This window comes from Seriola aureovittata, chromosome 12, assembly GCF_021018895.1.
Source record: "Seriola aureovittata isolate HTS-2021-v1 ecotype China chromosome 12, ASM2101889v1, whole genome shotgun sequence".
NCBI lineage: Eukaryota > Metazoa > Chordata > Actinopteri > Carangiformes > Carangidae > Seriola > Seriola aureovittata.
This window is the reverse complement of record NC_079375.1, coordinates 57560-113919: the sequence shown is the minus strand read 5'-3', so window position 1 is coordinate 113919 and position 56360 is coordinate 57560. Positions and strand designations below refer to the sequence as shown.

Sequence of the window (56360 nt, the reverse complement as noted above, 5' to 3'; positions counted from 1 at the left end):
AAACTGGGTTGTCAATAGCTTGTAAATGCTGCAAATAGCTCACTATATGTGCAAGATGCAAAAATGTGTATTATAGACTATCCCCTCGGACATATCCCCTTAGCTCTGCGCTTATCTAGATATTCCCTACAGGCACTGTATCTGTGAACATGATATAAACGTTAAAACGGCCGTTATAAGGCATGACTCTCAATAATAACTTTCACAGCACTAATAAACAAGCCCGGACACCTACGCTAATCACTACAGAGCCGATATTTAGTCCGAATTTTACCGGCTTGACTTTACAGCTAAAACGCCTTTAAAGTATAATACATTTAACAGGGTGGCTCTAATCAATGTCACACGGCGATACCAAGCAGAAGAATTACATACAATCTGTACCCAGCTATACCCGGCTGCGTGTCGACGACACTAAACGTTAGCCACGTTAGCTGCCATGCTAACAACACACGCAACAGGCTCTCGTGAACAAACAGTAAAGCAACATAAAATGGTAAAACTTACAGCTCCGAAGTTCAAAGTTGGGTCACGCACAGTCGGTACTGATCCAGGCTTTATCTTCAGACTTGTAGGAAATCCTGCATTGTACTGGCCCTCGTTGAGAAAGCAGTCCTAGGTGAAACGGTTAGCACACACGTACAACACTTTCGGAGTTGGAGCGGGAACATTTCCATCAAAAATAAAATGAATCCACTGGGTCTTCAGATCCTCGGGCGTAGGGGTTAAAAAAGACTTCTGTGTTGGTTTGTGCAGCCAACAACAAAGCAACTACTGTGTTTCGCTCGTACCTTCGACATTGTTCTACCGAAAGCCGGTGTTCGCGAGGGAAGTAACGATACCGTCTGTAACACGGACTCAGTGGGCGGAACACACACCTAGCTCGGGGAGCGTCACCCGTCCGGGGGGAGGGGCATCGCCCTTCTTGACGTCACCAGGGGCGAATCTCCAATCCGCTCGTTTGAGCACACATTTCTTGAAAGGTGGAGAAAGCAAAAGACGGAGAGGATGGACTTTTCTCATGTTTGGGGGGTCCGTAGACACGCCAGGGACACATACTACCGATAGAAAACCATGGAAAAGTGCATTTTGCATAATAGGTCCCCTTTAAACTTGTTTCTAAATTATAGAAAAATTCAGATATTCAAAATTAGCTAATATTTCTTACCTTGCTGGCTCCAGAAGGTTGTCCTGCAGAAGAGGACGCCATCACAAGCGGACACTACGCTGCGTTCATGGTATGTGGAAGTGAGAAACGACAACTCATAAAAAGTGGCTGTTGAACTGCCCAATCTGGCATAGTTTATTTCTTTCTGTGATGTGCGGTCTAAAACAACTCGCTAAATGCAGCTTTGTCATTTTTTTCACTGCCAATCACATGAAAAAATATAGAATGTGTTGGGGTCATACTTCTTACAGTGCCTACGTTTCCTGAAGACAAAATAATTGAGGAAGGTCCTCAGTCTCTGTTTGTTATGCTTTCACTAATTATTCCACGCCCCTCTAAGTTGATGCCAGAAAAAACTAAATCTGCAACTGAAAAAAATAAGACCTCAAATATCAAAATATATATGAAAGTGAAAAATGAAAATAAATAATTTATTCAAAAGAAATTTCAGAATTGAATCAAAATTATATTTAAATTGAAAAAGCATATCCTACACTTATGTATAACTTGAATTCATTGTTGTATTTTTCAAAGTTCAAGATCAAAACTTGAACTTTCAGTTTCAAATTTGAGTTTTTCAATTACAAGAGAATAATTCCTAGGTCCTATTTTGGCTCCATACCACATAAATCTGCTTTTGCAATGGCAGATTCAAAGAAACTGCAAGTTCAAGCTCAAAATGAGAGCGAGGGACAACAACCACTTGAACATGATGCTGTCACAGTTCATTCATGCATTCATGCAGTCATTCATTCACTGCCCGCCTTTACCATGTATTGTTGTTGTATGATGTATCGTTTTTCCTTTTGTGACTTCCACCCTGATTAAAACCTTTAATGAGACTTTTTCCATGCTACCACACTATTGATTGTTCTGGTGGCACTAGACATTAAACACAAGAAATACTGACATAAGATGCTGTGAATACAAATGTAACAACAATCATATTACATTTACATTACATTATATTTATAACTAAATTACAGTACTGCATACTTACAAACGATCAATACTGAAACACACACTGTAGCCAACAGCTCCATAACAACAATCATGTGCAGGCTTTGAATAATCCAAGCACATGATTTCTATTGTCCTGTAAATTATACTTCTGCACTTCTGAAATTGTAGCTTTTTGTCATGCAAGGTAAACATGGGAAAATATTTTAATATTTTATAATATTTTATAATATTTCAGTTTCTGTATTTTCATCTTTGTTTCTCAATTGGAAAGCTGTATTACCTAAAGGGCCATCTGTTTTTACCTAGGAGTTGATTGCTGTGCTAGACAAGTATTTGAGTGTGTGTGTGTGTGTGTGTGTGTGTGTGTGTGTGTGTGTGTGTGTGTGTGTGTGTGTGTTTGTATGTGTGTGTGTGTGTGTGTTTGTGTGTGGAGTTTTGTAGAGAAGAACTGTGGGGGAGGAGGATGTGGAAGTGAATTATGCCTCTTAAAGAGGGGAGGGTTGCATATATTCATGTGCGCATGTGGGGGATGGGCATATCACACACTGTATGTATGTTTACTAAGTATGTATGGGCTGGGTTACCCTGTGTGTGTGTATGTGTGTGTGTTTGAAAATGCTATTTTGTGTGTATGAACTCTGTAGTCTGCATTTTTATGTACCACACATTAGCTTGTTCTTGAAAGTCGTAAATGAAGTAAACTAAATTAACTTATTAGATTTAAATGAGCAAGAGAGAATGAAAAATAAAAAAAAGGATACACTGCAAACAAACAATACAGATTTAACATATAGTTACACCAGCCTTCATATTTGCTGTTCTAAATACAGGTGCATCCCTTTTCTCTATGAACAATATTCTTATGCATTTTAAAGTACAACTATTTACACATTTTTGTCTAAATGGTTGTAACCCACAAATGTCTGTATACATAACTGTGTGTGCATGTGTTTTTGTGTGTGTGTGAGTGAGAGAGAGAGCAAGAGCGAGAGCAAGAGCTATCTTAATATATACGTGTTCACACATATATATATATATATATATATATATATATATTTATTTATTTAGCTTAATGAATAATATTTTTTCTGTTCATCTCATTAGTGAATTGCATTATCCATGACACTTTTGCAATATTGTTCATCTGGCAATAAAGCAAGTGAACTAAATTGAATTGTACTGAGAGAGAGGCAGAATTTGAGAGTGGGACAGAGAGAGAGGAGATAGTGATGCTCGCAGCCCATCAGTTTGCATAGACAACAATGTGATGATGAGGTCTACTCCGCTGTGACAGTTGGCCTACACAAAAACACACACACATACACACACACACACAGACAGAGATAGCTCTTAGAAAGAGAATAATAAACTATGAATTGGATCACATTCAAAATCACGGGACTGAACTGATTAGTAGTAAGAGAAATAATATTATAATAAATAATCAAAACAAGAACACACACTGATATAAAGGGTAGTGTAGTGCTGTTATTTTTAATTTTGCTACCAGTCACTTTTTGATTGGGGGGTTTGTTATGTCCTCTGTGTCATGGTTGTCATGACGGACAATTTATGCTTGAGTTTGGTCATTTCCCGTTTTATTTTGTAGTTTGTTCCCTTGTGTGTCACTTGTTTTTACTTCCTTCCTTTGTCTTGTTTCCCCCCTTGTTGATTGTCTGCCCCGCCCTAATGTGTTTCACCTGTGTTCAATCACCCTTGCCTCCCTTGTGTCTATTTAGTCTCTGTGCTCCCCTTTGTCTGGGTCAATTCATCTGTTATTGTTCCCTGTGTTACCAATTAAAGTTCCTTGTCATACCTCGTGCTTCTGGTTCCTGTTTGAGGTCTCCTGTGTTTCCTCGTGCTTCGGCTTTCTGTTTAAGCCCCAGTGTTATATCATGCTTCTGCTTCCTGTTCGGTTGATTCACCAGTTTTTGTAAGTTCTTCTGTTTATTAAACATTTTTTCATCGTCTCCCTTGTGTTGGCTGCATTTGGGTCCAGCCTACCTTAAACCATGACAGTATGAACTGACCAAAATATGGACCCAGCAGCCTATGCCAGCTTCATGGCTTTTTTGAGGTTGCCTCATGGTCAGCCTCAATCCTCCCAGCCAGCAATCCCGTCGGTCATCAGGCCCCTTTGCACACTGGCTGACCCGCTGTCTGAGTCTAACCTGGAGGACCCTGACGAGTCCTGTTTCAAGGGAACAGGCTATTTTTCCGGGGTTTCATAGTGGCCACAGAAGACGAGGACATCGTGGCTCCCGTCACCACAGGGAAACTCAGCCTCAGCCTCAGCCCCAGCCCCAGGTTCCTCACTAACAGCCCCAGGTTTCCAGCTACCAGCCCAAGCCTCAATCCTCCAAGGCAGCAGCACCCTGTCAGTCGCTAGGGTTCTCAGCACATTGGCCGACCTGCTATAGGATTCGGATCTGGAGGACCCTGAGTCGTCTCCTTTTTGGGGAACCCGATTAGCCTTTACTGGGAGGTATCTAGGGGTCGGAGTCCCTGGAAAGAGAGACAGGTCACAGAAATGCCTATTCCCGATTGCCTCAACTCCCTGACACAAGCTACCAGCACAAACCATTGTCCCAGGTCTCCAGCTTCCAGCCTGAGCCACAGGTCCAGCTATCCAGAGCCTCAGCTCTCCGGTGACCACGAGCCTTTGCCAACCACCCTGGCTGACGCATCAGCTGTTCCAGTGTCGGGGGTCTCCCGGTCGACTCCTCGCTTGTTCCCGAGTTGGTGGTTCTGGGCAACATCCCTCTGTAAGGTTTGGATGATGGTGAATCCTTACAATCAGGATGAAGGCCAGCAGGATTGGAGTGCAAGCATGAGAGAGGACAGAATCAGTCACACAAAAGTTGGTTGCAGAGCTCTTAGTTTACTGGTGAGCTGAGGCAAATGACACAAACAAAGTCCAACAGTTCTTACATAGTGGTCACAGGATGGCTGGACAACCAAAGCAGTCTGACTGGTGTAGCAGGTTACAGTGGATAGCAGCAGCGCCGGTGACGTCCAACCTGACCCCCATTCTTTGACACCCTACCCTGCTTTCCAACCTGGTATAAGTACCCCTAGCCTCTACCAAACATCACCTAGTGCAGGGACCCTAGACACTAGCACCACACATACGAATACCTTTACAATTTAACCACACTGATAATTACATAAACTAACCTTTGGCCTAACAGATCAAAATAGAATACATAATAAACTAAAGAAATACCCAACAAAAGCCAAACTTAAGTAAAACCCCTCTACCCACTCCCCTCTCTCCTTCCTGCCGACTTGGTACAGCCTGATGAGGTAATTGACACCTGCTGAGTCTGGCAGCATTCCCATGTGTGCACTCCATGAAAACACGGCCCCCGGAAGTAGACCTCAAACAGAGAGAGTGGTTAGTAGGGGTTCCCAAAATAAAAGCACAACAAAAAATAAACTTCCTGTTTTAGCCAATCTGTATTGTTTTTTCACCTTAGTGAGGGGGGATGCTTGCCAGCTCCCTCACACCCTCCTACTCCTCTTTTCCTCTCGGCGGAGCGGCTGACTCCTGTTCTGTATTCCCAGCTGTGGCGGCCCGGCCGACTCTTGCTCCTCATTTCCTGTCGGCGGCCCGGCCAACTCTTGTTCCTGATTCCCAGTCGACAGTCTGGCTGTCTCCTGCTCCTCGTATCCTGTCAGCGGTCGATACAACTCCTGCTACTCATGTCCAGTCAGCAGTCCGGCCGACTCCAGTTCCTGATGCCCAGTCTGCGGTCCAGCTGACACCAGCTCCTGATCTCCAGTTGACGGTCCGGTCCACACCAGCTTCTGTTCCCCAGTGGGTGGTTCGGCTGCCTCCTGCTCCTGTTCCCCAGTCGGGGGTTCGGCCACCTCCTGCTCCTGTTCCCCAGACACCAACCCAGTGAACTCCTGGTCGCCCTCCAGAGGGGCTCCGCCTGCAACGGCGACCTCCTGGTTGCCCTTCAGAGGGGCCCCGTCTTTGCCGCTGTACTCCAGCTCAACCTCAGGAGAGACCCGGTCTTCGCCATCGTCCTCTGGAGAGACCGGGTCTTCGCCCCTGGCCTTCAGAACTGTTCTGTCCATTTACCTGACCTCTGGGTCACCCCATTGAACTGCCTAGCACAACTGTACGGTCTCATGGCTGTCCTCCCGAATTGCCCTGTTTTGCCTCTGAGCATCAATTACTGCTCTTCTGCTCTGCCCCTGTGATCCCGGGCTCCTTCCCTTGCCCAGTTACTTTCCTTCGTGTCCACCGGCCCCTGTCCTCCCCTTTGTCTGGGTCAGTTCGTCTGTTATTGTCCCCTGTGTTACCAGTTCAAGTTGCTTGTCTTACCTCGTGCTTCTGGTTCTTGTTTGAAGTCCCCTGTGTTTCTTCATGCTTCAGCTTTCTGTTTAGTCCTCAGTGTTACATCGTGCTTCTGCTTCCTGTTCGGTTGGTTCACCAGTTCTTGTAAGTTCTTCTGTTTATTAAACATTTTTTCGCGATTCCCTTGTGTTGGCTGCATTTGGGTCCAGCCTACCTTACACTCTGGTGTGAGGTTTTCTTTTAATGATTATTTTCAATTGACATTTAATTAGTTTTTCTTTAGAAATGCCCCACACTGTTTTCCAGAGCCTAAAGTGATGACTTCAGATTCTTTTTACATAAATTTTGTAATTAATAGATTTAATAAAAGTGCCCTCTTGACTAGCACACCAATACAGAGATATATTTGTGTTTTTCTGATATTCAGAAAAACATATTCATCATCTCACAGCCCCCAGCTGCTTTTTGGAGCTTGGCTACTTTCTGCAAAATGGCTCCGGTATGAAAAATCTTTGATGGTGTGGTGTGGAGTAAGAAAGAAGTGAGCTTACCAGACCTCTGTAGCCTGCTACTCACCTCTGCTCCTGGCTACATGAGCCACTACTAGCCTAACACGCCTGATTAAACTCATCAGCCAAGTTGGATTGGTGGTAATTTAGGCACCACGTGACAAAAAAAAAATGAATGCATGGAATTGAAAAGACAAGATTTATGGTTATGCTGTATTGACTTTTTTTTATTTTTTTTTTAGGTGCAACAGCAAGGCCAGCCCTATAACCACGAACGTGTATGACTAACTGAGTCAGTGATGAGAGTTGAGGGATGAAGTTATGCCATTGATCAGCTGAATGCCATGTGACTGAGTCATGAAATTACACCATTGGTTGGCTGGTCGAGTGGTGTTGCATTGCTCTTTCAAAAAGAATAGTAACAAAAAGGTTCTATGTGTTTTTCTGACACTAGGCTTAATGCAAATGTAACACAATGATGATGTTTACAGCAGTTCCACAACAGTTTTCAACTCAATTACTCTGATTATACACAGTCCCGCCATATTATATTATTTTATAATATATTATAAGAGAAAAGAAATTTTAGATTTAGCAGAGCTTGAAAAATTGAAAAGCTCATTGTGGAAGGATTGAACTCACAGTCAAGAATGCTAGAATAGTAGGCTGATGTTTTAAGATTAGAAAGACGTCAATTAGCTTCCCTCAGGAAGGTCAGTGGAAAAGAACAGTGACTTAATGTATAAGGTTAAAAGATCCTATATACCACGCATGAGGACAAGACAACAATATACTAAAATAATTATTCTGTGATATTAGATAAATAAGACGTGAATATTCAGTTACAATGTTTCATATTTCAGTTGTAACACGAAGAATTATTACCAAAAACCTATTTTTTTCTTTTTCCTTTTTTTTAACCAAATGTTAAATGGAAGTTAAAAGGACACAACAAATATAATAAAATAATATTTCTGTCAAGGAGCTGATCTGTTACCTTAAAAATCCAATTTATTAAAATGATGTCATGCAGTATCAAAGACTTCATATCCAAAACCCAAGTCTGTTCCAGTACATGCAGGAAACAGATTCAGCTACAGACACGCAATGATTTTTTTGTGTTGCATGTTATTCCAGTTTGTCCTAAATCATGTGTCTCTCTGCTAATACTAACCCAGACTGACCCATACAGTAATTCATTGTAACATATATAGAGCAATTCTTTTCAAGTATATAACAGGGTGCTCTATTATGACACTGCATACACCCACCCACACACACACACACACACACACACACACACACACACACACACACACACACACACACACACGCCTGAATGGTCTAATACAATGACACAGAAGGATTAATACAGGCTCTTCTCTTCATGTTCAGTTTTAGGTTTTTCATCACAACTGCTTTAAAAATACTGTAATTTGTTAAAACTATAATATTTTAATGGCCATTTATGAGTTTATGTTTGCTTGTTTGTTCATCACCATAAGTAACACCTGTTTTAATGGCACAAACATGGTCTAAAACAGACAGAGATAGACTGAGAGAAAAAGAAAAAAGCAGAGAGAGTCCAAACAGGAAGAATTGGAGCACAGCACATCAATCATTAGGATGATTATTATGGCAGTTGTCATGGCAACATTCTCCCATCCCCCTCTCCCTCTCTCTCCTCTCCTTAATATTTCTCTTTCTCCTGAAATCAATTCAAATGCACTTGCACAGTAAAGAGTCTGTTAAGTGTGAATGAATATAAGAGATAAACTGAAAGCAGAACTTAAAATAATGCACAACAAAAGGATAAAATAAGATTTCAAAAAAGTCATTTCACAGTATTTACGCTGGAATTTCAGAAACTCATGGAAATAATGTCACAGCATGAAAAACTTTAGGATACATGTGATTGAGGATAATTAAACCTGCAAAATGCCTGGCTGTTGACTTGGTCAACACTGCAAAACTGAAAAGAGAAACATACAGACTAAACACTTTACTTTGTGGTATTTTACTCAGTGTCATTAATGATACGTAATGTTTCAGATGTCCATCATATACTGTATACCAATATTACAAATAATCAAAATTTACATTATAACCAATGTAACAATATTGCAAATGGTAAAGTGTTTAATAATTGGATGAAAGTCAGTATATCCCAAAGCCAGGTGACCATTAAAATGACATGCGAAAGTCAAAAATGTGATCAAGGATCTTTTAACACCCACTCGTCTTTTAGGTTGTGCCATCATTTAAGACTTTTAAGATTGGAGGAGTTTGTTGAAAAGTACCAGAGAGAGAGAGAGAGAGAGAGAGAAATCTGCTGATCTCCTGGGATTTTTTTAGGCATAGCTTTCCAGAGGTTTTACTCAGAATGGTGTGAAAAACAAAAACATCCAGTTTGTTGATGACAGAGGTCAGAGGAGAATGGGCAGACCTTTTGTAACTGAAAGAAAGGCTACAGAAACTCGGATTACTACTCTTTACAACTGTGGTGAGCAGAAAAGCTTCAGACTGAACAACAGTCAAAATGGTGTGATGCAATCATGTCTACATGGAGCAGAATCTCAAATGAAAATGTCCAACATCTTGTGGACCTCAGAAATTACGTTTTGCATCATTAGGACAAGGCCTAAGTTCCATTATAAAGACACTTTTGCCAGATATTTGATGTTTAATATTTGATGTTTATTTTATTCATTAGACTGAAAGTAGACTTTTAAATTGAAATAACAAGCTTTAATTGCTTTATGAAAACTATACTATTGTTACGGCTGGTTCAAACACTAAACATAATAATGGACACAACACCTATAGGAAGTTTACTACATTAAAGTTTATTGAAAATAGATGGGTGAAACTGAAAAGAAAACAGATACCTTGCACCAAAAAGGTGCTGCTACAGCAGCTGAAACAAAGGGCCGGCCTAAATAGACTCAGCCCACTAGTCATCATAAGTGTGTGTCAATTAGGCGATCAACTTCGAGGGATCAGCAACAGGGTCAACAGGAAACACCAAAATAAAACAGAATCCAACACTATGTAACACAATAACCTCAATAACACAATAAAATGAATAACCTTTGCACCAGGGTCAAATCAGAAAAAGATTATATGAAACTTGAACAATCTCCACTGGGTCCAAATCACAATTAAACAGACGCTTTCACAACGCAACCCACTATCAGTTTTACATAGGTTCTGAAAGGTTCCACAGACAGATAGATTGCTGACCTGACCAGGGTGTCCCTTCCCTCTCACCCAGCGAGCATGGTAGGCTAGGCTCCAGATGGATGGATAAATATGTAGATATGTGTTCCTGGTTACTGTCAGCTATGCAGGCATGTATCAGTTAACATACAAACATTCTGCATGAGGTGCAAAGACTTAATTTATGTTACCTGACAGGGACCTCTTTAATTTGAAGATTGATGGTTTTCTGTCTTCTGTCAGGAGCAGAAGTATGATATCGTTCTCACATTGAAAAGAAAAAAACTCACTACCACACTACCTGTGTCAGACTCCTTCCCATGCTTCTGTCTTTACTATTCAGTCTTACAGAGTCACCTACTGGTTAAGGAGTGTAATAGCAATCCATTTTATCAAGTGCCTATGTGTCTGTAAACTGTTAACCTGGAAATTCTTCTAGCTGAATATAAACTAAACTAGTAAAGCACAAGTAAACAATTCCCTAACATAACATAACATTAGCAGGTAACCTGTATCTCAGAGTTGAAGAACTTCATCTTCACAGTATATTGGTACCTTATTATAACAATAAACAATATAAATGTAACTGAAACGATAATACCATAAAGACTCACACTTACTTCACAATAAGGTATATATTATGAATTTACTCAAAGTACTTAAAGTACAGATTTAGTGAAATAAACAATTTAATAAATAATTTTAAAAAACATGGTATTACAACAAGGTCCAGGTCAACACATTGACAAAATGGCAAGGCACAGACAGGAAGCCCCTGTTAAACTATCTCTAGCCTCTGACTAGCACTGCTCTGTCTAACTGCGAATTAACTGCTTTTGTCACTAGAAACACTCAGATGAACACCTTTTCACCACAAACTGACCATAATATGACAGAGAATTGTTATTTTTCCTTCATATTCATCCTATTTGCAACTAGACAACACGGGAAACATCTTACTGAGGCTTTTCTGATAGAAAAGGCTGTTGAAGTGATAAATGGCTCCGCATGAAGAAGCAGGTTAATACGATATGTAGCTCAGAATGAACTGCTTTTGGAACTAAAAGCGTGCAGATGAACAAAGTGACCATAATATGAGAGATAAGCAAGTTTTTCTTCATATTTGTCATGATTGCAACTTCTCATCTTCAAAACCTCATCTTGAGGCTTTCTGTAGAGAAATCAGTTAATGTGAAAAATGAGTTTGAATTGACAAAAAGCATGCTTAACATGATGATTAAAGCAGAATAAACTGCTCTGAGCGATAGGAGAGCACAAACAAACAACTGCTTTTTTGGGTCAAACTGAACACATTCTGACATCTTTCGCAGGGTTAGGGTTAGGGGTTGCCAGCAGACTTTATTCCATAGGCACTCGAGATCTGGTGAGCCAATTCTGGTCAGGCATGTAGCCGGAGGTCTAGTGAACAGAGCTCAGCATATTTCTTTAGTTTAGAAAAATCCCAGGCAAAAAATAATACTGTTCACCAACTAAGAATAGAGAACATAGTATGTGATGATGCAATCCAGATTGGAAACTTCTGTTCCAACTTCTATAAAAATCTATATAACTCCCATTATTGTGAAGATAGCACTGTCGGATTTCTGGATCCATTAATTGATACTAATCCAATCAGTACTGCTGACCAAGAACTCTGTGATCGTCCAATCTCCCTTAAGGAAGTAGAGGAATCAATCAGTAGTTTAAAGAACAACAAATCTCCTGGAGTGGACGGTATAACATCAGAGTTTTATAAATCCTCCTGGTTCCCATTTTATTAGAGGTATTTTGCAAGAGTATAGACAAAGGTGTTCTCCCTCCCACTTTAACACAGTGCCTAATAACGCTTATTCCTAAACCAAAGAAAGATCTGCTACTTATTGATAATTGGCACCCAGTTAGCCTCCTACATAATGATTACACAATTTTAGCAATTACTTTTGCTAAACAAATAAAAGCTGTTTTGGATATCATAGATGAAACACAGTCTGGTTTTATGAAGGATAGGCATATTTCCAACAATATTTGACTTGAACTTGATATATTAGATTACCCAGAATTAGTTAATAATGAAAGCTTCATCCATTTTTATAAAGCCTTTGTTTCAATTGAGCATTAATTTATCTTCAAAACGCTTAACAAATTTGGCTTTGGTGACTTTCTTTGCAGAACTATTAAAAACATATACACCAATGGAAATAGCTCAATTAAATAAAAAAAAATGGCACATCTCCCAGATTGGTTTCGCAGTTTTCTAATCTGGGTGGTCTGAGATTTGTTCTACTATGTAATATTGATCGGATTCCAGTCTCTCTCTCCAATTTCCATAAGCAAGCACATGTGTCCTGGTCACTTATTTATGAGCACAATTTCTCTTCAAATAGATATTTTATATGGAACAACAAGGATGTGTGTTAAAAAAAGAAATCCTTATTTTTTGACAATTGGTTCAACAATGACATTGTATTGATGATTCAACCTTTGAATAAGGAGGGTAAGCTTTTCAGTTACCAAGAATTTATTTAACATTTTAAGATCCCTGTGAGCCCAAAAACAATTTCCTATTGTCTTTGATGCCATGCCATCAGGTGTTATCATAGAGATAAGGGTTATTATTTTCCACCTTCTAATGTGACACCTTCACGTGATCCAGTTGACACACCTATTGGAAAACTGTGTTTTATGCCTGCTTCCTGTAAGAAAAAACAATAGGAATATCCACAGCTTGTTCCAGGCTAGTTGTATCTCTGTTCCTTATATCGCAATCTGGAATGTTCTTGTTCAGGATATTGACTAGGACTAGACATGGACTCTCCCTAACAGATTTCTACTAGTTAACAAAGTTAAGTTAGAGATTTCATCCATCATTGCTATCCTGTCAAATCATTTTTAGTAAGATTCAAGAAATACATTGATGTAGACTGCAGTTTTTGTGACATGCACCCAGAGACTATCTTTCATCTGTTTTGGACTTTATCTATGATGCTTTTTTACTTTGTTTGAAGGATGTATTGTTTGGGTTCACAAATTATACAAGAAATCTAGAAAACAAATTTTTTTCTATGCAGTCTCATCATATTACTTGCCAAGTTTTATATCCATAAATGTAAGGAGTTAAAAACTAAACCTTCTTTTTGTACTTTTAAGAAGGAAGCAAAGTCCTATATCTACCTCATGTAATAGTAAAGCTGTGAAAACCCTCAATCTGTGCTCCAAATTTCAAATATTAATATTATTTGTAGTATACTTTCAAAAAATATATCAGTTTTTGATTGTGTCAAACTCTGTCTATCTCCTCCTTGAACCATAACCTTACCGTCGTGGAGGAGTTTGAGAACCCTAATGACCCTAGGAACTATGTTGTCTGGGGCATTTTGCCCCTGGTAGGGTCTCCCAAGGCAGACTGGTCCCAGGTGAAGGGCCAGACGAAGAACGGTTCAGAAGACCCCAAAGAACAGAACAAACAAGAACCCGAGTACCCAGCCCTGAGGGTTACCGGGGCCCCGCCCTGGAGCCAGGCCTGGGGTTGGGGACCGCGGGCGAGCGCCTGGTGGCCAGGCCTTGGCCCATGGGGCCCAGCAGGGCCCAGCCCGAACCAGTTACATGGGTTCGTCTCCCAGTGGGCCCACCACCTGCAGGAAGAGTCAACGGGGTCCGGTGCAATGTGGATTGGGTAGCAGACCAAGGCAGGGGCCTTGGCAGTCTGATCCTCGGTTATGGAAACTGGTTTTCGGAACATGCAATGTCACCTCTCTGGCGGGGAAGGAGCGGGAGCTTGTGGAAGAGGTTGAGCGAACCAGCTAGATATAATCGGCCTCACCTCAACACATACCGACGGCTCCGGAACCCAAGTCCTTGAAAGGGGCTGATCTCTCCTTTTTGCTGGAGTTGCTCCAGGTGAGAGGCGGAGGGCCGGGATGGGCTTTTTGGTGGCCCCCAGGCTCTCTGCCTGTGTGTTGAGGTTCACCCCAGTGGACAAAAGGGTTGTGTCCCTGCGCCTTCGGGTCGGGGATCGGGTTCTGACAGTTGTCGGTGCCTATGCACCGAACAGCAGTTCAGATTACCCGCCCTTTTTGGAGTCCTTGAGACGGGTGCTGGAAAGTACTCCATTGTCCTATTGGGAGACTTCAACGCTCACGTGGGCAAGTTCATGACAGCGTGACCTGGAGGGGTGTGGTGGGGAGGAACGGCCTGTCGTTCAGTTATTGGACTTCTGTGCTAGTCACAGTTTGGCCATAACTAACACCATGTTCAAGCATAAGGACGTCCATAGGTGCACATGGCACCAGGACACCCTAGGTCACTGGTCTATGATCGACTTTGTGGTCGTATCATCAAACCTGTGGCCGCATGTTTTGGACACTCGGGTGAAGAGAGGAGCAGAGTTGTCAACCGACCACCACCCGCTGGTTGACACCAGAGGTAGGGGAAGCCGTCAGACTGAAGAAGGAGGCCTACAGGGCGTGGTTGGCCTGTGGGTCTCCAGAATCAGCTGACTGGTACCGGCGGGCCAAGCGGAGCGCAGCCACGGCAGTTACTGAGGCAAAAACTCAGACGTGGGAGGAGTTCGTTGAGACTATGGAGGAAGGCTATCAATCGGCTCCAAAAAGGTTCTGGCAAATTGTCCGGCGCCTCAGGGGGGGAAGGCGGCAACCCGCTCACAGTGTTTACAGTGGGGGCGGGGAGCTGCTGATGTCAACTGAGGATATAGTCGGACGGTGGAAGGAATAAGCTCCTCAAGCTCCTCAATCCCACCAACACATATTCCGTGGAGGAAACAGAGCCAATAGACCTGGGGATGGATGAGCTCATCTCCGGAGCAGAAGTCGCTGAGGTAGTGAAACAACTGTGCGGTGGCAGAGCCCCGGGGCTTGATGAGATCCGCCCTGGGTATTTTAAGGCTCTGGATGTTGTAGGACTGTCTTGGTTGATACGCTTCTGCAACATTGCGTGGACATCGGGGGCAGTGCCTCTGGAGTGGCAAACCGGAGTGGTGGTCCCCATCTTTAAGAAGGGTGACCAGAGGGTGTATTCCAACTACCGGGGAATTACACTTCTCAGCCTCCCTGGTAAGGTCTATGCCAGGGTTCTGGAAAAGAGGGTTCGGTCGGTAGTCAAACCTCAGATCGAGGATGAGCAATGTGGTTTTCGTCCTGGGCGTGGAACTGTGGACCAGCTCTTTACCCTCGCTAGGTTGCTGGAGGGGGCATGGGAGTTTGCAAATCCAGTCCACATGTGTTTTGTCGATTTGGAAAAGGCTTACGACCGTGTCCCCAGGGTCTCCCTGTGGGGGGTGCTCCGGGAGTATGGGGTGGATGGTCCCTTGTTAGCAGCCATTAAGTCCCTGTACCAAAGCGGTGTGAGTCTGGTTCGCGTAGCCGGCAGTAAGTTGGACCTGTTCCCGGTGAGGGTTGGACTCCGCCAGAGCTGCCCTTTGTCACCGGTTCTGTTCATAACTTTTATGGACAGAATTTCTAGGCGCAGCCAGGTGGTGCACAGATTTGGGTTCAGTGGCGGGAGGATCTCATCTCTGCTTTTTGCAGAATATGTGGTCCTCTTAGCTTCATTGAGCACCGACTTTCAGCTCTTGCTTGGGTGGTTCACAGTCGAGTGTGAAGCGGCTGGGATGAAGATCAGCACCTCCAAGTCTGAGGCCATGGTTCTCAGCTGGAAACGGGTGGATTGCCCGCTCCAGGTCGAGAAGTTTAAGTATCTCGGGATCCTATTCACGAGTGAGGGTAGGAAGGAACGGGAGATCGACAGGTGGATTGGGGCAGCGTCAGCAGTGATGCGGGAGCTGAATCACCCCGTTGTGTGGAAGAGGGAGCTAAGCCGGAAGGCGAAGCTCTCGATTTACCGGTCGATCTACGTTGCAATCCTCACTTATGGTCATGAGCTTTGGGTAACGACCTAAAGAACGAGATCACGAATACAAGCGGCCGAAATGAGTTTCCTCCGCAGGGTGGCCAGGCTCAGCCATAGAGATAGGGTGAGGAGCTCGGTCATCCGGGAGGGACTCGGAGTAGAACCGCTGCTCCTCCATGTCGAGAGGAGCCAGTTGAGGTGGTTCGGGCATCTGGTGAGGATGCCTCCTGGATGGCTCCCTGGGGAGGTGTTTCGGGCATGTCACACCGGGATGAAGCCTCGATGCCGACCAAGGACACGCTGGAGGGATTATATCTCTCGGCTGGCCTTGGAACGCCTCGGGATTCTCCTGGAAGAGCTGGTGGAAGTGGCTGAGGAGAGGGCCGTATGGACCTCTTTGCTGAGGCTGCTGCCCCCGCGACCTGGATCCGGATGAGCAGGAGACGACGACGAAACTGTCTAACCCCTGGCCCTCTGCATATTTGTTAAAATTAAAAAGTCTGAGTGAAAGGTGGATCTGGCAACCCAAGAGGCTTTTTCTGCCTCAGCAGTCCATGTCACCTTGCTATGGCGCGTAGGCCACGCCCATGTGTGATTGCGCTCAAGTCTTGCACAAAACACCATTCATCTGGCTGACCTTCATCTCTGATTTTTTTTTTTTTTAACTGGGGAAAATTGGTGTGCGCACTGTCATGGTATGAGCAAGGAGAGGCCAGGAGCCAAATGCAGAGTACAAAAAACAGTTCTTTATTCACCAAAGCAACAACGAAAAATCACCTTTAAACGGGAACAAAGTATCAAAATAGAAAACTGTAACGGGAAAAAAAACAATCTAACAGGGAAAAACAACTAAAGGTGTCCAGGACCAAGTTCAAACTGATAAGTGAAAGTGCAAAGAAAAAACTGGAGATAATACTTAGCGATCGAAACAATGTGAGGCAGGGGATCGGCTCGAGAGCAGGGTTAAGGCATGCAGCAAACTGAATATTCCGGCAACGAGGAAGTGAATGAGTTGGCTTAAGTAGCCAGGCTGATTGGGGAATGTGGAGCAGGTGCGTCTGGTTGAGCCCTGCTGCCAAGGAGATCGCCCCGCCTTCGAGCACTCAGTCTGTGCAGAGAGAAAGAGAGGGAGAGAGAAAAATCAAAAACTGCACAAGAGTCTGACGATAACAGTACCCCCCCCAAGGGACGCCACCTGGTGTCTTACCCGAATACCTGTTATAGAAGTCCCAGAGCAGTTGTGAGTCGAGGATGAGGGAGTGCGCAATCCACGAGCGCTCCTCTGGGCCGTAACCCTCCCAGTCGACCAAATACTGGAATCCTCTGCCCTGCCTGCAGACGTCCAAGATGCGTGCAACCATGTATGCTGGGTGGCCTTCAATGATGCGAGGGGGAGGAGGCGGCGGAGCGGCTGGCTGGAGGGGGCTCTTGGAGATGGGTTTAAGGAGGGAGACGTGAAAAACTGGGTGGACACTGAGGGAAGCTGGGAGGCGGAGTCTGATGGCACTGGGGTTGATGATCTTGTCCACTTGGAAGGGGCAGATTTATCTGGGGGCCATCTTCCTAGAGTCTGTCTGAAGGGGGGGTCTCGGGAGGATAACCAGACTTGCTGCTCCACTCTGTACTCAGGAGCGGGGACCCGACAGCGGTCTGCCAGCCGCCGGTTGCGCTCTGCGGTTCAACCAAATGCGGCTCTGGCCTCCCGCCACACCCGTTGGACTCTGCGGACTGTGCGTGCACGGAGAGAACTGCCACCTCGGACTACTAGCTGGGGAACAGGGGGGCTGGAAGCCGGAGCTCACCATGAAAGGTGACAGTCCTGTGGCAGAGCTGATCAGGGTGTTGTGCGCATACTCCACCCAAGGGAGGTGAGTCCCCAGGCTGATGGGAGATGAGCGGCAATGCAGCGCAGGGCGGTTTCCAAGTCCGGGTTCGGTCGCTCTCTGTCCGTTGGACTATGGGTGGTATCCTGATGTGAGACTGGTAGTGGTCCCCAAAGTCTGGCAGAACACCTTCCACACTTGCGATGTAAATTGGGGGCCTCTGCAACAATGTCAGCTGGGATGCCGTGGAGCCGGGTTACCAGGAGATTAGCGGTCTCCAAGGCGGAGGGAAGCTTGGGGAGAGGAACGAAATGAACTGCCTTGGAGAACCGGTCAACAATAGTCAGGATGGTATCATTACCTTCCTAGGGAGGTAGGCCAGTAACAAAGTACACAGCTATGTGGGACCAGGGGCGTGAGGGAATAGGCAGGGGTTGGAGGAGTCCTGCGGGAGGCCGGTGCGAGGGCTTGCTTCAAGCACAGGTGGTGCAGGCTGCTATGAAAGCCTGCACGTGCGTGGCCATGGAGGGCCACCAGAATCACTGCTGGAGCAGGGATAAGGTTTGATGGACCCCGAGATGGCAGGCTACTCGTGATGAGTGCCCCCATGTGAGCACGGATGACCTGGCCCCCTGGGGAACGAACAGCCGGTTAGGAGGGCATCCGTCCGGCACCGTTTGGCCCTGGAGAGCGTCCTGAAACTCCTGCTCTACCTGTCACTGGACCACTCCCATCACGCAGTTAGGAGATAGAACCGTCTCCGTGTCCACCTCCCTCCCCTCCACCGTGAACTGACAGGAGAGAGCGTCGGGCTTGATGTTTCTGGTAGAGTCTCCCCAGGAAGAGGGCCCACCGAGCCTGGCGGGAGTTCAGGCGTTTAGCGGTGCGGAGGTAGGAGAGGCTCTTGTGATCGCAGACAGGCGCTGAGAGAGGATGGCCCCAACCCCAGTGTCCGAGGCATTAACCTCGACCACAAACTGCTCCTCAGGATCTGGGTGGGTAAGGACAGGGGCGTTAATAAACATTCTCTTGAGTCTGTCAAATGCTGTATTAGCTGCTGGTGACCAAGCAAAACTGACCTTAGAGGAGGTGAGCTGCTTGAGAGGAGCCGCTATGCGGCTGTAGTTTCGTATAAACCGGCGGTAAAAATTTGCAAACCCCAGAAACCGTTGGAGCTGTAGAGTCTTGTCTTTCTTCTTTACAAAGAAAAATCCAGCTCCCACTGGAGAGGATGAGGGTCGAATGAGACCCCCCGCCACCACATCATTTATATAATTCTCCATAGCCTCCCTTTCCGGCTTTGAGGGATTTTACAAGGGCTTGGTTGGGAGGGGGGCCCCCGGGAGCAAGTCAATGGCGCAGTCATAGGGTCTATGTGGGGGGAGAGAACTAGCAGAGGATTTACTGAAAACCTCCTTCAGATTGTGATAAACAGAGGGAATTGTTCAGGGGGATCTCGTGTGTCTGAGCAAAGTTAACATCAATAAAATTGTCATCAGCTCCTGAGTCCATCAGGACCTGGACTGGGAGTGTGTGCTCGGAACCGTGTATCATACCTGGGACTTAAATCCTAGAGGCAGAGGATGAGGAGATTTGGCTCACCAGGGTCCCCCTGCCTACTGGTGAGCCTGATCTTTTGGCAGCTCCGGACAGCGGTTGAGGAAGTGACTCTCCTTGCCACAGTACAGGCACGGTCTCTCTCGCATGCGCCTCTGCCGTTCAGCTGGAGTCAAGCGGGTGCAGCCCAGCTGCATCTGTTCCTCCGCTGGGGCCTGTCGAGTCTTAGGGTTGGAAACAGGTCCGGAAGAAGAGGCTGCGGAGTCCGGGGACTGGAAATGGGAAATGGCGGGGACCCGTCTCCTCCTGGACTCAAACCTCTCTTATTCTCTCTCTAATCCTGTTATCTAGCCTGATGGCGAGCTCTATCAGTTGGTTGAGGGAGTTGCTATCCTCTCAGACTGCTAGCTCATCTTTAATCTCCCTAGCTAGCCCCTTCAGAAAAATAGCCTGGAGAGCTGAGTCCCCCCACCCACTCTGGACTGCCAAAATACAAAACTTAATGGCGTACTGTGAAACTGAAAGGCTGTCCTGTCTGAGGTCTAGGAGTTGATTAACTGCCTGTCGGCCCCTAACAGGGTGATCAAAAACTCGCCTCATCTCTTCTGTGAACAAATGATAATTAATGGTTGACTGTGTCTGACTGTGAGGAGGCTCATAACAAAGGCTACCTTAGCCTGGTTTGTGGCATAGGTGCTAGGCTGAACACTGGTGGAGAAATTGAGCACATGTACCTAAATCACCTGAGTACCTAGCAGGTATAGGAATATATGGCTCTCTGGAGTGTGGAGACGGGCTGGGGAGCTGGTCGGCGGCCTGGTGTGGAGTAAGAGAGCGGGAGGAGGGAACCAGATGGTCTTTAATGGACTCCAGTTGTCCATTTAGCTGGGCCACGCTGGAAGTCAGCCACTGTAGATGCTCCATAACTTGGAGCAGGGAGGACTTGTGCTGATTAATCATAGCCGCTTGGCTGCTGATTGCTCGTTTAAGACTCTCCGACTTTGCTGGGTCCATTCTGGGCCAGAATATTCTGTCATGGTACGAGCAAGGAGAGGCCAGGAGCCAAATGCAGAGTACAAAAACCAGTTCTTTATTCACCAAAGTAACAATGAAAAATCACCCTTAAATGGGAACAAAGTATCAAAATAGAAATACAACAGAAAATCACCGTAACTGGAAAAAACACTCTAACAGGCAAAAACAACTTAAGTTGTCCAGGAGCAAGCTCAAACTGGTAAGTGAAAGTGCAAAGAAAAAACTGGAGATAATACTTAGCGATCGAAACACCGTGAGGCAGGGGATCGACTCGAGAGCAGGGCTCAGGCATGCAGCAAACTGAATATTCCGGCCACGAGGAAGTGAATGAGTTGGCTTAAGTAGCCGGGCTGATTGGGGAATGCGGAGCAGGTGCGTCTGGTTGAGCCCTGCTGCCGAGGAGATCGCCCCGCCTTCCAGCACTCAGTCTGTGCAGAGGGAAAGAGAGGGAGAGAGTCAAAAACTGCACAAGAGTCAGACCATAACACGCACAGGAGAATTTTCACAGGGAATTATTACACCTGCCTTCAATAAAGCATTAAAGACTGGCGTAATGCCCTCAACAGCTTCCTTTTTGAGTGTATATTGTGGTTGGTAAGGCCTGTAATCGAACTTTGGTGTTATCACATTTGGCTGCATGCCTTTAATTAGACCAACTTCCTATAAGGCTGAATTGTTTGTGATGTCACATGTTTTATTTAGATAGGCATATGTGTGTTGTGTGTGTTGTGTGTCTGGTACCAGTTGAACAGATCTGAGTGTGTGGACAACAAAGGTGTATTTTTGTCGATAAACCTTTAAAACAGTATTGTATTGAACATAAGGATCAGATGTTGACTCCCATATTTCTACATTGACACATTTTCTCACCCATGGAAGGAAATCTTGCCATATTTCCTTTTTGTGTTTGACAAGTGACACTTGTTTACGAATCAGGAACGTCAAACAGAAAATCAGAATCCATATCACTGTTTTACGGCCGTGGCCTTATTCGGGGGACCTTTGTCTTTCCCTGTGTATGTGTGGTGTGTGTGGTTGTGTTGTGTCCTGTCTCGGTCGGCTATTGTTGTAGTCTGACCCTGCGAGAGGGGATGCCCGTAACGTCACCGGGATTTCCTGGGAGTGTTCCGCCTTTTTTGCCGCACCTTCGATGCTCCAGCTGCAAGCCATCTCCCTTGATCAGCTGGGTCCGCCCCTCGTCTCCACCCGGAGTATAAAAGAACTGTCATTCGGTTGTTCGTGGCGATCTGTGTTGCCCGTATGCAGACTCGCCTCCGCGCTGTGTACCTGCGCTTGTGTGTGATTAATTGATTTGAGCCGAGTGAAGCAATATGAAGAGCTAAGGTTGTGTGTTTTGGTTTGCTAGAGTAAAGTTAAGTGCAGCTTTGTTTGAGATCTGGTGTTTTGTTGTTTTGCTTTTCTTTTGTTAGCTGCTCGTGTTTTTTTGTTTTAACTGCATTATTGGGTGGCTTTGTTTTTCTTGTGCCGCCTCTCTTTTTGTTTTCCCTGTTTACTTTGGTTAATAAATAACCTTATTTAACCCTGAACATCTTGGGTTTTATGTTACTTCCCTTTCCCCTAATGAGCTGGTTGTAACACACTGACAGACAAGTATGGTGTAAAACACCACAGCCCTGCACTCGCGCTCTTTTAAACTCTATATTAAACACTTAATTATGTCAACAACCTCGTCACACTCGTGCTACATTAAGTTTAGCTTTAGGAGACACTTGTTTTTTTGTCATTTTCGCAGTGTACTGACCTGAAAAACTGATGAAATGTCCAGAGAAATGAAGACATGAACCAAACGTTTCTCTTCCCAAGTTTTCTCTGAGGGGAGGGGGGAGCGTCCCTCACCTCAGTGACCTGGGTGCAACATCACCTGAGCATAATTGGTTCCGCTCTTCTATCTTCCGATAAACATACATTTCTCCTAGCTTTGTCTCCTAACAATTGTAAAATTAAGCTATTTTGGGTCTCAAACTCAATACTTAAATGTTTGTGTTATTACAATTAGCAAAAACATTAATTAATATGATAGCATGTAAACAATACTTTCAAAATGCATACATTAAGTCATCACCTATTTTTGAGTGCACCACACTTTGCAAATGATCATTGCACAGTCACACAGAGTGCAATTGCAGACTGATATCAAACAAAGAGTGTAGGCTAAATGAACTTTATAAAAAAAAAATGAAAGAAGGAGGCAGGGTAAGGATGTGTGTGTGTGAACAATTCTGGGTGCCATCCTGACTGTCTAACTGTCAAGAAGAAGCAGATGTGTGTTCAAGGACAAACTACTCCTTGTTTGTACTGGGCAATACCAGATAAGGAGCATACATGTGGGAACAGATTCACATTCAAGGATATACAAAGCCAGGTAATACAAAGTTCAAACCAGGTTATACAAAGTGCAGAATATGATTTTTTTTATTACAATATTACACAGAATAGACATACCCATTTACCCCCTCGAACTCTATCTTAAAATCATCCGCAGGCTCTACACATCTCTTTTTGCGATGAGGTGCATCCTGTGCGGAATAAGCACACATACCTATAACACTGCAGGCATTGGTGATTTGCTGACTTCCATCGTTAGCCATAATTGCTAAAAATGCATCCTTTCTTCTTCTGCTTTGAAAAATTTGACAGAAAATAGTTATAGTATTTCATTTTCATTTCTAATCGATTAACAGGAGAAAAAATATATACATAAGGGATGTGCGTAGGTCAACAGCAGATGTCATTGGGTGTGGCTTATCGACTTATGGGCGCATTTTCACATGCACGCACAAAAATGCCATACTATTCTACTGGCAAAATTTATGCAAATAAAAGCAGAAATTGAGAAATATGAAAAAGAGAAACATGTTGGTGCAATTATAAGGAGCAGAGCTCAGTATACAGTTGAGGGAAAAAGAGGTATAATATTTTTTCTTGGCCAAGAGAGGAAAAAACTTGTATTACAGAAATAGAAGACAGGAATGGAAAACAAATATCAGATTGTTTTGTTGATTGATTTTGTTGAGCTTTTGTTGATTTTGGTGAGAAAATAAATTAAGTGTCCTCCATCAGTACAAGTGTGGATAAAAGTGTTTCCAGATTTAGATATAAAAACAATATGGGGAAATTTAAATATAAAGTATAATTGTTAAGATACTTTAAATTCAGACATAACAGAAATGTGGTGATTCAACAAATAAATAAAAATGTGGGGAGACAATGTGAGGTATGTAAAGAGATACTGATGCATTTATTTATTTGAGTGTAAAGAGTTTAAATTATTACAGGAGAGACTAAAAACATTATTAAGGAAATACAATTGGATCAAAAGGATTGGAAAAGAGTTTTATTTTTTGGTTTAAATGAAAAAAGAAAAAATGTGAATATGAATGTATTAATTTTAGTTTTAAGTCATGCAAGATATGCTTGAATTTAGCTCAGTTTTGAAGGAAAACAGTGGATCTTTTGATTTTGTTTCAGTCATTGATAGGGAGAGATATTTATAAATAAATAATATATTACTCATATAATATATATATATATACTCTAATATTTGAGTAAGGATGTGTTTGAGAAATATTTTGTGAAAGAATGTGCTAATACTAGTCAGTATTTATTTCTTTTTAGTTAGACTTTTTGTTCTTTTTGTTTTATTGATCAATGTTACGGACGGACGATACTGGTGTTGTGCCAAAAAGTGACTGCCTGCCAAAAAGTGATTTCCCTCCGCGGGAGCACGCACAGCCCATTAAAGCTGAAAAGCGCAGTTTCTATGCCTCTACAGCTGCTTTCATCTGGATCAAACAGCCATTACGAACAAATACACTAACTCTATGTCCGAACTAATAGTGATGTTATGTATGTGTGAGACGATAACATTTATTTCAACAGAATTTGCGGCCATGAACATGTTTGCTGTTTCTAGTGTAATCAGGCATAATATTAACGTGATTACAGTCAATAATGTTATTTTTATGTTTGTTTGTTATGTCTGATATCCTTGTTAAATAGCCTGTAATTTACATTATGTCTGACTTGTGTATGCAATAAAGACATTTGGGACTGAAAGGGTTTTCAAAATTACTTCAAATCACTCACCACAATTATGATTTGAAGATTATACCATAACCAGTACTCTTTACCTGTTGAAAACTCTGTAAAGGGCCAGTGCAACACATACAATGCAGTTTTTTACTTACCAAAAATTGATTCCAGCTCCTAATGTTGGACCGAAAGGGATTTTCTGCCTCAAAATGTCTTCATGTAACTCATCAGAGTTATATTTAGAAGATTATTCCTTAACCAGTACTCTTTGCCTGTTGAAAACTCTGTAAAGGGCCAGTGCAACACATAAAATGCAGTTTTTTACTTGCCAAAAATTGATTCCTGCTCCCTGTTATTGGGGGTTTTTCTCCCACAAAATGATGTCATATCACTCATCAGAGTTATATTTATTAGATTGTTCCTTAACCAGTACTAATGTGTTTTACCTGTGTTCAATTATCCTTGCCTCCCTTGTCTATATAGTCTTTGTGCTCCCCTTTGTCTGTGTTGGTTCGTCTGTTTATTTCTGGGTTTGTCCTCATCAGTTCATGTCGTCTGTTCATGTCTGGTTCGTCTCCAAGCTGTTCACGTCCTGTTCATCTCCGGGTTTGTCCTTGTTCTATACTTGTTGCCTGATGTCATCCCCTGTGGTTCCCTGTGCCTGTTTTTGAAGTTCTTTTGTTAAATAAACCTGCACTGTAAATTCTAACAAGTTGAGTTTACTTAAACAAATTTAGGAAACCGATTACCTTGGGAAAATTAAGTAAACGAACTTAATTGTGTAAAGTAGTGTGAAATTATTGGATTTAAAGGGGACATATTATGCAAAATGCACTTTTCCATGGTTTTCTATCAGTAGTATGTGTCCCTGGCATGTCTACGAACCCCCCAAACATGAGAAAAGTCCATCCTCTCCGTCTTTTGCTTTCTCCACCTTTCAAGAAATGTGTGCTCAAATGAGCGAATTGGAGATTCTCCCCTGATGACGTCAAGAAGGGCGATGCCACCTCCCCCTGGGTGGGTGACGCTCCCCGAGCTAGGTGTATGTTCCGCCCACTGAGTCCGTGTTGCAGACGGTATCGTTACTTCCCTCGCGAACACTGGCTTTCGGTAGAACAATGTCGAAGGTACGAGCGAAACACAGTAGTTGCTTTGTTGTTGGCTGCACAAACCAACACTGAAGTCTTTTTTTTAACCCCTACGCCCGAGGATCTGAAGACCCAGTGGATTAATTTTATTTTTGATGGAAATGTACCCGCTCCAACTCCGAAAGTGTTGTACGTGTGTGCTAACCATTTCACCTCGGACCGCTTTCTCAACGAGGGCCAGGACAATGCAGGATTTGCTACAAGTCTCAAGATAAAGCTTTGATCAGTACCGACTGTCTGTGACCCAACTTGAACTTGAGAGCTGTAAGTTTTACAATTTTATGTTGCTTTACTGTATGTTTACGGGAGCCTGTTGCGTGTGTTGTTAGCATGGCAGCTAACGTGGCTAACGTTTAGCGTCGTCGACACAGCTGGGTACAGATTGTATGTAATTCTTCTGCTTGGTATCGCCGTGTGACATTGCTTAGAGCCACCCTGTTAAATGTATTATACTTTAAAGGTGTTTTAGCTGTCTGTAAAGTCAAGCCGGTAAAATTCGGACTAAAAATAAGCTCGTGGTGATTAGCATAGGTGTCCGGGCTTGTTTATTAGTGCTGTGAAAGTTATTATTGAGAGTCATGCCTTATAACGGCCGTTTTAACGTTTATATCATGTTTACAGATACAGTGCCTGTAGGGAATATCTAGATAAGCACACAGTTAAGGGGATATGTCCAAGGGGATAGTCTATAATACACATTTTTTGCATCTTGCACATATAGTGAGCTATTTGCAGCATTTACAAGCTATTGACAACCCAGTTTACACATAATTGAGTGCATTTGTTATCATTCTTGCACTGTTTGCAGCTGTTGCCATAACTACACATTTGAGGAGATGTTGGTGTAACCTCTGTTTCCTCTGTTCAGGCCATCTATACAGCTTCCTGCAACAAGGGATGTTGCATGCCAGACTGACCCACTGCAGGCACACAGTTATCCTTGAAGACTCTTCAGCCTCACATCAGAAGTACAGGTCTGTAGCCATCTGAAGTGCATCTACTTTTGATAAACCTAACAGTCATTTATCAGTCTTGGAATAATGTGCAGGTAAATGAAGCTGTGGTTACTTAGAACTTGTGAGAGTGTGTAGGCTAAGGTTCTGTCATCATCTGTCACCTGGCTGCCATGTACTACAATGAAAATGCTGACCGACCACAAGCCCAAACAAAAGAAGGTGAACCACTGTTCAAGGTCCAATTTCCAAAAGCCATGAAGGGAGAATGCAGAGCTAAACCAGTTAAGACTGAGGCGACATTCTATAAGTGTTATATTATTTTATTTTTCAACCAAAAAATGTTTTGTACACATTGTATTAAATATTGCAAATATAATGTTATGACAGTTCCATCAACAACAAAATACAGTAAAGAAAATATCAGGAGGTGGTTAGAAACAGACTTTCAGTCATTGTTTTGTAAAAAAAAAGTGAAAAATGTAAAAAAAAATCTTTTGTGTTTTATCAAACAGGGAATGTGGTGGACCTCATATTTGAAAAAAGTTTTTGTTGACCTGGGACCATACACAGAAGCTGCTTTGGCCATCCCCATCCCAGAGGACCTCACTGCACAGTTCGAGCAGCCTGAGAAGGAGGAGGTCATATCCAGCTCTGTGTTCCGGTTCTATCATGGGCCAGTCTAAAACCCACATACCGGCCTGTGGCGTCAGGAAACACAGCATGGATGCGTAGGACCACGCAGGCTGGAATGACGACCCAGATTCTGCAACCAAGGAAGCCCCAGCACCAGCTCACAAAGCTCCTATAGGCTAGATACCTGTACTGACTAAAACAACTGGACAGGGCACTTGCAAACATATATCTATGTTGTGTCTCACAATTTTTTTTTATGGATCCAGTGAATCCTACAGTTTTTTTTTATTATCACTGATTATAACTGCCTCATTTGATGTAAATAAATGCTTGATTGTTACTAAAGAAATGACTCCTCTGAATTCATATATTATATGCACACTATCTGCTGATAGAAGAACTTTACAAATCAAAGAGCAGCTAAACTAATTTATTTGAGTGTGTGTTATTACCATTGTAAAATTATGTGCACTGAAGTAAAACAAGACTGCCTAACATCTTTTATTTAGATTGAAACTATGTTTTTACAAAGAAGCAAAACGTGCTGCTGTATTTCTCTCAACTGTAAAGTACCGTAGTCAGCGTGGTACATGTTGCAGGCATTCTGGAGGGAGTACACATTGACGCAGAGCAGCTCCAACCCAGTACGGCCTAACATACATGGTAAATGTTCCTCGATCTCCCATAGCTGTCTGGTAACCTACAGTGAATCACAAATGGTTTATTATAAATGTAATGTAATCAAAACAAATTACTGATTAGTTTGTCTAGTGAGAATGCTACCTGTGGTATCTCCTAGCAGCAGATATTCTCAGCTTCTGTGGGCATGGTTGCACAGTTTCCACAGGAGCACCTATCCAAAATATAGAGAAAAATTGTGACATTCACCAGAATATAAAGCTTATGAAATTCAAAAGCTGACAGACAGTGGAACTAAGGTGGGTAAGAAGTAAGCTTGGCTACATATCAAGTGCATATAACATAGGTAATTTATAACATGTCACTTATTGCATATAATGTGGAGCTTGACAACAGTGTAGTGTAGAAAACTGCACAGTTTAGTCTTTGACTAAAGATTACTGTTGCTGTCAGACATGTTTATGCTGATTTACAGCTTTCATTGTGATACACAAAATAAATTTACTACATAAAGGAAGATGTCATGATGAGCATCTCTGCTCAAAACATGGAGAAAAATGATTTACTTTGTCAGCATCTATTAAAATATCTGACTAGTACTGACATTGAACACCTGTAGCAGTCCACATACAACAAACATTTTCAGACTGTAAAAGTATATCTAAGGAGGCATGACAGATAACTACATTACACTATTCACAATAGTGCTTATTTACCAAAAGAGCTCCCAGTAATGACGAGACAGTAACAGTTAGCATTAGCTACCTACCTACCTCATTTGCATTTAAAGCTACAGACACAGAAACAGCCTGTTCTGAACAGGGCTGAAAAAGAGGGTTTTACAGGCCTGCTGAAATATAGGATCGGAGTGGATTTTTTAGCAAAAAGCTTCAAAGACATGCTTTGGGGACCTCTGAGACTTATTCAAACTTGTTAAAAAGGAGCATAATATGTCCCCTTTAAGAGATGTATGCAAAAAAAGCAGAAAAAATATTGATATATGATGATTTTATAGCATTTTCTTTGTGTGTCCTTTTTTGGACGCGAGGAACCCCAGAGGATACAAAATGTGTTACCAGTGTAAAATAGACCTGTAACAGTAACTGACATTAGATTTTTAAAATGTCAAAAAATACACTTTCTTGCAGAAATCCATACCTTCAGCTGTAACACAGCCAAAATGATCAGCAAATCAAAAAAAAAAGGGAAGAAAATGTCCCAAAAAGGACAGAGGGACCCCTGAGGGTTAATAAATCCCATGAACTGCTATTTAAATTACCACTATTATGTTTTTTTCGGTGATAAAATTAAACATTACTGGGGAGGAGAGCAACGCGATTAGAAGTGACAGCGAGAGAGGGCTAGTCCTCTCCTCTGTCTCAGCGGAGACCGTCACAACTTCATTCACTTTTTTAACAAAACAAAAAAAAAAAAAGCAACGAAGGAAGCAGTAAATGGACTTACATATTTAAGACCTAATTAAATGTAATTTAAGATCTAACATGCGGCTAATGTAAAGCTAGCGGAGCTTGGAGAGTCTGGTTGCTAGGCGCACGCACGCACGCACACAGGTCAGGAGCTGCCGTTGCCATGGCAATGTGAAAATCTGCCCAGAATTTGGCTTCTACATGGCTTCAAACAACTGCAAATTATGAGAAAAGATATTCCTTAAAATGAGTGAGTAAGCTCAGTGCAAAGACAGAGTGAGATTCTTTTGAAAAAAAAAAGACGATTACATTAGGTGTCAATGAGAGTGAGACAGGTTTTATGGCGTTGGCCGTGAGCTCGAGTTTAAAATAAAAATAAAGGTTATTTTTTACTGCTTCACGCACTCTAGCCAACTGACGCTTTCACTCTAATTTTGAAGAAAAAGTGATTGCACTCCTCCTTTGAGTGCTCATAGTTTGAAAAGTTTAAATGTTATGTAAAAACAGTTCCTGTCTTTTTGAGGGAGCAGAAGTTTTCCTCCTTTTTATAGTTTGAATCACATTTCTACGTGCAGGTATGAGAGAGCTGGGTGACTCAGAAAAAAGGTGAAATTTGTAGAAAAAAGGTGGGTTCCTCAGTTTTTTGGGAATAACTTTGGGAAAAATTGGAATTTTAACACCAAAAGTCATAGCACCTCTTTCGTGATCAAGACGCACGTTTTGATGTATATCTTACCGGGGTTTTCTCAAAGCTGCGGGACGAGTACCTTCCGTTCATTCTATTTCCGATTTTGAAACGCAAATCGGAAAACAAAAAAAAGGCATTTTTCTTTTTTCAATATATGTAGCAGGTTTTTTTTTTTTAAAAAAAGAGCCATTTTACATTAAAATATAGCCATAAAATTGGATTTTGTGTTGTTTTCCTATTATTGATTTTTATATTCCAAGATAAACACGAAAAATCCAATCTATGTTAATCCAAAATGCAAATATGCAGGGATTTTTTTACCTTATTACAAGGTGAACCGGAAGCAGTATTTCTTTTTTTTTTCCGCGATTAGCACGTCTTTAGCACAACAGTAGCAGATTCGGTTGGCAGGAGTTTTAAGACTAGACGAGATGGTGTCTCTCGAGCCTTATGGAAATTTAATAAGAGAAATGATAGCGCAAAATCTCTCACACGCGGACATTTCCACAAATTTATTACAATTAGGTGTGCAGCAAGGATGTTCTGAAATGAGTGTCGGGAGATTTTGTGCACATCACAACATTTCCAGGAGGGGACATGTATCCGACACAAAATTAGAGGTTGCTATCAGCAGGGCAATAAATCAGGTAAGTTCTTTGGTTTTCTTCGATTTACAGAGGTGGGTAGTAACGAGTTACATATACTCTGTTACATTTACTTGATTAGGTTTTTGAATAAATTGTACTTTGGAGTAGTTTTACATCATCTCCATACTTGAGTATATTTGTGAAGAAGAATGTACTCTTACTGTACTACATTAGGCTACACTGAGCTAGTTATTTTTCTTTTTTACCCATTCAGTATTCTATGCATCACTATTATTTATTCTGTTTTAGTTTGTCAGAGAGAGGGACTTCCATCAAAGGCTCTACCCTGTGACTGTGTTTCACCAATCAAATTTGGAAATTTGTGGTTCTTGTGCTGTAATTTATTTTGTAAATATTTAATTTATTTTTCATTTTTATTTATTCTATTATTTTATTGATTGAAAGTACTTGAATTTTCCTGAAGATTATAATTTTGTATTTTTGTCTCATTAAATGTCTTCACAAATAAATCAAACATTTCTCAACAGTTACTCAGTACTTGAGTAGTTTTTTCACCAAGTACGTTTTTACTCTTACTCAAGTATTTGATGACTACTTTTTACTTCTAATTGAGTCATATTATTCTGAAGTAACAATAATCTTACTTGAGTACAATTTTTGGCTACTCTACCCACCTCTGTTTTATATTTTATATTTCATGTAGACTAGGCCTACATGTCATGGCTTATGTTGATTCATCAGACAGGGTCAAGATTGGCATAACAAGAGCTGTACTTGCATGGAATGCACACAGAATCCCAGGTAAGTTACATAAAAAAACATGTATCACACAATCCAGTCCTTTTTTGTGAACTTTTTCTTTATTGTAAAGTTGACAGTGAATTCAAACAGTAGCTGATATTTTGTGACCTATGCTTTGCTTCACAGGCAAAGGAACACCCAATCGTTTCAATCCAATCGCAGAAGGAGGATGTCCAAAAAAACTAGGAGAGGACTTGTTGCCCCATGCCTCCCAAGCAGCAGACATGTACCAGCAGGATGTTGGCTCTTCACTGACAAGAGTCTCCTGCTTTGGAACGGACCCCTTCTCAACTGAGGACGACAAAATATCAGCAGAACAATGTTTTGCTGAGGAGTACCCTGATATTTCAGTTTTATTAGACAACGTGGTAAACTATAACTTTGTACCTTTTCAGGATGCATTGCTCTATCTGATAAACATTACGCAACAATATGCATGAAAATGTCAAATAAAGACAAGTTGGTTCTAGATATACTGAATATTTTGTTACTTTCCTTTAACCTCTAGAAAATGGGTCCTGTTAAGGTTAATCCGGAAAATTACATTTGTCATCACAATATTCAAAAGTCAATGCAAAGATGCATTGACTCTTTTACAGGCTAACATTACAAGACATTCAAGAAATTTGCGACATTGTAAAAAAAAAAATGTTTTAAGTGTGTGAAATTTAACATCTTTTGGTGAAATTTTATGGCTTCTAGTGAAATTTTACTTCTCTGAAAAAATGTCTTGAAATGATAGTCTGTAAAAGGGTCAAAGCAAAGATGATGAGCATTCATGGTTATTCATCTTTGCATTGGCTTTTGAATATTATGATGACTAATGTAATTTTACAGATTAACCCTAACAGGACCCATATACGGGGTCTCTAGGGCTTAAGAGGTTAATTGCAACTAAAATCGAACACTTGCTATATAGCAACATTACACTATGTTCCCAACCCAGTAAACATATTTTTTCTAAAGTGCAACATGAAATACAAAAAATATATAAAAATAAAATATTCTGTATCCTCTACAGCCGCTGAACAAGTGCAAAATTCCAACTGACTTTGAACAAGGCAATTAGCCAGATGTACTGTAACAGAGGCAATCAAGCTTAAATCACAGAACGTGATACATTCACATCTTAATTACACCACCCAGTATGGAGAGAACATTGTCCAGACTGATCAGCCTGTGTGCATTGACAGAGAACTCATCTGCCCTGCATTTGAGGCACTGGTCGGATGTCAGCATACACTGGTCAACGCAGTTTTTGCAGTTGACAAAGCTTTTGCAGCATACGGCCATCACAGGTTCTTCCATTAGCCCTGTTTGATGAAGAAAATAAAAAGGACAAGACACATGCAAGATTAGAGTTCAATATATTATCTTCTCTTTACCTATATATTATATATGTTTAAAAGCTTGGCAAGGGACAGTTTAACTTTAACATGCAGAAGCGAATTAATGCTTGATTCACTTAGACATTCAATTTGATCCTATTTAAGGTAGACTTTAATATAGATCATACAACAAATTATGTTACAGACCTTTGCACACAATACAACCAAAGGCATCCTTCACGTGTGTTATCATGGTGTGGGTCAGAACCAGCATGGCGCCCGTGGTGTTGCTGGCATGTGTTGACAGGTCCTTGATGACTGTGGTGACTTCACTCAGTCCTTGAGCAGCCAAGATCACTTCTTCTATTTTGTCATGGACCTCCTGAAGACTTGTGGAGTCCATATCTTTATGACTACAAGGAGGGACAAAAACAACAACAAAAAAAAATCATACAATATTCACCAGTTCTGTTCAGATAACCTTTTTTCTAAGAGAGATGTTCTTAAAAACAAAATGAAAGACAAATATTAATAGGCAGTAACTAAAATGTTTACCTCAGTTTCTTTCCCTTTGTTCCTTGCTGGAACTCATGGAAGATGTTCTCTGGGACAGCAAGAAACTTCTTTGCATTTTGCTTCCAATACTTGGAGCCTAGCAAGAGAGGAAGACAAATCATTTAACAGGTATAATGTAAACACATTTGCAGCTAAACAGAATACTTTGTGGGTCAAAAAATTAAGAGACCAAGAGAGCACAGTATTTAAGTAGATGGGGCATATAGTTGATCAAACAAAGCATTTTTATTTATTATTATGTAATCATTAATTTTTAAGTACCTCTTGTCCCTTCGGAGTCCACAATTTCATTTCCCTGGGCATCAGTCAGGATGAAAGGGTCATCACTCTGCAGGGCATCGTGTATTTTTGCAAGGATACCTGTGGTTGTGGCTTCAAACTCAAACAGTCTGAGTACAACCATACGAGCAGGCTTAAGTTTCTCCTGGCTTAGCTCAGCAATGAAAGCAGACCTAGGAAGATTGTTGTGGGAGTGGTTTACATCAAGTCAAATCAATTAATTCCATCTCAAACACACAGTCTACATTACAATTGATCCAATTACAATTGATTCAAGTTTTTAAATATCTTGGTTACAAAGGATCTTATGAATTACGAAAACAAATACAATTATGTTGATTTATTCATATGTAGCTTGCTAGTCAATTGTAGGGGCTGTGAACAGATGAGACAGGGGATACCTTTTGGAAGGTGTTACTCATGCTTGCTCGGGAGTGTGTGGGAGCTACGGCCTGAGCAGGTGACCCTAGAGCAGCAGTGGTCTGTGCTGTACGGTGGAACTGGAAACGGTTCTGGCCTGACAATGGATGAGTCTGCTCAACTGGCAGACCAATATCATCCCCATGAACCTCATAGTGGCCACGAGGTCTTAGGTCCAAGCAGCTGAAATGTCCAGCCGATCCCGGGAATATCGCCACATTGTCATCATCAGTTATATACAGGCTAGGAGCATATACCTTTGAAAGAAAAGCATCAGCTAAATGAGATAGAACAGATATGTGCAACCTACCAAACATTTATTTCTATTTATTTCTTGCAATTCAATTATTATAATATTCTATACCTCCCCCCCAGCTCTCTCTCTCTCATACACACACACACAGGCTCTCTCTCTCACTCACTCACTCTCTCTCTCACTCACACACACACACACACACACAAGCTCTCTCTCTCTCATACACACACACACACACACACAGGCTCTCTCTCTCACTCACTCACTCTCTCTCTCACACACACACACACAAGCTCTCTCTCTCACACACACACACACACAAGCTCTCTCACTCACACACACGCTCTCTCTCTCACACACACACACAAGCTCTCTCTCTCACACAGACACACACAAGCTCTCTCTCTCTCACACACACACACACAAGCTCTCTCACTCACACACACGCTCTCTCACTCACACACACGCTCTCTCTCTCTCTCACACACACACACACATACACAAGCTCTCTCTCTCTCTCTCACACACACACCACACACAAGCTCTCTCTCTCACACACACACACACACACACACACACAAGCTCTCTCTCTCTCACACACACACACACACAGCACATTATTTTGTAAATAGGCTTATAGTTTTTAAATTTCAATTATCTTACATTGAGGAGCCTTAATGAGTCGGCTAGCCGTGTGCTACGCATAGCATCGTTAGCATGTTCTCCAAGCAAACGAAAAAAATGTTACCTACCTGGAATATTCTGGCGATTTTATCTCCAATCATGTCGTCCTCCTTAAGCGTTAGCCTTTTGTTTCCTTTAAAAAGGATATAACTCGAGTCCATTGTGCACGATGAATTGTTACCGCACCGACAAAATACAGGTTGTTTGCAGACCTACACCACGCTGAAATTAGTTAAGCTAGGCTACCGCACTGCTTCCTGCGCTTCCTGCAAGGTGGATCAATCCGCCAATTATTTTATTTCCCGGTTACAGACTGAAAAGCGTAAAAATTGAAAATTGAAATACAGAAATTCAAGGCCTTTCCCCGAAAACTAAATTTTGGGTCAGAAAATGCAATAGTTTTTTAAAAAAGGTTCATTAAATTGGTTGTCCGATTTTTGATTCAGAAATGGAAATAGAAAAAATGGCCCTAAATTTGTTTTTTGATTTGCGTTTCAAAATCGGAAATAGAATGAACGGAAGGTACACGGACCCATATGCATAGTCTTGCAGTGAATGCGTTTCGCCGCAGCTTTTGCTGTTTTTTACCAGGTAGTACACTAAAAACTTGCGTGATATTGCTTCGCTCACTTTATTACACACTTTGTGGATAAAACTACACGAAAGGAGCAGAGGAGACAGAGTCAGACCCCGGGACTTCGACAATAAATGCACGGTCATTTACAGTGAAGTTAGTTAACTGTTTTGCATTTAATTTTCCTGCCCAAAAGCATAGCTACCCGTTAGCTAACAACAGCAGTTAGCTGGTGCTAGTTAATTAATCTGGTTAACAGGCAAACTGAAAGCTAACTGTTGTAGCTGCCAACACAACTCCTCTCATTGACACTAGTCATAGTTCCTTATGTAATCAGCATCTGGTGTGTTAATTGAGCTTCATTATTTTGGTCATTCTTTTGAACGTCTTTAAATGGGTTTTATTTTCACATAGTTTATTCATCACAGTTCATTTGGTTTAAATTTGGTGCTTTTTTTGGTGTTTTTTTGTCTTTCATCTTTCCCCCTTAACGGCGTTTCACCGGTGGCGTGGCTCCCCTGCAGCTTTGATGACATCAGCCTGGCTGTGGGGGAAAAGGTCGGGCCCAGCAGTGTTAAATCGGCTGCTCAGATTAACAGCTCCGTGGTCATTTTCCTGGAACAGACGGATAAGGTGAACTGAGTCACTCAGATTGAACGAAAGTTTTGTATAGTGCTACCGCTTTCACATCTCCCGCCCCTTCATAACCGATGAGTTTCTCAATAGAGAGCTTTCCGGACAAGGAGCACTGCTGTGGGGTCGGTCGCCTCATCTTATGTGCCGTTTGCCGCTCTGTGGGCATTAATGCGAAGAACCACTACTGTGTCCAACCCAGTGCACGGGGTGAGTACTGTAAATACACTGGGTGTATATGTGAATGATGTGAGAGAGTGTGGGGAAGCCAAAGAAAAGGGACAAAGAAAGGAATTAAAGTGGTGTGTGTGAACAAATGAATGACAAAAAAGCAGGAGGCAGCAGTGAAAAAGAAAGAAATAAAATAATTTAAAAAGTGTGTTGTGGAGTGAGCAGGTGGAGGAGGAAACAGTAAGGTTTATGAAACCAAAGATAGCAACAAAAGGCAGGGGAAAAACAAAAACACAAGTGATGGAAAAACCAATAAAGTTGTGGAAGGCAAGAAAAGTAAACTGAACACAGATGACAGTGAGACTGATGAGTGTGTCTCTGACAGTAGCTACATCCCAAACTTCAGCAGTTTTTTTTTTTTATTTTTATTTTCCAGTCTTTTTATTCTTTGGCCAGAGCCCACATGAGTCAGAGATAAGAGGCTGGACTCACAAATAAGGAGGTTTTTAGATCAAAGGAACTTAAGCTGAAAGCAAAAAACAAATGAGCGATGATGGGAAAGGCAGCTATGTGTATTTTAATTTAATTTATTTGTTTTTACTCTACTTTTTAACATCTCACTTATCATGGATGTTTTTAAACTGGGCGTTTTAAATGTTAATGGAGTTAGAGAGGCAAGAAAAAGAGCTTTTATTTTTGAAACAGCTAAAATAAAAAAAGTAGATGTCTTTTTCTTACAAGAAGCGCACAGTGCTTTTACAAATGAAACAGAATGGGAAGGGGAAGCCATTTTAAGTCACAACACTTCTCTGAGTGGAGGAGTGGGCTTCTTCTTCTCCAAGGCTTTTAAACCCATACCACTGGTGGTACAGTGGTGATGTCACCCACTCTAGCCCTGAACATTCCACGCAATACACACCCATTATAAACTCAAAAATTCGAGCAGAGAAGGATATCTGGTTTTGTCTGGTGACACCCTGGGGGGTCACATGTCACACACTGACCAACACTGACTGGTCATTGAGGTCCCTGGGGGAGGGTCATCCCCAGGTGTGAACAGTGACGAACTGTGGTGAAGTGACTTCTATTATCTGTAGAACAGCGAGCATGTGGTCTCTTGAATGAGTCCCAATACATGAAATGAAAGTAGTTTATTTGCCGTCACAGAGACTGCGCTCAGAGCTTAGTGAACTTGAAGAGTTACTATTTATCTTAAATATTATTAAAGCATTGCTTAGTGACAAATAGCCCATTAAAATTTAGCTTCAGAAAAAGTAGCTGAAGTTGGGCCACTGACAGTTACAGCCTGCTGAGGTTTACAGTTGTTATAAATCAATCATGTAGTCTTTGCCAAATAAACATCATGTCCTACCGTTGGTGTATTTTTGGGAGATTAACTCTGAATTATCATGCACAAAATTAATTTTGCTCATTCACGAATAGTAACATAATGCTCCCTTCATTTGAGTACACAGAACACACTTAGCCTAATTTTTGCACCTGGACATAGGCCTGGTTGGTTTGTAATTTTATTTATTTACAGAACAGCTTTTTTCAGTTTTGTATAAAGATTTGTTGACATTCAATTATTATTTTAAAGCACATGAGCAAACAAACTATACATTTGAAAATGCCCTAATGCACAGTGTAGCATTGTTTTCTTTGTTGTTGTCTTTTCTTGTGATAAATGTAGAAATAGACAATGCTAGAGAGCATTGTCTTTGTGTAAATTGATAATTCCTTTGGAATCTGTTGAGTATTAAACATCTGCAAGTGTATGATATTGAAATGAATAAATATGTAAGTAACTTGATTTGACATTTATTAGAGGGATGCCCTTATTTTACGCTTGGGCACCGCCCCCCAAAATGTCTATGCATGGCTCTGAAACTGAGCTTTTATAAAAGTGAGGCTATCTGTGTGTCAGTAGAGTTAAGGAGACAACCTATAGATCATGATCGTCTCTAATGACAAAGTAGTTGTAGTTCCCAGCCATTAGCAATACCTCAACCATTTTGTAGTTTCCATGTAGAGATATTAATCATTTTAAAAAAGGGCAGCAATAATAGCAATGTCATATCAACATTGTGGTGGTGAGGGGGTGGTGTGAAAGGACAATGGTGATTATGCATATTTTGTTTAATTTAAATCACGTATACTTATTTCACATTTCACATATTTGTGTTCACCTGTTGAATATCCAATATTTAATTTTCTTTGAGCTCTGGGGTAGTATTCACAAAGCAACTTGAAGGTTTAGGAGAAACTCCTATAAATAAGGGCCGTGTCAGTACTAAGGACTAATTTATTGACCAAGAGTAATTCAGAAAGCGACCTAGCACTAAAAGTTGTACTGAAGTCTATGAGAAGTTTAAAGTAGTGGAGAGGACTCCTAACTAAGACCAAATCACAAAGAATTGTAAAATGACTGCTGTCTTTCCATGTCACAGTGTTGTGGAAACCATACCCGACACTCAATCACTTAGGTACCGCCCCCAATCCTGAGGGAATAATGACTGTTGTGGAGCTTGTTAGGGATACAATAACATCTCCAACCAACCGAAACAACCCAATCGGTGCAGAAATTAAGCACTTTACTTGGCAACAGGGACAATGCAATGTTGCAATGCCAACGGCTTGAAGAATTTCCAGCCGTCTGGAAGTCAGTCTATTTACTAAACACCTTTTTTTCCATTGAGTGAATTTCATTTTAATTGATAAATGAAACACAAACATCATCATTCAGCATTTTAGAAAATTCATTCAGTCCTGCAGAGCAGTGAGATGATATGTTTGCTGAAGCTGTAGCTGCTTCTCTGTCCTGCCAAAATGTTGTGTAGAGGGTGGTTGGTATTATTCAAGATGGCTGCATCTTACATGCATCTCTCAACAGTCCTGTGTGAGTCCAGAATCCTGCCGAGCACAGATCCAGCTTTTTTAACTAGCTTGTCAAGTCTCCTTTTGTTCATGTCAGACATGCTGCTGCCCCAGCAGACTGCAGAATAAAAAAGGACACTGGCCACCACTGACTGAAAAAACATGTGCATCATTTCACTGCAGGCGTCAAAGGACCTGAGCCTCCTGACGAAAAAGATCAGGCTCTGTCCCTTCCTGTAGACGGCATCCGTGTTCAGTGACCAATTCAGTTTACTGTTCAGGTGCTATTTATTTAAGTGTGCACCACCTCAATGTCCTTCCCTCTAATGTTGACCTGCTCAAGGGTGGGCCTAAACTTCCGTAATTCATGACTATTTTCTTGGTCTTGTAGGTGTTCAGAAGGATGCAGTTCTTGTCGCCTCATTCACTGAAGGCCATCGTCAGATCCCTGAACTCCTCTTCCTGCCCATTCCTGATGCACATGACAATAACTGTCTGACCAACATCTGATTAAAGTCAGTACACTGTAACAAATTCCTGTAAATTTACGGGTAAATTTCAACAGTACAATCCTGTTATCTTTAAATGCAGTATATTACTGTAAATTTCTGTCATGAAACAGTATTAAAACAGTAATTCACAGTATTTTTTGCAATGCTTCTTGGGAAAACAGAGCGTGAGACACGTTTGATTGGACAATGCAGTTCGATAAGTCTGAACTTGAATGGCACTTGAATGGAAAACATTACTGTAGTTGTCTTTACTACATTTCAAGTAACTGAATTTCTTCTGAATAAAATAGATAAAAAGTGCAAACACAGCTTTGAGCAGCCTGAACTTAGGGTAATGTAAAAACATTCAGAATCTTTTGAATAAAATAAAAGTGCATCTTTAAGAAAAAATGTAAACAAAAGACCTTTGAGCTGCCCACCCCCTTTTTTAAACATGTATTAACTACATTTAAAATAAAATAACACAGGAATCTTAATGTCTACATTTCAAGTAAAATAGAACAGGGCAGAATTTACCGAATAAAAGAAAAGTGCAGAGCTTTGAGCAGCTCCCTTTCTCCTCTCTCCTCTCCTTCCTCCCTTTCCAACTTCCTGTCCTAGTGAGAGAAATGTGCATGTAACTTTCCTGCCAGCAGTTTGAATCTTGGCTTAAATGGGGTTAATGCCATTCTCATGCTCATTTGGAGATGCTCATTGGTAAGCCTGGAACGGTACTTTGTTTTAATAATGTTTATCGTAGAGAAAGCTGTCTCACAGCTGTAAGTTGATCCAAACATGTTTAAGGTGTGTAGTGCTACTTTGGTTAGACCAGGGAAAATGGTTTCAGGCACAATCTGTAACCAGAAAGTAGCAGAGTCAGTTGTTTCAAAATTATCTCTCAGAGCAACATCTGCTTGCAGATCAGTGAGCTCTAACTGTAAAGATCCAGGATGTGCCCACTTGAAGGTCTGTGTCACCTCCTTTGAAAATCCTCTGATTTTTCTGATAAGGAATGGATTCTCGATTAGCAAGAGGAGCTGGTGTCCAAGGCTAAAGCTGTCAAATCGATGACAGAAGTTTCCAATCAGCTTGTCTATGAAGCTGCCATAAGGGGAAATGTCTCTCTTACCCTGAATTTGTTCCCGCATTTGTGGGAAGTGCTCACACTCTCCTTGTAGATCTTCTTTGAAAATGTCCAGCTTCATCTGGAAGGAGCGGATAGTTTTCATCAAATCACAGACAGAATTTTTCTGACCCTGCAGCTTTAAATTGAGTTTATTAAGGTGTCCTGTGATGTCCACCAAAAAAGCCACCATATCCATCTTGTTGTTATCTTGCAAAAAGTTTGCAAACTGTGTTGCTTTTTGTCTCTTGAGCTGCTGTAAGAAAGCAGCTATTTCCTTTCGGATGGACCAGAAGCGTCCCAGTGCATTCCCTTTGCTTAGCCGTCTCACGTTGTTGTGGAGTAGTAGGTTATTTGCATCTGCCTCCATTTCTTTCAGAAATTCTCTCAGCAGTCGATGCTGATGGGATGAGGATGCCCTGAGGAAGTTGATGAGTCTCATCATGGTATTCATTACTTCAGCAAACTCTTCAAACAGAATGGCACAGAGAACAGTCTGATGGATGATACAGTGGTAGGCTATGAGATCAGGGTTGTCTTGTTTCATCCGTGCCACAGCCCCCTTCTCTCTACCAACCATGGCAGGTGCACCATCTGTGGTGACTGAGACTACTTGCTTCAAATTAATCTTTCTTTTTGTGAGCATCTCCTTTATCCCGTCATATATATCCTCTCCTCTTGTGTGTGTCTCAAGTGGTATTAAACCCAACAGGTCCTCACACATCTCTTTCTTCTCTTTGTGAAGAAATTTCACATACACCAAAAGCTGGGCATTATCTGTTACATCTGTGGACTCATCAATAGCTAAGGATATGCATAATGCGTTTTGAACAGCTGCATCAAGCTGTGCCAGTACATCCTCTGCTAATAGTTCAGATTTTCTGGTTGTTGTTGAAGCTGACAATGCGATTTGCTTGATTTTTTCACACGGGGTTAGGGTTAGGGACACTGTCTCTCTCTATTCTCTGGTGCTGAAAAGGTAAACAATCGATTTGATTGGCTTGGCTATTGATGACGTTGTGACCTTGACGCTGTCGTATTAACTAAATTAGCTGCGCATGCACGAATGATTTATCTTTTTATTAGGCCTAATATTATAATTATAATTTTCACGGGTCCGGGCAGAACCATCACTGGGTCCATGCCCGGACCGCGGTCCGCCATTTGGTGATGCCTGATCTAGTAGAATACCATCAAACAATTTGAGTTATTTTACTTGTAATGTCAGTCTTTAAGCTACTTTAAGCTTATCTTTATGTTTAAGATTATTTTGCTAAAATTAAGTGTATTCAGAGTGAATTTAATGAGCATTGGACTCAAATTAAGTTTAAGTCATTTGAGATCAGAGTCTGAGCTGACACACACACACACAAGCAAACAGTGAGTACTTTCAGCTAACGTTAGCTACTTCGATGTATAGCTGTACAGTTGCTAAGTGGTAAAAAATCCTTCTGTTGTGATCTGAAAACGTCGGTAACACTGTAATGTTAACTGTCTATCACCCTTTTCCCTGGCAGTTTCACCTTGTGACAGAGAGAGGAGCTGGACTCTGATCCTGATCCTCCAAACTACAGGGTGAGTTTCATCTTCACTTTACTTTGTGTTAGCATCTGCTAAGTGCTCATCTCCAAAGGACGCTGCTGATTTTATTTAGATAACGTTACTTTACTGTCGGGACTGAACTGACCGACTGAATCGCTGCAGTCTTTTCTACTCACTACAGCTTCAATCTTGAGTCCCAAGATGACGTTGCATGCACACTGGAATTCGTTCAAAGGTGAGATGCTTACATCCTTCAGCTGGTACTGTGTGCTCACAGCAGCTTTGATCATGTTATCCTTGTGTTTGTTGAGTTTTGTCTCACATATTACATACAAGCTGCCTAAAACATCTGATTTCCCGGAGCATGTTAAGGAAGCTATTCTGACACTAATCAAGGTGAAACAACCTATTACTTAATCTGCACCATGAAAGTACACTGTACTATTTCCCCACCTGAATACACACTCTTGTTTTTCAGGACATTCATGGGGATAAATCTTGACAGAGGCATTAAGGCTGGATGGGTCAAAGTCTGGGGAAGGTCACCCAGAAAAAGATGGCATCAGTCAACCCTTGTGTCTCCAGTCTACTAAAGAAATTAAGGACTTTGAGTGAGACTCTACATAAGTCAGTTCACACTCTCACTCACACACACACTGTCAGTGTCTTAGCCACACTCTTTGTCTTAAAATTTTAAGTTGCAATTTCAAAGACTGTGTTTATTCAATGTATTAAAATATAGTTTTATAGCAAGACTGCAAAGGAAAAATTTATCAACTCATAAAGTTTTGGGAAATAAATGTAGTTCTTTTTATTAACAGGTAATTTATCAATAGCTTATACTGCAGCATGTTTTATATATGTACTACCGTTAACAGTGAAAATCTGCAAATATAGCTCCTGTGAAAAAAGTGTAAATAAATAAACTGCCAATTCTTCATCAGTATTTTACTGTAAAAGTAAGCTTTTTGCTGTATTTACAAAAACGGTAGCAAACTGTAAATACCAGCAACAGCATGGTACCGTTAATTTTACAGTAAAATAATGGCAACCCTGCTTCCAGTTGTTTACTGTTTTTAACGGCAAAAACATTTTTACAGTCTACATCAAGTTGTTGTTTTTTTTTATTTCTTTTTAATGCACTTATCATCCAAACCTATGATCCGACCAGCATGTTCTTTTTTTAGAACCGAACCTGGAAATTAAATTAAAACAAAATACCAGCCACAAATTACTGTTTTTGTGGGTCACCAGGACTTTGCAGTACTCTAGGCAAGACTCAGAGTTGTATTTCAAATCCAAAAAACAAACAAACAAAAAAATTATTTAATTTATATGTCCTAATTCGGTCTATATTTGTCTACCGCTAACTGTTTTTCAATTTAATGTGGTTGCGCATGCATGTTCACCAGCAACCGTGGTTGTTACAAGCATGCTCATTGACAGAATTGACATCAGCAATAAAAACACAGTCATACTTTTGTAAAAATACAGTGCCATCTGGGAATACAGTATTTGATTTTCAGTTGTTCAGTACTTAATCTTTTCCTTAGTCCTTGTCAGTTTGCTGTTGAGCAGTTGGGAGTAAGTTTATCAGAGATTTTTCACAGAAAAAAGCCAACTGCTCCTGCTAGAAAATTGGGTGATTGGAGCGCTGAGGCTGAACCTAAATAATAAAGTTTATATAAATAAACTTTAGTTTGTAGTTCAGGACAGTTCAGCACTCACTGAACCTGAGACCTTCTGGCACCAGAAAGGATTCCTGTAACTGCTACCCTACCCTGAGCTCTATCCCGGGATGCCAAATTCCAAAACAGCACTAGCAGATAGGAAGTTTATCTTCTGAAGCAGATTAATCATTATTTGTTTCTCATAAGTGTGTTTTAGGGAAAGTGGTGTGTGATTGACACATCTGCTAATAACAGTTATCACATTATCACACAGCCTTGTTCCCTGCCTACAGACCAACATTAGTAAAGATTGGCTCTTTGTCATTTATTGATATCTGATCTCAGGCTGCTTACACAGACTGTCATCGGTTGCCATGTCGGACATTGTCTGGCCCACCCTAATGTGTTTCACCTGTGTTCAATCATCCTTGCGTCCCTTGTGTCTGTTTAGTCTCTGTGCTCCTCTTTGTCTGTCAGTTCATCTGTTCAAGTCCCCTGTGCTTCTGTTGAAGTTCCCTGTGTTTCTGCTTCCTGTTCTGTAAGTTCTTCTGTTTATTAAACATTTTTCACATCTCCCTTGTGTTGGCTGCATCTGGGTTCATTTTTTTCTTTAACTCCTGACACAGACTTAAAATTAGGTATGCACACACATTTTCCTGTGCACATAATTATACAGACACAGAGACTGTCCAGGGTGGAAATGCTCTAAAAATAAATGGTGTTAGGTATCTGCTGATGTGTACTGCATAGAGATAAATTCCCTTATAAGACTTAAGAATGCCATCAAACATATGGAACAACACACACACACACCCATATGTTCTAGTCATCCCACATCACATGTCTGAAAAAACTGGGTCAGACCTGGTAAGACTGTTTCTGCACCAGCCCCTCGTGTCTGACCTTATGTGAAATACACCCAGGGGCTCTCTGTCCTTCTCTGCTACCTCATATGCCACCCACACACCTTCTCCCATCCAGCAAACAGTCACAGTCACCTTGACCAGGTACACAAAGGGAGTACTGCTGCTATTCTGGTCCACAAAGATCACTCACCCTCGTAACCTTCCATAGCTCTCATTAAAGAGGAAATTTGAGGAAATCAGTTCACTTACACTCTGACTACCTCTTATCCTTACATTAGTATTAATCTATTTTATTTATTTTATTTCTGCCCCACTATCACGTTCACCATTTCATATTTAGAATCAGGGGCCACTGGGAAAGACCACCACTTCCATCTTTTCAGATTGTTATAAAAAAGACACATTGCCAGTGTCAAGTCACACAGAGACAGACATGGCAGAAGTGTTGTTTTGTCAAAATAAAAGCTTTGCTATTTTGATTAGCATTTGTAGATCCCATAAACCTTTTTCTGGTCTGACATTAAAAATATAATACATTACAATTTAAAAGCTGCTCTGTGGATTTCTGACTGGTCCTATTGGGCACAGCCCTCGAGACCCAATAAAGGCAGGAGCTTCAAAACCAGTCGCCTCTGAGCGCCTGTTACATGGAAGATCATCAAGCTCATAAGTGGTCCTGATCATGTTTTCTGCTCCTAATCCTGATCTGAGTCCTTTAATGATTAGATGTTTATGAAAATAAATGTACGCCTATTTGGGCATATTTGTTTGAACGTTAAATTTGATTCATTAATTTATTTCTTAATTCCATTAATAAATCTTGTCTGGTGCTCGATTGTCCTTTTAGCATATGTTTGGCCGTAATAAAGCAGGCTGCGCTGTGTTGCTCAGCCTGAGTATGAGCGCTTTGTTCAGTAATTCCGACGAATTCATTTTTTTTTTCTTTTTCTACGACACAATTTCCGGTCGTATTTTGGCTGACTCGGTCCTCTTCACACAGTCGGATGCCTACGGCCGAATGATATGTCTGTGTATGTTCCTGTCTGCGGTGTTTTCTGAGCGCTCCGAGAGACCCTTGGTTGCTTTGAGTTAACTCTGCTGGTAGTTAATTCACTTTTGTACACATGGAACCTCCGGACTTCGAAGCCATGAACTTTACGGTGGAGCAAGTGGCTTCGCTGTACCCGTTATGTGAGGAATGGAGAGACGGCTCGGAGGGCTCCGTGTTCCACCTCGCCAGTATTCTCCTATTCCTCGGCTTCATGGGTGGCAGCGGTTTTTATGGACTCCTCTACCTATTCACCTTCCTAACTCTGGGCTTCTTTTGCTCAACTCTCTGGGCATGGTCGGACTCCTGCACAACGGACTCTTTTCTATGGAGTTTCGCACTCTTCGGCGTGTGTTTGGGACAAGTGCTGCATGTTGCCTACCGGCTGAGGAGCGTTTCCTTCGAGCAGGAATTCCAGGAGCTTTACCATTTTATGTTTAAAAAACTAGGCGTGTCTCTCACACATTTTGGGAAGATAGTGGCCTGCTGTGACGGAGACATCCACACCATAGAGCAGAACCACTGCTTCGCCATAGAGGGAAAAACCGCTATTGACAAGCTGTCAGTGCTCCTGTCTGGCAGGTGACGCAATCACCCATAATAATGTCTGACTCCAAATTGTATTTATATCTGAAACTTGTTTTGCTAAAGGATGACAGATTATGTCAATAATTCGCTGACATTTGCAAGTACAGTTCAGACTCTTAATATACCAAAGAGTCTAATTTGTAAAATACAGCATGTAACAAAAGAAATGCATTCAAATAAATGTGCATGGGTCTTGCCAAAATCCACAACTCACAACTGAACTCACATGCGCTACATGCAGATTTGGTTGACATGGCTTTAGCAAAGCTACATGGGCTTATAATACATTCAAACACAGTTATTAATTGGGTAGGAAGCAAAAGTGGTTGTGAAACTGAGCCGCATAATTATACCCCATTTTAATGTACGTCTGCTATACCTGAAGTGTCCCTAACATAGCCTACATTTAGCCCTAGAATTGACAGTAGTGAAAATATGGCTTACTATATCATTTAATTCTTCCCTTCTCTAAATTTAGACCAAATTCCATGTTTGGCACACCTGACGAGCTGTGAAATACAGTCAAGGCTTCAGTGACATTATCCATGTTCCCAAAGTGAAACATAGCTAAAAGACAGAGTAAATATGTACCATGATGTTTTTCAAATTAACCCTTGTTTGGAGTCAATGTCTGTCCCATCTTTGGTTTTAGTGGGATTTGTAACACTTGCTGAAAAGCTTTTATAGCACTTAACGTAACAAGTTGTCAAATTCTCTCCTCTGCTCCGCTCCATGTGTGACACACACTTTGAACAGAAAGCAGAGGAGATAAATGTGACTTGCAAATGGCAGTGACACACATTAGATACACTGAGCTAAAACATGTGTACATTAATTAGGAAAATAACATGAACAAAATATTTGGTTTTAAAAATTTTCCCCCATCCCAAACAATAACATTTGCAAGGCTTCTGTGGACCACAAAAACACAATGCAATTTATTTTCTACCAATACTGTAAGAAAACGTGGAAACTTCTCACAGCCATAAGCACTGGGTTATGTGCATACCCTTATGTGGGGACATCTGCAACAATAACTGCAATCAGCAAGAAATAATGCAAACTACGGATGTGCTGATGATATCGGTGATCGCCGATCATCTGGACAATCACTGAATGCCTTTGAAAATGTCAAGGTGATATTTGTCTTGTTTTGGAATTTCTTCCCTTGAGCTAAAAAATGGACACATAGTTGGTTTTCATTCACTCAATAATAATCCTGTGGTGTGTTGCTGTAATGCTTAAACTGCTTAAAGCCCAGTAGGTGGCAATAGTACACAGACTAGTACCAACAAGCCACTTTTTAGTAGTGCTGTGCTTTTACTTGAACGGTTGATGAAGCTGTGGAACCAGATGAGAGATGCAAAAATAGCTTTTCTATTTCTGAATGTTGCTTGTTCCCTGAGCCAAAACTAAATTAATCTTGCATGTGGGCATTGTGCCTTGACAAGTGCCTGTACCTTGCCTCTTTGCCCTCTCATGCAGCTTATCATATGTTTGACAAATGAGCTTTGTTTCAGGACTGTAGTTTGTAATTGCCCTCATCGCCACAGTACGTATGGCTTCAGCATCTCTGTAGACGCTAATGTCAAAGAAACCAATAAAACACTCACTACCCTTTTGTTAACATAACGGACTATAACAGTCAGTTGGCACTTTCATTACATCCACTTCAGCTGCTATGAATGGCACTGTGTTTGTCTTTGGCTATTTTTTAGAATAAAATGAGCAGTGCTTTCTATGTCATTCTGAATTGTCTTTGACATACTGGTAAATGCAGTAGCCAATAATAAGTGTTGTGCTAGCATTGTATCAAACTCAGCAAAAGCTTACACTAGTTCCACAAAGTTGCTCTTGTTGCCAGAGCTGATAGCTGACTTGTGTCGTCCTGGAATGTCTCCCACTGGTGTCCGAGTTACAGAACAGACACTTGGTCCAGTGCCTTATTGTCCTCATTTGTCCAGAAAGTTAGTTTGAGTTCAGATGTAATATGACCATGGGACTTAAAATGCTTTTCAATGGACTGTGAGAGATTTGCCAAATCAACAAATCCACTTGTGCTCTACGGGTTGTTCAAGGAGCTGCTTTACTGGTCAAACAAAAGAAAAGGCCAGTTTAGCTTTGTGCTTCCCATTAGCCATTAATTTCTAGGGTAGTTCCCATCACCGCCTGTCAGGGCTATGTGTAGTTGGCTAGCAGGGAGATCAGTGCAAATTGTTGTTGTTCTTTTTGATGATGATAGTGATTTGATTAGTGAGAAGCCAATAATTTGTTTGTTTGGTTGGTTAAAACAAACATTCAGCCGAAGCTGGCCTCCTTTTGAGCGATGGTAATATTTCACTAACCTAGACAGAACAGAGGGTATCAACTACACATTGCAATAGACAATGAAAACATCTGTTATTCAAAAGTGGCAAAACCTATTGGAGAACTGTGCTGTTGATGATGGAGGTGTTGCCTCTAGATGTCCAAGATGAAAGGGTTACCTAACTCAACAATCAGTCGCACTAAATTGCATACAATATATGCTATAAGGGTTGAAACTTTCTAGCCTGTTCAGCCAATATACATAAATCACTACAGGTGTTTTTCCCCAGCTGTTCTGCCAGGACATCTGTTGTGATACAGTATCACTGATTATCATTTTAGCAACAGTTTTTGTGTCCTGTGTGATTTAGTGTTGATATTCCGTTCATGCTAGTGTTTCCCACTGTAAAATTAATATCAACTTTCCATTCATCCTCCAACAGAATCCGTGTGACAGTTAATGGAGAGTTTCTGCATTATATCTACCCTTTCCAGTTTCTGGATTCACCTGAGTGGGACTCTCTCAGACCATCAGAGGAGGGTGTCTTCCAGGTTAATTTTAACTTTTGCATGAGCAAAGAACATTCAGGCATTAATAACTCAGGAATGGCAATTCACTAAACCCTGTGTCAACATCATTCAAGGTTTTCTGAGTTTAATCCCAATTTTAGGTCCACAAATTTTAATTGCCCCAACAAACATGTCTTATTTATCTTATTTCTTTGTGCCACAGGCCTTTGTAGATATTTTCCTAGCATGAAAAGCATAGGTGTAATTAATAACAAACTCCAACTGCATTTCCAGGGTCCTAGTATTTTTGAATGTGGGGTAACGGAAATGTCTCACTGGGGCACTTTGACCTTTTGTCCCAAGCTAAGTTGAAAAATGTAGGAGTGCATAAAGACCATTAGGGCCGCAATGAAAATCAATCAAATAATGTGCAATTATTTATACTTTAAAATGCTTTAAACAGTATAAATGGTATGAAATGAACAGGGCTTCCCACAGAAAAAGAACAGGGCAAGGAGGGGCTGAGTAAATCATTGTGCTTCGGCATTAATTGATAATGAAGTAGGTCTTAGTTATAAACACACAAAAAAAGTCAGTTTAGACAGAAAAGTGGTGTCTAAAGGGCTATTTGGACAAGTCACATAGAGTGGATCATGTGATTTTTTTTTTTTTTTCAATGGTCAGTGGAATTTTGTAATAGGTTTTATTCACATTTCTGCTCCTGAATATAATTTACTGTTTAACTCACAGCTAAAAATAGAAGTGTGTAAACAGTTGCACTGATAAGCCCTGATTAGGTTTATCTGTGCTCTACCCATTATGACAAATGAAAATGTTAGTTGTGAAAAAGATGTGGTTTTGTCTAAATTACACACTGTTGCACTGGGTGACATGTTCCCTCATTACTAAGAACACACACTTTAGTCACTTTAGCAGTTTATTTTGGCTAAATCCCACATATACCATACTGCTGCCCCAAATACTCACTAGAGCACCAGCTACTTTAGAGAATTATTGACCCCATTTTCAAAATTACTATCTATTTATGACCTGCTTTTAAAGATTTACTTCTACAGTAGGAACCAGGGACTTGGAGCTGAGAGATGACAAATCCCCATCAGCAATGGGTCCCATCTCAAAAGTCCATGCTTATAACATTTATGAACAAAGTTGTTAAAGTAATTTAACTTGTAAATTTGTAAACTGGTTAATCAAATCAAGTTGATGAATAATGAGTATTAGTATTATTGGTTAGTTTGATAAATTGTTAGACTTGTATGATTAAAATGTCAATTAAACTTGAGTGGTTATAAGTTTTCTCAGATCTCAGAACTTACATTTGTTATCATAATTGATAGAAATTATGGGATAAACTATAAGACATAAATTGTAATAAGCTGGAATTATCATTTACCTTACACATATGAAACCAGCTTGCATCCTTTCAGCCTCATCTTTCTGTTAAATGTTTTATTCTCCACAGGTGACCCTGCGTGCTGATAACCCCTGCCGATATGTGGCGTGGAGGAGGAAGAAACTGTATCTGCTTTTTGCTAAGCATCGCTACATAGCAAAGATTTTTGCTCTGGTTGTGCGCAATGACATTGCAGAGAAGCTATACTCCCTGAATGACAAGGTTTTCAATAGGTCCGGGCAGCGCTATGATCTCCGCCTACCAAGTAATTGTCACATGCCAGGGACAGAATTAGAAATGGCAGAGGTCCTGCTGCAAGTGCCGGGACTGGGTGGAAGGACTTTGTGAAAAAAACACACACACACACACACAATTTGCTCCGGGCTTTAAAAACTTGGAACTAAAGTAACTCATTGTGTGTAAGGATGTAATGTAAAAAATACTGGCATTTTGTAAGGGTTAAGTGTGTTGGTGCCATGTAAGGGTTAGTGAGTTTCAAGTGAAGTTAATTCAAATCTGCCCCCATTGTCATCAGACCTCAAAATGCAAATTAGGGTTGTGGAGCTGGCAGTCAGCATTGGTGTGTCAGGTCAAGAGGATACTGCTGGAGGAGAATACTAAGAACAAGGTCACGTGACTGATAGCCTAACATCTATAGACTGGTAACAAGACCAACCTGTGGGGTGCTCTCAGTCTTCACATAACCTTGACAAATGACACTGTTTGAAAGCTCTGTCTGTCTAAGATCCCCACAACACTGCAACAGCTTTTGACAAGAGAACCTGCAATAAATATGTACGAGCCTCTGTAACTTTGGTTCACTATATCTTACACTCATTCTGACCTTTTCTTTGTAACATTCGTTGTAATGCTCTCAACTGGTTCAATTGGAGAAGAACTCTAATGCTTAGGTTTTATCGGGCAAAAACCGTGGAAGCCAGGGAAACCTTTTTTGCACATGCGCCCTGGCAGCAAGTTTTATAAAATGAATGGGATGCCATCTTGGAATGTGGCATCGAGTTCTCCTAATACATTCATAGTACACAGTCACTATGACTGGCTACTGAGACATATCTCAAAGAAAGAGAAAACACATGTTTTTCAGGATGTTGAACTATCCAGTTAAGCAGGTAGTTTAGAAAATAATTTGATATCTCACTATTGAGGCTGTACCCAACTACAATCTCAAATATTCAAAGTTAAATCTGAATCATTCAGTCAAGTGTACAATGATGAGACTGTTTACTTTTGACTGTGTATTAGACAAGTGTGTGTGTGTACCTGTGGTAAAATCCTATCTTGGTGCTAGTTTCTAGTCATTTGGCTTGACAGATCCTCTAGCGTTTAGTTGTCACTTTAGAACAATTTAGCACAGTAGCCATTTGCCTATAATGTTGTAATTTTGAATAATAATTTGTTGATTTGACTATAGTTTCATTTATATGCTGAAGCATAACATAAGAAAATGACAGCAGATCTTCAGTACTTCAGACATCTTGCCATCTTGGTTTTTTTCTGTCTGCTTTTCCAGCTCAAGTCTAATTTCAGCATCCATTCAAATAGCACGCAGTAAAGAAGTAATAAATATAAATGACTGTGGATGTAACTGAATTGAATGTGTCTGTATGTAAATAATTTTAAGTGTATAACACTTCAGATTGTGTTGTTCAACTGATGTTAAAGTGAGTAAAGGCAAACAGCTTATGGTTTAATTAAAAGCAGCTCATTACCTGGATGTATATGTACATTATTAAAATGAAATAAATAGGTGACTGCAGATATCAAAATGGTAAAAGTTTCTGTAATGTGTGATAGATTAGATCAGTAGATCAGTGACTAGCTTAATGTCAATATAGCATTGTGCCAATGTAAAATGTTGACGTAAATAGGCTAATGGTGTCTGTGTTTTTATTGAAAAAATAAATTGTGTAAACTAGATATGTGTGTGTGTGCGTGCGTGCGTGCGTGTGTGTGTGTGTAGCAGAAATATTTGCTAAAGAGAATAGTGTTCAGTATATTATTAGGAAATCTTGAGTATTTTAAAGGAATCCTGAAAGATATCTTCCTGTCGGTATTTCAATTTCAAGACATCAATTTACCATAGTGTGTGTATATATATATATATATATATATATAGCCTATACATACATACACACACTATGGTAAATTGTAAATAATAATGTGCCCCCCCCCCTCCCTCGGAGCTCTCAGTCACTGCGGGCTTCACCCCTCTCGCCCTCTTGCCTATTTCAGTCTGACACTGTCAGCTGTGTGGAATGTGCGACGCACATCGTGCAGACCCTGAGGGTCCAGCCTGCAGACACCAGCAGCGTCTTAAGTCTTTCATCGATATCCTTCCTCCTCCTCTGCGGTACAGACAGTTCGTAGACAGTACGCAGTTTTACCGACAGATGCGGTACGGTAAGTTTTCGTCTCGGTACTTTGACAAGAGGTTAGGAAAATTAAGCTATCAGGAATTGTCTGAAGCTTGAGAGCACAACCAAATCTATTTTTACATGTGACGGAAAAGACAGCAGCAGATACTGTTACAGTGGGAGAATGTTAAGTCGCTTGTAGCCGGGAAGTAAAAGTAACTTCAGCAACATTTGACAAATAGATTGTGAGCACATGGCTAGAATTAATCTCCTGAGTAGAACAGATGCAGTCAAATCTTTATATAGGCGTTTCCATGTCCAATCCTACTGTGAGATTTTTCACAGGATATGTAGTAACTTTGAACTGTGTGAGCGCAGTAACTATACAGCCAAAGTGCTCGTCATTTTGTTTTTTAGGTCTGTTTTGTAGATGAATGCAATTTGAAAAAGTTGTTTTCACAGAAATGACATATTCTATAGCATTATATTTTTTGTCTGGTAAAACAAAACGTTAGATGCGTTATGAGTTTTGACCAACTAGATTTGTGTGTACTAAATTCGTAAGTGATGGCTCACAGGCTGAAGAAATACTGAAATAGACTAAATATTTGCACACACCAACCCTGAACTACTGTACATAAGTCATTTATCTCAAATTAGAATGCATAAATGCAATGCATAAAACAATTACTCCTAAATTTGCATAAAAAATGGTGGTGGCAGTTACACCTAAATAAAAGTAAATTTTACCTCTAATTTTACCTCATTCCACTCAGCTAATTAAAAAGAAAACTGTGCAGTGTTTGTATCTGTTTGTATTTGTTATCGTATGAAGGTATTTTTGGTGCAAAACAACTGAGCACCTGTGAGAGGGGAATTAGTAGTTGTATAAAATAGTCACACGTGTATCAGTAAATTTGAGGTCACAGAGAAAAAATGCAATAGGAGTTGCACACTTGTAGATTTTTTTCTCTCCCACAAACGCAAACTGTTCTTTGCAGGTGCACAAATCCTGATTTAGAAATCGCAAATCAAGAAACCCATACACTCACATTTTTGCCACAGTTGCTACAGTGAATGTGGTGCAAAACACATTCACACACCCGTATCAAATAATGTGAAGTAATGGACAAAATTTGCACACCTGCAAACCAGAATGTGAATTCATGCAATGCGAGTTGCACATCTGTAAAATATTTTCTCACAAGTCTTTTTTTTTTTTTTCTCTTGGATATTTTTTATTGCACAAACACAAGTCAATAACTACAACTGCTTGAATCTTCCGCTACGAGTCTCAAACGGCAAGTTCTACACACTGACTTTTGCACCAAATGTCCTTGTGAAATGTGGAGCAAAAGTTATTTGTACCTGTGGCTCCTCAAGCCACGCCCACCAAGGCGGGATAATTATTATTTTCTACCACTTATCCTCTAGTAGGGTCGCGGGGGGGCTGGAGCCTATCCCAGCATCTTTTCGGGCAACAGGCGGGGTACACCCTGGACAGGTCGCCAGTCCATCGCAGGGCAAACACATAGAGACAGACAACCATTCACACTCACAGCCACACCTATGGTCAATCTAGAGTATCCAATTAGCCTAGTCTCCATTTTGCATGTCTTTGGACTGTGGGAGGAAGCCGGAGTACCCGGAGAGAACCCACACTGGCACGGGGAGAACATGCAAACTCCACACAGAAAGATCCCATGGCCGAGCCGGGACTCGAACCCGGAACCTTCTTGCTGTGAGGCGACAGCGCTAACCACTGCACCAACGTGCAGCCACAAATCTGCATGTGACCTGAAATCCTTGATCAATACATCCAATCATATTTTCTCTAACTTTGCCCTAGTCTTTAAGGTGACCCTGCTGAAGGATGTCCTCTACCTCAGAGCACCACCACCCCCTCTACAACACACTGCCCTCGTTCCCCTTGTCCACTCCAGGAGTCCCGACTATGCCCAATGCTACTTTGTGCCAGGAGTGGGAGCAAACCCATCACCTCCTATTCCACCTGTGGAAACTTTCCCTGCTGCTAGGCATGGTCATCCCAACTACCCTTGGTCTGCACATGATCCTGCTGTGCCTCCTCCTCATTACAGTTCAGTCCACAGTGCCCCCGCCGATGGCATTCCTGTGTTCGTAATACTGTAGCTTGGAATATTGGAGAATACTAATAACAGGATCAACAGATGTTTTTATTATAATCAAAACTGTCCCGTGCATCAAAGCATCAGTAAATTTTTTACCAGCTTATTGAGGATTTGGTTTAGTTTATTAACATTTGGAAGATTTGGATTTTTTTATCTGTTCTGCACAGAGGGATCAATTTATAACAGAGCTGAGGTCTTAAAAGGCTCTGATAATAGCCGATAAAGGAAGGAGAGAACGGCAGATGGAAAAAGCACATCCAACATGTTTATCTTCTACTTGGAAAGAGAGTGGAGACAGGAAGCAGCAGATTTATGGGAAAAGTGGTTATAATTTTGACAGTTCATTTATGTATATTGACCTTTGGCCAAAGATAGTCTCAGAGAAGAAAGAGGAAGAGTAAACTAACAGAGCTGCAGTAGTCAGTCTTGTAAGGTAACTTTAAAACATCTTGGGTATTCTTGTATTATCAAAGTCTAGATGGGTCATAAGTAAAGTAATAAAATAGAAAATAAATCAATCAACTAATGTATTAATTAATTACATTTTTATATGTATTTAATGAAAAATAATTTCTTGTTTTAAGCTGCAGCTGAATTAAGTATCCTTAGACCTGTATATGTAAAGTTACAGGCTGTCACACCGTGGTGGGGTTGTCTTGTCTTGGGTCTTTTTTGTCTTGTCATTTCCTGTTTTATTTTGAAAGAAGTAACTCTCCTCTCGTTTCAGGTCACTTGCCCTTCCTCATGTGTCTCAGTCTGATTGCCCTAAGTGTTTCCACCTGTCCCCTATTTCCCTCCATGTGTTTAAATAGTCTGTGTTCCCCTTGTCTTGTGCCAGAGTGTCATCGTCCTTGTACTGCACCAGAGCCTTTGTCCATGTCCACAGCCATAGTAGTCGCCAAAGTAAGCCGTTTATACCTCGAGAAGAGTGATTTTTTGTTTGTAAATTTTTCCATAGGTAAAGTTCATAGCCCTTTTGTTTTTCCTCGTTAACAAGTGATTTTTTTGTTTGATAATTCTTTCATAGTTTAGATTCCTAGTCCTTTGGTTTTTCCTCTTTAAGAGTGATTTTTTGTT

At 41.2% G+C, this 56360-nt stretch overlaps 2 protein-coding genes and 3 long non-coding RNA genes across 5 annotated transcripts in view; 3 read left to right on the top strand and 2 right to left on the bottom strand.

The window, feature by feature from the left end:
- Positions 1–875, bottom strand: part of LOC130179083 (uncharacterized) — a 1686-nt gene extending 811 nt beyond the window's left edge. Inside the window, exon 1 of the long non-coding RNA XR_008829232.1 lies at positions 508–875. This is a non-coding gene — a long non-coding RNA (uncharacterized LOC130179083). The remainder of the gene's footprint in view (positions 1–507) is intronic.
- A 29413-nt stretch (positions 876–30288) lies between these two features.
- On the top strand, positions 30289–31872 carry LOC130179263 (uncharacterized). Its single transcript, XR_008829268.1, has 3 exons — positions 30289–30639; positions 31342–31401; positions 31528–31872. It is a non-coding gene; the product is annotated as an uncharacterized LOC130179263 (long non-coding RNA).
- Positions 31873–32523: 651 nt separating this feature from the next.
- On the bottom strand, positions 32524–33708 carry LOC130178331 (uncharacterized). The gene is made up of 4 exons (XM_056390445.1): positions 33567–33708; positions 33285–33381; positions 32937–33142; positions 32524–32714 (listed from the first exon to the last, which is right to left on the bottom strand). The coding sequence occupies exons 1-4, from the start codon at positions 33706–33708 to the stop codon at positions 32524–32526; spliced, it is 636 nt and encodes a 211-aa protein (XP_056246420.1).
- A 2180-nt stretch (positions 33709–35888) lies between these two features.
- LOC130179240 (uncharacterized) lies at positions 35889–44605 on the top strand. The gene is made up of 4 exons (XR_008829262.1): positions 35889–36361; positions 42331–42388; positions 42537–42590; positions 42834–44605. It is a non-coding gene; the product is annotated as an uncharacterized LOC130179240 (long non-coding RNA).
- An 868-nt stretch (positions 44606–45473) lies between these two features.
- Positions 45474–52696, top strand: popdc3 (popeye domain containing 3). The gene is made up of 3 exons (XM_056392463.1): positions 45474–46521; positions 49278–49386; positions 50828–52696. The coding sequence occupies exons 1-3, from the start codon at positions 46016–46018 to the stop codon at positions 51104–51106; spliced, it is 894 nt and encodes a 297-aa protein (XP_056248438.1). The 5' UTR covers positions 45474–46015; the 3' UTR covers positions 51107–52696.
- Positions 52697–56360: the final 3664 nt, after the last annotated feature.

Excerpts from the sequence above, each read along its gene's own strand:
- LOC130178331 (XM_056390445.1), bottom strand. The coding sequence starts at position 33,708 with ATGGTTGTACTCAGACTGTTTGAGTTTGAAGCCACAACCACAGGTATC. Across the intron at positions 33,382-33,566 it reads GGACTCCGAAGGGACAAGAG|GCTCCAAGTATTGGAAGCAA; the intron begins GTACTTAAAAAT and ends CTCTCTTGCTAG. Across the intron at positions 33,143-33,284 it reads ACAAAGGGAAAGAAACTGAG|TCATAAAGATATGGACTCCA; the intron begins GTAAACATTTTA and ends CCCTCCTTGTAG.
- popdc3 (XM_056392463.1), top strand. The coding sequence starts at position 46,016 with ATGGAACCTCCGGACTTCGAAGCCATGAACTTTACGGTGGAGCAAGTG. Across the intron at positions 46,522-49,277 it reads TCAGTGCTCCTGTCTGGCAG|AATCCGTGTGACAGTTAATG; the intron begins GTGACGCAATCA and ends ATCCTCCAACAG. Across the intron at positions 49,387-50,827 it reads CAGAGGAGGGTGTCTTCCAG|GTGACCCTGCGTGCTGATAA; the intron begins GTTAATTTTAAC and ends TATTCTCCACAG.